The sequence below is a fragment of the Callorhinus ursinus genome, unplaced genomic scaffold (assembly GCF_003265705.2).
Source record: "Callorhinus ursinus isolate GAN/ISIS: 27379988/994484 unplaced genomic scaffold, GSC_fseal_2.0 scaffold4, whole genome shotgun sequence".
In the NCBI taxonomy this organism is placed as follows: Eukaryota; Metazoa; Chordata; class Mammalia; order Carnivora; family Otariidae; genus Callorhinus; species Callorhinus ursinus.
In genome coordinates, this window is record NW_027397066.1 from 91,870,811 (window position 1) to 91,942,899 (window position 72,089).

Here is a 72,089-nt window from a genome sequence, read left to right on the forward strand (position 1 = left end):
GAAACCCATCTCACATGCCAGCATCTCCATGGATCTTCTAACGACACAATGAGAAATAATCTTTTCATTTTCTAAATTCCTTTGTGTGGGGGGGGAATTTTGTGGCTAACTTTTGTCACATCAAAAATTTTGATCTGCTGTTACCCAAATGTCCGCTTTCCTCCTTTCTCTTTGGTTTCCAATATCTATGTAACCACTTCTGTTTTCACTTGGCTCCAGCTTGTATGCAAGTCTCTCTGCTTTTTAGCATTTCCCAAAAAGTCCATTTGACAAATTAACTGATAAGAAATGAAGATTTCTTTTTTTACAGAAAATTGTATGACTTGTAGGACAGTGTTTTACATTACAGATCCTCAACAAACAATGTAAAAATCATTTAAAATCCCTATTAACTATATTCTGTCTTCCCCAAATCCCTGTCTCCACTCGTTGGCCCCAGGGATTCTTATCTTCTCACACTTGGCCAACCAGAGTGGTCACTGCACTGGCCAAATGGCCCTCTGTGAGGCAGAGGGCTTTCTCTTCTCTATAAAGTCTGGACCCTGAATGATAGTAGGACTTTAGAGTCTTAGCCTATGTCTAGATGTGGGCTCATCAAATTATCAAGAACATCATTGGGAGGCAGGGGTGGTGGGAGTCCCCTCATAAAATGAAGTTTTTATACCAGCTGCTAAGAAAACAGAAATTTCTTCATATCTGTGTTTACTTAATTATGACCATGTGTTGTCTCTCTACTACAGACAAATTCTGTAGGTGCAAAAACTGTCATATTAACCTTTAAATACCCCAACGGCACTAGGTGTGTGACCCACAATACCTTGTGTCTTGTAGATGAATGCTTTGGGATGAACAAATAAGTTGTTCGATAAGCTCTGTTTGTTGAAATGAGGAAAATAATTTTCACCAGTACATAAACCTTGTTCCCGACTTTCCTCCCTAGGTTCACAATACCTCATTTTCTTAGCAGGGAGTTATTTTGTTTTTTAAAAAGGAAAAAATCCACCTCTAGTTTCAAGTTGCTGTTTTTGTTTCTTTGTTTTATTTTTGTTTTTCATTTACTCCAAACCAGCCCCTCTCAAATTCCCATAGATTATCAAAAAAAGACAAAGAGAAAAAATAAAATTTGTAGTACCACCTAAATCTAATGCAATAGGATATTGAATAAGATTATCGATTGTCCTAGAATTTGCAGATGGGACATAAAGATGAAAAAAAAATTAATTAAGCACCCTGTTTTAGAGAGGAAAGGCCCGGAAGTCCAAACAAAAGTTGCCAAAAGTGCAACCAGGGGCACCTGGATGGCTCAGTTGGTTAAGCACCTGACTCTTGATTTTGGCTCAGGTCATGATCTCAAGGTTGTGAGATGGAGTCTTTGCGCTGGACATGGAGCCTGCCTGAGATTCTCTCTCCCTCTGCTCCTCCCCCTTCTAAAAAAATGTGCAACTAATTTCTTTAATTACAAGATATACCTTTTAAAATCCCAATTTAAATTTACTTTTACCTTAACATGAAGCAAACTTACTGTTCTGAGATAAGGTAAGAAAAGTGTTATAAATATAATGAGAAATGTCATAAATTATTATTGTTGGAAATTTTACTATTTCTTTTTTTTAAGATTTATTTATTTATTTTAGAGAGAAAGAAAGAGCACACACAAGCAGGGGAAGGGGAGAGGGAGAGAGAGAGAGAGAATCTCAAGCAGACTCCCCACTGAGAGCCGAGCCCAATGGGGGGCTTGATTTCACAACCCAGAGATCAGCACCTGAGCCAAAATCAAGAGTTGGACTCTCAACCGACAGAGCCACCCAGGCGCCTCTATTATTTCCTTTTAAACATGTGACAAAGTGAATACATAAATGATATATAAGGGCAGAGAAAATTAAAACTCTTATAAGGTTGTACTACAACTATGTACCCTATAGAGCCTAAAATTAATTTCTCTTCAAGTATTTATTGGATATTTTCAAAATATTATAATACACACACATATACATACATATATATAAACATAGATATGCACAAATATATATATATACTAAGAAATATCAATAAATCCCCAACTTCAGAAATTGTATAAGCCCTATCCATATCTGTATCTGACAATACAAAAAAAAAAAAGGAAAATTAATAACAAATTCTAAGTGAAAAAGTACCCTCTTGGAATTTTAAAAAGCTTATCTAAATCACTATTCAGTTAAATAATAATTTTTCTTGTCTCCACTTTATTTTTTTATTAACATATAATGTATTATTTGTTTCAGGGGTACATAAATAATAAATTTTAAAAGCCATAGTAAACAACTCAGGAAATGATAAAATTGAGACCACTACATTTCAACTCTTAAAAGACATAACCAAAGCTTAATGAAGAGAAATGTATAGCCTTAAGGGTAATCATTATGAAATAAAAATAAATGAAGCAAGCACTTAACTTAAAACATTAAAATTATTATATAAGCATTAACAATATCAATAGAAGCTTCTTTTTTTTGTCTTACTTTGTTTTGTTTTGTTTTTTAGGGGAGGAAGGAAAGAGGGAGAGGGTGAGAGAGAACCTTGCATGGGGCTCAATCTCACAACCCCAAGATCATGACCTAAACCAAAATCAAGAGTCAGACAAAGAAGCTTCTATTCTAAGCAACCACCCTGCTACTACAGTCTATTAAACACTTTAGTTTAACTCTGACTTTCTGAGGTAGATACCATTGTTTGAGTTTTACATGTGGGAAACAGGCTCAGAGAGTTTAAGCAACTTGTGCAAAATCACACAGCTAACAAGTGCCAAATTCAGATTCACAGAAGAATGTGTGAGATCCTAATCAGGAGGAATTAAATATTGAAAATAACAGATTAGTGAATGTTAAACCAAAATGATATTAGCAATAGACTAATTAAGACTTAAGTATCAACAATAAAAGAGACAGATTTCTGGCCAATAAAATAAGGGAAAAGACTATATAAAAATAACCACATATCAGAACAAGAAAGATGCATAACAACAAAGAAACAAGATTTAAAAGATTTTTAGGCAATATTCTGTATATTCCAGTACTAATAAATGTGAAACTTTATATAACTTTAAAATATATGTACACTTAAAAAGTACACACATAAAATAAGGAACCTGAAGAGAGATATAAAATGGAAGAAATGGAAAGTATATCAGAGATTTTGTCCTCAGTTTCAGACAAAAATAACTTTACCAATGAGTTACTTTGATCTCCTAAGAAAGAGATAATGACAATGTTATGTAATATTATCTAACACAGAAAAAAAAATTAGTTTCAAATGTACTTTTTTTAAATATTATTTTTTATTATTATGTTATGTTAATCACCATACATTACATCATTAGTTTTTGATGTAGTGTTTCATGATTCATTGTCTGTGTATAACACCCAGTGCTCCACGCAGAACGTGCCCTCTTTAATACCCATCACCAGGCTAACCCATCCCCCCACCCCCCACCACTCCAGCAACCCTCAGTTTGTTTCCTGAGATTAAGAATTCCTCATATCAGTGAGGTCATATGATACATGTCTTTCTCTGATTGACTTATTTTGCTCAGCATAATGCCTTCCAGTTTCAAATGCACTTTTTGATGTTACTCTAATCCTCACACCAAAACCTGACCAAGGGAGCTATCTACAAACCACTAAAACTCTAACTTACTTAAAGAGATATATACAGAAATACTAAACAAATAAAAGAGTATCCCTAGATAAATGGCATGGGAGAGTGAAAGTAAAAAGAATTTTCAAAGATCTAGTGAACAATATGAATAAGAATAATTTAAGGAAGAATATTATGTTTGTCTAAGAGGGTTATTTTAAGATAAAAGCAGTACAATCCATCCTAAATAAAAGTTTAAGTCATAAACTTTCAATAATTAATAACAATTTCAAAATATATAATGCAAGTATTGTAAGTCTTTGGAAATTTTTAGACATATAATTGTAGTGGAAGAATTTAATTTACTACTCAATCTCTGTCAGATTGAGTAAATGAAAAGGGAATAAAATATAGAATATCTAAATAATGTAAGATTAATATCCTGGATTCAATATAACAGAGAACATAGTTTCTTTTCTAAGTACTCATGAAATGTTTATTTAAAAACAATTCTGTATTAGGTCACAAAGAAAACTGCAACAGAATCCACAAAAGCAAAATTTTGAGAGGCCATATTCTCTGATCATAATGCCATAAAACTAGGAATCAAAAACATATAACAACTGAAATGTAAAAAGGAGAAATAAACTTGACTATATAGTGAAACTATATTTACTATCTGAATATATCATGTATTTATTTTATATATAAGTGAAGTGGAAAATATTTACTATACAAAAATTTCTCACAGATAAATAAGAAAAATTCACAACTCAGTAGAAAAGTAGGCAACAGTAAATAAATAGAGGAGTTAAAAAAGGAATGAAATGGCCAATAAATCTGAAAAGTTGTTTACTCTGTTAGTCAAGCAAGTGCAAATTAAAATAATAAAATATATCTCTTTTTTATCTTGCAGATTGAAAAACAATTAAAAAATGAAAGCAATTAGTGTAATGGAATATCGATGCTAATAATCATATGAAGAGGGTGTTCAAGTCTAAATCAATACATCCTTTTAAAAGGTCATATGTGCAATATATATTGAAGTTTTAAAAATAGATACAATCTAATCTATTTATTTCACCCCTAAGAATTTATCCTAAGGAAATAATAAGTGTGAAACAATGCAAATAGATTACACATCTGAATGATCAAAATAGTGAAAACTTGAAGACAATCTTATCTTTCAAAAGGGAGATAGCTAAATATTTATTGGAACATTATATAAAAGAATAACTCTTAAGTAATAAAAGTAATAATGTTAGGATAAATTCTGAAAGCATGTTACTTATAAGTACTGTATGATCTCATTTTAAAAAGTCAAACTGTGGGGCACCTGGTTGGCTCGGTTGGTTAAGTGGCTGCCTTCAGTTCAGGTCATGATCCCAGGGCCCTGGGATCCAGCACCACGTGGGGCTCCCTGCTCAGCGGGGTGTCTGCCTTTCCCTCTCCCTCTGCCCTTTCCCCTCTCTTGTGCTCTCTCTCTCTCTTCCTCTCAAATGAATAAATAAGATCTTTTTATTTTTTTATTTTTTTTAAAGATTTTATTTATTCATTTGAGAGAGAGAATGAGATAGAGAGAGAGAGAGAGAGCATGAGAGGGGGGAGGGTCCGAGGGAGAAGCAGACTCACTGCTGAGCAGGGAGCCCGATGCGGGACTCGATCCTGGGACTCCAGGATCATGACCTGAGCCAAAGGCAGTCGCTTAACCAACTGAGCCACCCAGGTGCCCTAAATAAAATCTTTAAAAAATAAAAATAAAAATAAAAGTCAAACAATCTGTATCAAACCTCCGGGGACTGGGGAAGGATGTAGTAATCTGTTCTTTAAAAGCTCACATTAGTTTCATTAGCTCTACTTAATTTAGATTTTTCTTTCTCCTCTTTTTAATTTGTGCGTATTTTTATATATTTTTTAAAGATTTTATTTATTTATTTGAGAGAGAATGAAAGAGAGAGCACATGAGAGGGGGGACGGTCAGAGGGAGAAGCAGACTTCCTGCCGAGCAGGGAGCCCAATGCGGGACTCGATCCCGGGACTCCAGTATCATGACCTGAGCCGAAGGCAGTCGCTTAACCGACTGAGCCACCCAGGCGCCCTATTTTTATATTTTTTAATATAAACTTAGAATTCATTCGGTAGAAAGATTTATGTGTGGTCACTGAATAATGTGTGTTCCAAGCATTAGACAAATTTTTGTTCTGAAAGCCCCAAACCACAAAAACATTAAGTTTTTGAGATATTTCATCCCAAATTAAAATCAGCCACATGTTATTCACACCATTCTAGGGTCAACCTATTATCCCTTGGCTGAAAAAGGAGTCAAAATTCTGGCCAAGATTGGTCTCCTCATACTAGTTCCTGCAAATGAGTATCGTTCCTCTTTCCTGAAAGAAATTACTGACTTAAAAATTCAAAGTTCAAATTTTATTTTCATCCATAGATTTGAACATTCTTTTTTCTTCAGGTAAATTATACTGTCTCATTTACTTTCTGGGTTGTGATCATTTCAAATTTTACCAGACAGTGAGACGGAGTTCAAGACTTGCTTAAGTGTGATCAGTCTCCTTGTTTTACTGCCATTTAGACCCAGATTTCAAAGGTCAATGAATTAGGCCAGTATTGTTTAGTTTATGTACCAACTGCAAACATACCATAATGTGCAGAGCCGATAAAGAAACATGATCAATAACCAGATAGCGTCTTACAACTGGTACTTTAGAAAGGAAAGATGATCAAAAATGACATAACATTTTTAGCATTTGTTTACAATGTATTGATCAATTGTATAGTAGTCAATGTATTCTAAACAGCATAACAGCTCAAGATGAAGTTGCCTTATAATGTATAAACCAGGCAGAAACCTATGAAGCTGCTGTTTCTCAATGTGCCTATTGATTTTTTGTATTTCTATTTAATATATATATACTATATATAGTATATAGTATATAATAATTTATATTTAAATATATACATATAAATATATATGAAAATACAAATATAAATATATATATATCTTTAATGATGCATCCTGGCACTTTTCTTACTATTCTGAAAATAGTGTGTTCTCCACTGAGTAAATAAGTCAAATACAAACAAAAAGTAGGTCAACTTAAGCCCTGAAAAATCTCAGGTCAAAGTAGTATATGAGGGGTTTTAAATCAATTTACTCAGTATCCCAAAGGATCAGAGCTCTTTTCTAAAGTTCTAAAGCTCTGGAAAAAAATTCTGGTATATAGATTCTAAATATTCCACCTAATATGAACCTTAAACAACTCAACATTTTCATTAACAAAATACCAACCTATGATTCCTGACTAAAGAATTCTTACCCTGGAAGTTTAAATGAGGTTCAATGAGTACATTTGTACTCAGGAATAACTGCTAAATGCATCAAGCTCATTTTCTATGCCAGGCTCCATCTTAAGCACTACAGATATTTTATTTCAAACAATCTGAACAGAAACATGACAGAACAGGTATTCTCCATTGTAGAGAAGAGAATGAAGCATACAGAATAAGTATCTCCTGCTTACCCAGCTAGTGGGTGGTGGAGCTGAGTCTCCATGCCCTAAAAAAGTTGTCTTTTAAACACATTTTTAATAGTGATCAATATAATCTTATGGAAGACTTTGAAGATTTTTACTCCAGTGACTAATTTTTTTCAATTTCATCTTTATTTCTGATTTCAAACTTTATTTCCAAATCTCAGTTGAATAACTGCCTACTCTCAAAAATAAAATAAAATAAAACACAAGATAAATAAAATAAAATAATTGGTCTGTTTTAAAACAAGCTTTATCTTATAGGGCCTGTTCTCACCTTAATTATGAAAGGCAGCTGCTTTGTGATAAATTACTGTCTGACACCCTAGTAAACTTTACCACCAACGAAACAAATAGGAATTTAAAGGTGTAAAAGAAAAGTAAGAATATGTGCCATGGAAAAAGAGAGGTGGAAAGGATGCTAACAAAAGCAAACCAAAGAAGTTTGAAAAAAAATTAAAATTCCATTTTCAAATAAATACAAGGATTTATGACCTGTTGAATAGAAAAAAAAATAAAAGATTTGTTTTTAAAAAATTATTGCATATTCAAAAAACAGAATCCTTGTTTTCTTTTCTACTGCACAGTTTTAACATGTAATTGTTTATACAAAAAGACATCCATCATCACAAGGATTAAATAGGAATAAAATTTTTAATTTCAAAACTGGTTAGGTCAGAAACCAACAAGTGAGTGGTGTGTGTATGCTGATTACATGCATACAAGCGTACTCGTTTCGTTGAACCGTATCTGGGTGTTTGTTTTGCATAACGACCCTTCCTCATCTGTCATCTTCTGCTCTGTGGGAGGGAGTAAGTGGGAAGGGGTCAAACCTGGTCCTTCTCGCTCTTAAAGAAAAGCCTGAGATTAAATGAAGGAAAACTAAAGATTCTCATTAGAATCACAGTGATTCCCACTCTTTGTGGTAGAGTTCTGTTCTCTCCCCAGGGGCTGGTCTCTGCTTTCCTCCTCCCTGTTAACCTGGATATTTTACCTTCCCAACACTGAAAGAGCTGAGTGAAGTTCTATTACATTTCTCGGAAGGCTAAACTTAGTGAAACTTGAAAGTGTTTCTTGGAATGCCATGTTCATGGAAGTTTGTTTTTTGGGTTTTGGGTTTTGGGTTTTTTTGTGGGGGGTTTTTGTGTGTGTGTTTTGTTTTGCTTTGTTTTGTTTTCTGCTGTGGATTGTTGATACTGCAGGAGCAGATAGACTGATGTGCCTTGAATGCAAACAAGGAGAAGGTGGTGTGTTGTTCTTTTTGAATAAAGAGTGAGTATTTTTAAAAGGCTTTTTACTTCAATGTGCTCCATTTTTATTCTTGATCAAGTCTATGTGACTCATTTAAATGTCATGCAACATTAATTTATATTTACTCATTTGAAAACTTTGGTTATTTGCTCATATTGGAAGCATTTGAGACCGATCTGTAAACAATATTCAAATTCACTGTCATGCAATAAGAATTAACGCGTGTGTGTATACATGTATTGGGGGAGTCGGGGGATAAAGAGAAAGTAAATTATGGCAAACATTTTAGAAATAAGCAAAGTGTGAGTCTTTATAGATTACCGATTTAGGTGGCGGGGTTTCCTTTTCTTTTTTACCCCTCCATCAGTTTTGACCTTATCCTGACAATTAGGAAGTTATTTACAAGCAACGATGTGGTCTAGGGAAATGATGTATATATTTTCACAGACTACTCTAGAAGATTAAGACCTTGCAGTGTATCTGATACATCTGCTTCTCCAGGGCCCACATTTTGGAGGAACTGCCATGTGATTTTACGTAGAGATGTTCATAACCTGAGTTCTTAAAGCTGTGTATGAAACAGATTTTAAAGGATCCAGGACTGATTAAAACAGTTAGCCTGTTCACATCCTCCCTATTTACTGTGGATTACAGGAAGGGAAGTTGGGGTTAACTCAGCAGGTCTTCCGGCTTCCCCAGAGGTGAACCTGGCAGCCGGTTTGGCACACACAGGAGGGCTGACAGGTAGCAGGATTTGTCTAAGCAGGCTGCCTGAGAGCCAACAAGGAAAACTGAATGCTCTGGATTAGTTCTGGATTATGTTGTCAGAGTGAAGGCTGATGGACAAACTGCAGAGGAATAAAATGCAATCTGTTTGGGGAAAGAGGCAGCGTGCATAGCTTTCATTTTTCAAGAAATGACAAGAAAAATCATTAATAATTTGTAAATCCATGTCCATTAACTTTTCTCTTTGTTATCCCAAGACAGCCTTTTTAACATGAGTTTGCCACTGTCCTATATCTCTTCTGTCTAGTGACAGATGGCAAGATAGATATGAAATTGGATTCATAAAATAATACCCCCACCTCCAAGAAAAACAGAGCCTTCATTCTCCTAACACTACTTTGTCTCCTCCCTATATCCTCCCCTACCAGGCCCCCAGGATGAAAGGAAACTTTGACATCGATAGCCAAATGACATGTGTTTGCTTTCTTCCCTCTGGAATAAATTTTTAAGACAATATTATCACTTAATGAAATTTAAAGCCAAAAGGAAGTAAATAATCATGATTGTATTAATACATTTATTATGATGATAAATGCAGTATAGGATTTTTTTTTTCACAAAAAGACTTGAACATCAGTTCCAGAACCATCTGAGAGAGTTAATAGATGTAAACACTTACATACATCTAATAAAAACAAATTTAGATCTCGATAAAAGAGGTTTACATTTTTCCAGGATAGGAGTTACCAAAATTCTTGAGGAGTACTTGGTGAAATAGTTGTAGTGATACAATTTTCACTTACAAACAAATCTAACATCCTAAAGCAACTTAGGTTTTGGGTTTTTTCTTACAAGTTTCATTACCTACTTCAACATTTCTTACAGTGAAAATTACCTTATCAGGAAAAAAAGCTCTCTGCTTAGACTCAGTTGAAACTAAGAAATATTTTTAACTGTTTCCAAAACATCAAAAATTAGGAAGTTCAGGTATTTGGGCTGATAGCTGAATTATCATTATGACTTCATGATCATTTCAAAAATAGAGTTTTGTGGTCTACAGGAGCTAATAGTCCCTAACAGTAACATGGCAGGACTCTCATTGATCCTCTCCTCTATGATTTCAAGAACAAATTCTCTCTTTCCCTAAGTAGAAGAGCTCGTTTTCTTCTTTATAGGAAACAGTATAAATTAAGTTCTAGTTCCTCAGGATAAACTCAGGCTGTGTACTTTTGCATATATTAGTACAAAAAGAAGGAATCCACAGTCCCAACTTAACATTGTGAGCTTGAGGAGAATTCCATCTTGAGTTTCCATTGCTCTGACATCTCACTGCATCTGGCCAATAATAGGTAGTCAATAAATATTTTTTTTAATTTTTTATTTAAATTCAATTTAGTTAACATATACTGCATTATTAGTTACCAGGGTAGAATTTAGTGATTCATCAGTTGCAAATAACATCCAGTGCTCATTACATCAAGTGCCCTCCTTTATGCCCATCACTCAGTTACCCATTCCCCCCACGTACCTCTCCTCCAGCAACCCTCAGTTTGTTTCCTAGAGTTTGGTGTCTCTTATTGTTTACCCTGTTTCTATTTTCATCTTATTTTCTTTTTTCTTCCCTTCCCTTATGTTCATCTGTTGTTTCTTAAGTTCCAGGTGGTCAATAAGTATTTGATGGATAAGCCAATAAAACATATTTAATGCAAAAATTATTGAATTCACTTTGATCCACAAAAAGGGAAAAGTACCTGTCAGAAATTTTATTTTGTATAATATTGCTCTAGTGGTTGTTAATGCATGAAGCATAAAAGAATAATAATGACTAAAAAACATGGACTCAAACTGGCTATTTCACATTATAATAACCGAAAAAAACCTCTTTGTTGGCTGAAATTATATTATTTTTTTAGAATTAGAATCAATGAAGCCAGTCTTTATGTATAAACACACTTTCAAACTTATGTTTACTTACCAGTCAGTTTACCCATAGACCATCATTATGCAATGTATTATTCAAAAACAATTGCTTATAAAATTACTCGGGCGCCTGGGTGGCTCAGTTGGTTAAGCAACTGCCTTCGGCTCAGGTCATGATCCTGGAGTTCCGGGATCGAGTCCCGCATCAGGCTCCCTGCTCGGCAGGGAGTCTGCTTCTCCCTCTGACCCTCTTCCCTCTCGTGCTCTCTATCTCTCATTCTCTCTCTTTCAAATAAATAAATAAAATCTTTAAAAAAAATTACTCTCACTTTAAAAATGAACATCAAACTACTTGCACATTGAGATATACAGCCTTTTATTACCAGTCAATAACTATCAAAAACAACTTTGATTTCTTGATTTTTAATAAAAAAAATCTTTATTCATTATTCTGGAGTAATATAGACAGCTGCATAAACAAATAATCAGGATTTTGTTTTTCCCCATAACTGTCCTCAAGCTAAGTTTGGTTTTACTCTAAAGTAGTCCTTCCTGATTATTTTCATATTGTAGCATACAAAGGAAATGGTAATATTTCTTTGGGCACTGGTTTCACAGAGAAAACTGCCTTTGGCTGAGAGTCTACCCTGCTTCCTCAGGGCTGAAGACATCAATCTTTCTTCACACCTTTAAACCATGGGGCAAGAGGACTCAGTGTCACAGCACCCGGGTAGAAAGCTCCACAGTGCTGGATTTTTTTTTTTTAAATCTCAAAACAAATACGTCATGAATTTAGTTGTAAAAATAGAGAGACTTTGGCTTCTCCTGTTTCTGAAGAAATAATAAACAATAAACAATAGTAGAAGCTAAAATATATTTCTTCATTTTAAATAGCAAAATAGTAAGAAAAATAACTCCATGAATAATGTAACTGCTTGGAAAACATTTTGAAATATAAAAGAAGCTGATGAAAAACATCACCCTCAAAGGATGTTTATAGAATAAGAGAACTTTATTTAACTGCCATTCATATTATGTACATAGACGAGTCAGTATAAAAACAAACAAATGGGCTATGATTTGGAGTTATATAAAAACTCCAAATATTTACAATTTTAAATCTGCTAAAAGATTGGCAGGGGAAGGAAAAATTTTACAGGTATTATATGGGTAGCAATTATTAAGTCATTCCTATGAAGCCACCTACAGCATAGAATGTGGTCCACCTCCCTAGGCTTTCCTATTTTGTCAAAGGGGAGAAGACCACCAAATATTTCAGGCCAATGAATAGTTGCCTTGTCCATGACTATGATACCTCATATGATATAGGCCTGGATGAGTTATAAGCATTCAAAAAAGATGAAGGGGTGGGAAGAGGAACTGAAACCCGACACATTTAAAGAGTCTCTGAGCTCCCTAAGCCAGATCACTGTGTCCTAATGGAATAAAGATACTGCATTACTTCATTACTCTTCTTTTTAAAAATGGCAGTCACTTTCCTAAAATCCTATAAAATCCACGTTATGGTATTTTTTCCAGACTGAGTAGTTTTATTCTTTTTGTTGTGAATGATCTTACTGCTTTGTATCTTTGCAAACCTTGATTTTTGTACCCTTGCCACCCTAAGTAAGAATGTTGAATTGAGGCAATATTTAATTTGTTGTGAATTTTCTAGCATAAAATAAAATTTCACTAAAAGTGAAAATAATTTAAAATTTTGTAATATATGTCTTTTTATGTCCAGTGTCCACCCCAGTAATATAACGATGAAAAACCAAGTATTGGTTTTAGAAAACTTAAGTATATAGATGTAACCTTAATACAAAAAAAGAAAGTTTCAATATGTGGTTCAAAATAAAATCACATTTCAGAGAACTGAAAAATTAAAGTCAAAATTTTCTCTTTTATGAAGTTTAGATGAGAAAAGGAGAAGAAAAAATGAATAATATCTGTAGGGGCTCAGGGTTAGAGATATTTTATTAGAATGGGAGAGATTTAATCATTCCTATAGGCTTATAAGGAGGATCCTTTTAGAGAGGGTGAGTTTGAAGGTGGGGCTGGGCCCTCAAAAATGGAGTACAGTCCAGCAAAATGGGGATAGAATAGAATTCAAGGATAGGGTGGATAGATGTATCTCCTGAGTTTAGGAAAAAGACTTTAAGTTTGGTCTAGATATAAAGAGCTTATAGGTAGAAGAACAAGTTACGATGGGAGTTTGCCTTACAATTGTGAGAAGAACAATTTTCTCAGTAAATCAAGAGGTCATTCACTGACAGGAGGAAAAAGTTAAACATGTTATGAGAAATGTGGCAAATGTTTAAATCTTCAAAGTGATTGGATAAAATGCTAGAACAGGGGGCATATAACAACAATTGGTCAGATTGGGGCCCGTGGTTTTATACTGGTTGATGTTCAAGTTTATGCGATTCTTCTTTGGGAAGTTCAGCTGCCTGGACATAGGAGCAGAGAAAGTGGATTGTGATGACAATCCAGGATCAGAAGCTTGTAATTAGAAGATGAATTTAAGGATGCTGATGTGAGAGTAATCTGGGAAGCCAGTCAGAGTCCAGCCTGGAGGAAGGAAAGGGAGAAGAGGAGGGACCTAGGGACTGGACAGAAGCCAGATGGATCAAGAAAATAGGAGCCATTAGTGCAAAGAGTAGGAACATTTAAAAATTTAGATAGCATGTGAGATGACCCAGAGGATCCCAAGGCTAAGGAAGGCTAAGGACAAAATACTGGGGAATGATGGCATTGAAGAAATAGGGAAGCATCCTTTTGTTCTAATTGGAGGTATCAGAGAAAAAAAATTTTCACTTTCAAAACAGTTATAAAATGAAGTCTGATAAATGCATCCAGAAATACCTTCCAAAATGTTTGCAGTAGAGATCCTAAAACAATTAGAAGAATCTGAGTGACCTCAAGATTATTTTCTGTCCAATTCTATAAATAAAACTATTCAGTCCCTAAATAAACTTTTAAGGGAACATGACTGCATGAAAAAGTTGCCATCAAGACATCTGTTTGTAAAGTGGTTTATTCTTTGACTAGAAGTATTTGCAGAGCTTCCATGGGAACTTCATCCAAAATACAAAAAATAAAATGTCAAGACCCAACAACTAAATCCACCCTCCCACCCACCTTTGAAAAAGCCTCATGATTCTATCAAGGCAGAATAAGATGACTCTGAAAAACTCCAGAAAGCCGGGGCACCTGAGGCATGCTCCAGAGTAGGTGACAGCTCTGTTCATTAACAATAATAAATGAGCAGGAAGTCAACAGACTTTCCGTAAGACATTTCTTTTAGCTTCTCAAACTCTGTAGGCTGGCACACTCCAAAAGTACTACCTTGTATAATCATAAACAATTCCAAAGGAAGAAAAATATGATTAAGATCTCTTAACAATAATAACACAACCATGAAATTCTGACCACCGCTAACATGCAAAACTAAACCTTCAAATCATGGATTCAGTTTAATTTGAGAAATATTTACTGAAAAAACACCTGGCTATAGACACTGAAGAAAGTGTTGGGAGGTACACAAGTTTTTTTTTAAAAAAGGAATATATACTCTAACCACAATAAACTCAGGTGTTAATGGACAACAAAAGGCAATAGCAATAAATATCTCAGGGAGTGAATCTGCTTAGAAAAACATACACATGCACTGTGAGAATATGATTTTCCCTCTTGTCAATATTGCTAAAAGAGACTGGGCAAGGCAACACAGAAACAGGTGTGGGAAGTTGAAGTAATGCAATGCATACACACGAATTGTTATGTAAATTTTTCCACCCTTGCAAAGGCACATCATCAAAGCCATGTTTCCAAAGACCCAAGGAAAGAACTGTGTGTGTGTGTGTGTGTGTGTGTGTGTGTGTGTGTTTGTGTGTGTGTGAGAGAGAGAGAGAGAGAGAGACCCCTTAGTAATGTAGTTCTCGTTGGACTTTCGGATGAGTACAATCATCATCGGAAACTACTGCAGCAATATGTAGTACAGAGACAAGTTAAACAATCATGATTTTTTCCCACCTCTCTTTCTCTACCACCATCCCATCTTAGCAACTCAAGTATGCGTGCACACACATGCACTCCATCACCTTATCCTGCTTTATCTTTCTTCATAGCACTTATTAGTACCTGAGATTATCCCTTAGGTTGGAGATCTTATCTGTCTCATTTGCTGCTGGACCCTCAGAACCTAAAACAGCAGTGGCACATTGAATTGAGTGGCTGCATGAAGGAAAACACCTAGGCCAGTTCTTCGCAGACCCCATACACAAAGACCCTAAACTTCAATTACTGCATTGTTGCCCTTGATTTTTTGTTGTTCATAACTTTGTTTTCCTTTTGTTCCTACATCTTCCTGCAAGCAGGTTTTAGAACTGACATTTCTGAAAGAGAAGGAAAGAATTGACAAATCATAATTCAGACCTGGAGATGTAACTTGACAGTCATATGCAGACACCCGACAAGTAGCTATTTATGTGATTTTTAGTAGACTTTTAAAAATATTTTTCTAGAGCATTTTTTACTGTGGTAAAATATATATATAAACATTAAATTTGCCATTTTACCCATTTGTAAGTGTACATTTTGGTGGTACTGAGTTCATTCACACTGTGCAACCATCGTCATTATCCACCTCCAGAACTTTCCATCATCCCAAATTGAAACTCTGCACCCATTAAATAATAGCTTCCCACCACCGCCTTCTCCTAAACCTTAGTAGCCACACCTTCTGTCACTATAATTTGACTGCTCTAGGTATTTCATATAAATGGAATCGTACAATATGTGTCCTTTGTTTCTGGTTTATTTCACTTAGCATCATGTTTTCAAGGTTCCCTCATGTTGTAGCATGGATCAGAATTTCATTTCTTTTTAGGGCTGAATAATACTCCATTGTTTATACGTGCAACATTTTGTCTATGTGTCGATGGGCATTTGGCTTGATTCCACCCTTTGACTAATGTGAATAACTCTGCTGTGAACAGGTATCTGCTTGAGTTCTTGCTTTCATTTCTTGTGGGTATACACTTAGAAGTGGACTAAGAATGTATACCTGTCCACGATCTTGTTTTTTACTCAAATGAACTGGTGAAACACTGAAGGTGTTTGAGCAGAGAAAAATAACATGGCTTATGTTCTACTATCATTATCTTCACTACAGTGTGCAGACTTTAGGGAATTTATAAATCAAATGGGAAAATATTTAAATAATGGTGAAATAACTTAGAAGTGTATAAAGCATCATATCCCCTAGTGGGACATCATAATGCAGCAGGGGGGTCTATAAACGCAGAAATAATGCAGAGAATGATGAGATCTTCGCAGATGATGGTAAATTGATGAGAATACTCTGGTACACACTTTTAAGGCCCCTGGAGCTGTGGTAATGAGCAGGTTTTTGAACTCTACTTTGACTCAAAGGGCGGAAAAACATAAAAAAGCAGTAAGTGGAACTGACAAATTCTGCTATAAAAGATCTAAGACCTGAACTACCAGTGTAAGCCATTCCGAGCCAGCATACAAATGTCCTAATTACTTTTTATGTTAAAAGTAATAACTGTTATTTGAAAATAATTCAAATTAGAGGTTAAATTCAGTTAGAAATTAGAAAAAAAGCCCCCATAATCCCACTCCTCAGAAATAACCAAGGTTAATTTTGATCCTATTGGCCTAAAATTAATAGTTGAAGTCAAGAGAATAAATAAGCTCACCAAAAAAGAGATGAAAATAAACGTAAAACAGAATAGGTAGGGAAATGTAATAACAATAAAAAGAGGATCCACAAAAGGAAAGGAAATAGAGAAAATCATCCATATATGAGGAGAATTGGGATAATGACATGCCAGAAACTGAAGAAAAAGAGTTTTGAGAAGGAGATACAAGTCTAGAATCTCAAATTCACGAGCAATTTACGGAGATGTGGACAGAAAAGTCAATTTGCTTTAGCCCAGTTCTTTGTCTTTAGGGTATGTAAGCAGTACAAATGTCATGGAACACTTACCCAATAACTTCTGCTAAATTGAATAATATTAACATTATATAGAAACAATTTTGTCAGAAAAACAGACATTTTCTGTTCTTTTCTTTGGCACACACTAATTTCATGCTTTGTACAAAAGTAGAACTTTTTATACAAGTACAAATTACAACTTTGTGTTTGTCTACTCTTTTTTCACTATAAGCACTAATCATTTTGTGGAAACAATTACACACAACTGACAGAAAGATTACAATCTCTTTTACCCATTATTTTTTTGGACTTGCTGAAAAGCAAGAATAGCTAAAAGTCTTTTTATCTATAAAAACATCTTAAGTATAAGCTGCCGTATATGCCACATTCAATGGGTTGAACTCCGACAACATGGCAATTTCTTCTGTTATTTTTCCTTTTCATTTTGAGTTTCTATATGTGAAATACAATGAGGACCGGTTCAACATGCTACATATTTGCAGAGATAAAATGGCAGAGACTCCTAAGAGGTTCTGAGTCACTCATGAATAAAAACACTACTGAACAAGGGACGGAAATGAGTAATGATGCAGAAAGAATAGCAGGCAAGAAATTGCTGAAAGAGTAGTCTCGGCAGCCCTCCGTTCACAGCAAATCAGAACCCCTGGTAATAAATATTTCTGAAGTATTTTTAGGTACATTTAGACACGTAGGTCGAACCAGTATAAGCCATTAAATATCAACTAATATAGGTAGACTTAATTGATGTTAGGAATTTTTCACTTTTAGGAAAAACCAGTAACAAATTAGTCCAAGTTGGCTCATATATCTTATTGCTTCTCATATCCCAAATTAACATACTGCTTTCCATAGAAAACTCATCAAATGCAATAGTATATTTACTTCTTCTTAAAATGTTCTTCTAAGAAATATTGACAACAGATTTCTTAGTTTGGTCATAACATGAGTCAAAATTTTCCTCTGGAAATCACCTCTGTGTATGGAGAAGCCACAGGGTGTTACAGAACTTGGGGAAAAAAATACTGTATGTGTGTTCCACGTGAAGATTTTTGATTGCTAAAACCCAGAAGGAAGCTCAAATGGTAGAAAGATTAGGAAGTGGTTCACATTTTATGTCATAAAGCCTTGACTTAAAACCCTTCAAAGTCCCTTGTGAACACCATTATTTGAAGGTCTCCACATGAGGCTGGCCCAGCCTGAGATAGTCTTCTTTCACATACTCACATATGTGGAGTTTTTACCAACTTCTAAGTGGAAAGAATGGGGCTTGTCCTATCAGTATTCCATGCAAATATTTGGTGTAGTTATACAGATAAGGAAAATCAGGATCTAGATAGTCAGAAACTCTATTAAGGGAAGATATGATCCATTCAAGAATATAAGGCTTATGAGCCAGTTTTTATTTTATTCCACTTGATAATTACAGATTGCACTAACACTGCTTTTCTTTCTCCCACAATTGTTTTTCTAAAAAAAAAAATCATTTTTAATCATCTATGTATTTCATCTGCTATGCTGCTTCATCCCTTACTGCCAAGAATAACTGAGCATTAACTATAGATTGTAATTTTATGTATCATACACAGTGAGCCCAATAAGAAAAAGGAGTCAGGCACCATTATCTCTAGCCACACTAAACTGTCGATAAGAATTCTTTATTAATTATCAGAAAACTATAACCAGCATCACAAGAAAAAGAGAATTAAACAACAGGGAAATTTTTTCTACCTTCATCTTTACATTTAAAAGCAAAATGTCTGACATTTGTAAGCAATTATACAATGTTTATAAATGGCGTTTTTGTGCTTAAAATAAAAATATTTTTAATAATTCCAGACAACTTGTTTTACTAGTGAATTAAAACATTTATTTGACAAGCAGAAGCTGGACACTTCTAGAATGTCTCTTAATTATGTTTTCCCTTTGCACTGTTCTGAATCAGGCAAACAGCTCAGCTGGCTGAGAAAACAGCATCATGGGGCCTTTTGTACACCAGCCACCATTGTAGGTCATCCAAACACTGCTCAAGTAGCAGCTCAGAAATGTCCCAGTTGAAGAGGCCTTGGGAGGTTAATTCTGTCATTACTGCGTTGACATGAGGCAGGTTACAGCCTTCAGCGCAAAATGTTGCTCGTAATCTTTTAATCCCAAATTAGGTCAATATTTTATCAAGTTAATCTAGCATGAAGATTAATTGCATTAGTTACACATACATATACGCATGCAGGTTATTTGTTTTAGAGATACTTTTAATCAAAGAGCAAACCTTTGGTTACAATAGGTGATTTTTAAAAACCATCCTTTCTCCAACAGTATTTATCTTTATAAAAGAGACTTTTATTCCTTTAATTGATCTTTAGTCAAGACTGATGTAAGAGAAAAGATAATGTTCTTATAATTACTAAAACAATGACCACTTAGAAAAGCTGTTTATGAAGAAATAATGACTTCTGATTGAAATGTTTTTAACAAAGTATCTCATTATTAGCCTCTTACTTCAATTTAATTCTAGTTGTTTTCTTAAAATGTATGATAGTCCTGCAAGGAAAGTCAACAGTTTTCTGTGTGTTTGCATCTTTGTATCTCTAGGCATGTAAAAAATATTGTAACAAAGAATAGCAACTAGAGTGGTTTTCTATAAAATTATTATCATACATTGTTTTTTTTAATTATAAAATTGGGATCAAGCATATCTTTTTTTTTCCTTTTCTTTTAATCTAAGAAGTAAGTCTAAGGGGTAGGTAGGAAGGTAGAAACATATTGATCTAAGTGGCATAAATCTGCTAACAGAAGTCAGTAGAATGGACAAATGCCTCTCTCCCTCATTTTCTTAGATAAGAACGGTCTTATAGTTTAAAATTCCCAGGGCGTCATTCTGGGTAGTATTACAGGCCCCCTGGATGGCAGGAGAAGAGTTCATGCCCTGTTTCATCAAATATCCAATGACATTATCCAAGGGTCATGCTAATTATAGAAACTTTACAGCCAATGTTTGAGAATATTGTATCTCAAAAATTTTAGCTCTAGTCTTCAAATATTGGTTTTCTGGCATTCTCTGTTGGTGAAGCATGATAGGTAAAAGGACACAGATATTTTCATATGACTAGACTTTTGAATTAATTAACAGATTAATATCAAATCTTCCATGTGAAGAATAAATCAACAACAATCTCAGTGTCAGACTTTTTTTTTTTAAAGACTTATTTATTTATTTATTTATTTGACAGAGAGAGAGAGAGAACACAAGCAGGGGGAGTGGGAGAGGGAGAAGCAGGCTTCCCGCGGAGCCGGGAGCCGGACGCAGGGCTCAATGCCAGGACCGCGGTATCATGACCTGAGCCGAAGGCAGACGCTTAACGGCTGAGCCACCCAGGCGCCCCGTCAGTGTCAGACACTTTCTAAGAAGAGATTGTTTGATTGAATTTGGAAGTAAAATTCACAATCCTAAGTGTCAGCCCTACAGTTATGAAGTTCAGACAAGCTATGCTGAAGAAACATACCAAATTTTCTATTTTTTCCACTTACTACAATATAATATTCTTCTCATAATAAGTATTAAGAAAAATCGACATTCAACTTGCTCAAAATCAGCCAAGTGTACGATTAAAAAAAAAATGAATACTTTCAAGAGAGGATACTATTAAAAAAATCCCAAATGAAACCTTTAAAAAAAAAATTAAGTTCCAAGATTCAATCTTTATTTTTTTTTTGTTTAAAGAAAAGCTAAGCCTCTTCTTCCTTCCCTTCAGTCTCACCCATCATAAGCACCCAATATTAAAAATTTAGTGTATGCCTTCTCACTTCTTTTTTGTTAATTTAAAAATAATTTATAAGTATATACACACTCATTTATAGTCTTCTTTTAATTTCTAATTTTAAAAATGTACAAATGTAGGGGTGCCCGGGTGGCTCAGTCGGTTAAGCATCTGCCTTCGGCTCAGGCCATGATCTCAGGGTCCTGAGATCGAGCCCCTCATCGGGCTCCCTGCTCAGTGGAAAGTCTGTTTCTCCCTCTCCTTCTGCCCCTCCCCCTGGCTTGTGCTTGCTCTCTCTGTCCCTCTCCCTCAAATAAATAAAGAAAGTCCTTAAAAAAATGTACAAATGTAAGCACAGATTGTCAAGTTTTAAAAAATATATAAATATACACATTGTTTTTATCACAATATTCTATATTTTTACAATTAATAACTTCTTATGCTCGACTATCTTCATCAAGACATATAGATCTAACGCATTTTGAACAACCAAATTAGAAACTGCCCAACCCTGAGAAAATGCTACCTAATCTCTATTAAGTTAATCACTATTTCTTACCTAGAATTTATGTTATGTGTACCTAGCACAGGTCAGGTTTGTGGGGTAGTCAATAAAAATAGACAGAATTCCCGGCAACAGAATTTACAAGAGGGAAAAAAACAAAACAGAATCATCATCAACGGTGCAGGCTGGTGGTTAAGAACATAGATTCAGGAGTTGGGCAGATCTGGTTAGGAACTAGGACTCCACCATCTACCAACAGAGTAACCTCTGTAAAACTTCTTATCCTGTCTATGCCTCAGTTTCCTTCTCTGTAAAGCAGGAATAATAACAGGACTTGTTGAATGAATAAACAAGATAAGGAAGAGAAAACAATGTAGTGCCTGATACTTGATAAGTGTTTGATAAATTTTAGCTAATATTATTGTCACCAATACTTAGATGATCCATAAGAAAGAGTTAAATTATGAGATAAAGGTGAGAGTTCCAGAGGTGTGAACTTCAATGTATATAAACTGAAAACATCAGGGGAAAGTTTCACATAGATTAGCCGTGAGGTCAATCCAACTGGGCACATGTAAGTAATATTTCAGAGGATTAACTTCTCACTGCCCACAAGTTTTGCAATCACTGTTAGGAGACAGGGATGAGAACATGCAAGTCACTCAGGTGAGGAAGGACTGCAGGGGATAGAGGCAGAGACATACAGGTCAAGTTTTGTATAGACTCATCCATAAGACTAGACTTTTGATCACAGTTCTGTGGGATTTTAGAGTTGGAGGGAACTTTATGACTCCACTAGTTTTGTTTTGCCTAGAAGGAAGTGGGGACCAGGAAAAAGACACATCCTAAGGCATCCAGCCAGCAGTGGTCAAGTTAGGACCACAGTGTCGGCCTCCCGTCTCCCGGCTTATCTCCCTCTGCTCTGTTCTGCCTGCCATATCAAGGGAGTAATGTGATGACAGCAACGTTTTAGGAAGATTGATTTAGCAGTGGAGTGTAGGTTGAATTAAAGGAGGAAAGCCTGGGGAGAGGGGGTGAGGAAAAAAGGCTCTAGGGGTAAACCAGTCATGAGGTGATCAGACCTCAATGAGGGACATGGGAATAAGATGGAAAAGGAAAGAACGAACTCAAAATGATGCCAAAATCATGAGATAGAAAAGTTGGCCACTCTTCAATATGGTTCAACCTTATGTAACTAAACATCACCTTCTATAACTTCTTGTCTTAACACAAAGTAAGCAATAGCATCAGGAAATTAAGCAAAGCTTTCTATGACACTGTTGCTTTCCCATATGTATCCACACCCCCAGAACTCATCACCAGCCCTCACACCACATACGTAGACTGGTCCACCCCCCTCCATCCAACATCTCCATCTCCACCTAGCATCTAAATCAATGTGACACTGAAAAGTATGTGATAATTGGAGAACTTTCAGTTCTACAGAATTTTACTTCAATTTTTCCCCTTCTGAATAGGCATGTCAGTTACATGTTGCATTCGGAACTAGGAAGATGTCCTAAGCAAATTATTATTTTTTCCCCACAGAAGGAGAAGTGAACTTTTAACAGCTGACTCAAAAATCACAGAATGAGGTTGCAAAGCACAGCTACTGATGCCAGATTAATAAGTGTATTAAAAGGAATTTACAGGAAATTGACATGGCTCATAATCAAGACAGTTTAAGAATCAAGCTCTGTGGCAGGCAAAATATTAAGAAAAACCCTCCCCAAAATCCTGTTCTCCCTGGTATACAGAAACCTTCTCCCAATTATTGGAACATTAATCTAGGCACTACTGTGAGGAGATTTTGCAGATGTAATTAAGGTCCCACATCAACTGATCTTAAAACAGGGAAATTATGTGAGTGGGTCTATCCTAATCACATGAGCCTTTTAAAAGCAGAAAGTTTTCTCCAGCTGGTTGCAAAAGAGGTTATCAGAGATTCATAACACAAGAAGGATCCAGTGTACCGTTGCTGGCTGGAAGATGAGGAGAGCATCTGGTGGGGAATGATGGCAGCCTCTTGGAGCTGAGAGGGGGCCGCAGTTCACAGACAACAAGGAACTGTGGACCTCAGTCCTATAAATGTGAGAAACTGAATTCTCCCAACAGCCCCTCAACTTGGAAGATGACTCTGAGGCCCAGATGAGAACCACAGCCCAGCCAACATTTGATTTCGGCCTCGTGAGACCCTGAGCAAAGAATGCAACCACCCCGTGCCCAGATATCCAACCTACATAACTGTGAGCTAATAACTGAGTGTGGTTTTAAGTTTCCTAAGTTATTGATAATGTATTACGCAGCAATAGAATTCTAATACAGGTTCCAATCATTTACTTTTAAGCTTTTCCAGGGTGCTGGCACCACATTAAATAGGCAACCAGCCCCAAGAATACCTACTTCCTATTTTGAACAATATATAATTTGAAAAGCTACACCTGATAAGTTCATTTCATTCAGAAGCATACAACACTATTCTTAGTGTTGTGTAGAACTAAATTCATCAAGAGACTAGGGAAAATTGACAGATTCAAATTTTAGAATCTCAATGATAAATGAAGCAAAGACCTTTGTTAAAGAGAATCTATTAAAGAGAATATTAGAGACAGAAGGCAGAAAAATAAAGTGAAGAATATACTGAAATAAATTTGTAGTTCTTATGTATGAGAAATATCATCTGTTCAGGAATACATATATATGTACATACAGGTATGTACCTCAATTATTTGGCCTACTTGAGCTTAAAGAGACCCCCTGCCCCAAATATGGCTACTCTGGTGTTGAAAGGCTACTTACTCTACCTGACACCTGGAGATACTTGCTACTTTGAAAAACTGCATATGTGTTCATATGTGGCCAGTGATTTTGCTGCTAAGATAAGCCCTGACAATTTCTGCATCCCATACAATCCAACAATTCATGGGCTGCCTCAGGAGATGCCAAGCAACTGATGATCAGTAGCGCTCAAGTAGGAAAACACCCTCCAGTGATATTGTTGAGGGGGCAAAACTTGGTGGTGAGCTATCACAAAATGTTCACTTGTAAATTAGCATAAGGAAAAGGGTCTTTCATAAAGATAAACTAGTTCAAGTTAAAGATATATTCTAGGTATTATTCTTATCATAGGAGAATTTACTAACATGTCCATTAAATCTGAAATAAAAAGAACATGTTTTCCCCCTCTCCAAAGTCACTTGATGAGATCATTAGTAAAAAAAAAAAAAAAAAAAAAAAATTATAACCTTGACTTCCTTTCCTAACAGACTTTAATGATCATTTTTATTATTCATCAATTAACATTAAAACCACAACATTTAAACTGGATTGTACTATATATTAGTTCTCACATGTAGTTATTATAAAAGTAAAGTTGTTTCACCTGTATTGGCCCCCCAAAATTTAGCTGGACAATTATTGTTAGTAAAATCTATGCCAAGAACATAAACTATCTCCATGTATCAGTTCTATGAAGGACCAGATATAGAAAAAAATGTACTATAATTTAATTTTCTCAGCTTAATAAGGGCACAATAAGTTGAATTAAAATAGCGTTTACTTTTTATAAATTTTATAAAACTTTAGAAACTGTATACATATTTACAAACACCTGAATTTTGTTATTTTTATTTTTTGTTTACTTAAGACTAACACATGATTTGTTTTAGATACCTATCAGACTTGTCTATTGCCAAAAACATCTTGGAGATTAAAGCTTAAGTTATTCTCATGACTAATATAGTCTGTAGAAATTTGACATACTTTTTTGGTGATCCTGTTAGAAAAACAAAATATTATAATAAAGGAGTATTCTTACTACAACTTTTGGCTTATCACAGCAAAAAAAAAAAAAATATGTTGCTTGAATTTATTTTGGGATGAAAATTTGGAGTTTCTTGTGACCTAAAATAATTTTTGTTTTTTTGTTTTCTCCCTTTACCTTCTTTTTAGTCCATTTGCATTGACTTTTTTCTCAATAAAACTGAAATAACAATTTTTTTAAAATGCTTCAACACTGTATTCGATAGACAAAGACAAGGATAGAATTATGATAGAACGAATAGTAGCACACCAATAACAATCTTAATGCATCGAAACTTCTGAAGCATTATTGTCCACATTGATTATTTAGTCGGCTCTGTGTTTCTGGGACAACACATGTTGTCTGAGAAATGTACAAAATCATTTCTCTAAGCAGAGCATATATCAAACAAGTGAATCATTCCACTACAATGCCACACTCTACCTGTTAATTTAAATTTACCCACTTCCCCTTAGCAAGTTTTCCAGTGTTTAATTTTTTTAGCAAGTAAACGAGGTTTCTTGCAAGCGTTTATGAGCATTAAATTACAAAGGAATCAGCTAAGAGAGGCCAGAGCCCCCAGCATCCATACTTTGATTTAACTGTATAGTGTTTAACTTAGTCTAATTAGTGTATAAACACCCAAGTGAGGGACTCAAGGCCATAATCCTATTTCTTTTTTATTTCTACCATGGTATATTTATGTATTTAGTAAAAATCAGTTTTGAATGAATATACAATTCTGATGCATTTTTTTCTCTAACATTTTGTTTTGGAACATTTCAGGCTGACAGAAAAGTTGCAAGAGTAGAAAATAAGCACACATACACCTTTACCTGGATTTATCAGTCACTAACATTTTGTCACATTTGCAAGCTCTCTTCCATGGCATACACATTTGTGTATGTATACACACATTCACATAGATTTTATACACACACACACACACACACACTCTTTGCAACTATACATGAGTGTTCATATATGTATATATAATATATATACACACATACACACGCATATATGCATATACTTAGGTGTGTGTATATACACATATATAAACACATATATACATATACATGTGTGCGTGTGTGTGTGTGTGTGTGTGTGTATGGGGGTTCATAGTTGAATCATTTCGGAGTAAATTAGATATACATCCATAATCTTATTCCTAAGGCTAGATCTTATCAAGTGGCATGAGTAAAATAACATTTTTTACTTCTGCCTTAATACTTAAATACATTGTCTTTCTCATGAGAATTTAACAAAGTTAATGCAATATATTTATAAATGAAAGGAAATTTTAGGTCATCTTTTTCCCAATTACCACCAAATTAAATCACATTTTATTATTTCACTTAAACAAATGTCAGTAATTGGCCTCCTGGCTGCCACTCTCATCTCCCTGCACCCACACCCCTGTCTCAAGTCTATTCTCCACTCAGCAGCCAAGGATCCTGCAAAACCAGAGTCAGACCATGCTATGATCTCCTCAGAGCCCTCTGTGATTTTCCATCTTACTCAGAGTTAAGGCTGATCTGAAATAGCCTACAGGAACCCACACTGTCTCCCGACCCCCCCCCCCCTAATCTCATCTCCCTTTATTTCCTGAAGGACCAGGAAAGACGCAGCCTCAGGGTCTCAGCTCCTGCTATTGCCTCTGCCTGGAACATTCTTCCCTCAACATCCTCAAGGCTTGTTACTTTTTAGGTGGTGACTTAAATATTACCTTCGCATGGGGTCCCATCCTAGCCAACCTTTTTAAAACTGTAAAACAATTTTGTGCTCCACTGCTTTATCACTTGCCAGAAGAGGCCGATGGAGGCCCCCTCCCCCGCCGTCTACCCTCCCGACGGATTCGCTTCTCCGCACGAGGGTTCTAGAGGGGAGGGGGGTGGGGGGATGGGTCAGCCTGGTGATGGGTATTAAAGAGGGCACGTTCTGCGTGGAGCACTGGGTATTATGCGCAAACAATGAACCAGGGAACACTATATTAAAAACTAATGATGTAGGGGCGCCTGGGTGGCTCAGTCGTTAAGCGGCTGCCTTCGGCTCAGGTCATGATCCCAGTGTCCTGGGATCGAGCCCTGCATCGGTCTCCCTGCTCCGCGGGAAGCCTGCTTCTCCCTCTCCCACTCCCCCCGCTTGTGCGCGCACTCTCTTGCTGTCTCTCTCTCTCTGTCAAATAAATAAATAAAATCTTTAAAAATATATTAAATAAATAAAGTATAGCATTAAAACAAACAAAAAAAGATAGCATTTAAAAAAAAACTAATGATGTAATGTATGGTGATTAACATAACAATAAAAAATTTAAAAAATGGAAAAACTGTAAAACAAAAACCGAAACACACAACCTATATGAAAGCACTCCGTATCCCCTTCCTTGCTCGAGTTTTATCGTTTAAGCACTTAGTGACATCTAATACACCCCATCTTTTATTTATTTACCCACATGTAAGCTTCAAAAAGACAGGGATGTTTGGGGTATTTTTGCTGCTTTATTACCAGCCCCATAGTGATGTGTGGTACAAGGAGGCATAGATATCTCCCCAGACTTCTGTTGTCGTTAATGAACGATACAAACACGTATGGAGCAAACAATAAAATAATGTAATTTAATTGCTTTTTTGCATATAAGACTTAGTTTCTTTAAAGCTGCTATTAACAATACTAATCCGTCAATTTTATAAACATGTTGTGCATTTTCAGCACCTTCCACATATGTTAGCTTGTTGACTGTGTTAGTTACCTATTGCTACATGACAAATTACCTCAAAACTTGATAGTGAAAACAAGAAATGTTTATCATCTCAGTCTCTGTAATGAGGAATGTGGGTGCAGCTTAGCTAGTGCTCTGGTTCCACATCTCTCCTGAGGTCACAGTCAAACAAGTTATCAGCTGGGTCTCCAGTTATATCAGGCTTGTCGGGAGTGGGCATCTACTTTCAGATTCATTCATGTTGTTGTTCACCCTATGTACCACTCCATAAGCTGCCTGAGTGTGTCCTCATGATGTGGTAGCTAGTACACTGAGAAAGACAGCTAGAAAGGGCTTCTGAGACAAAAGCCACCACATATTGTGACCTAATCTCGGAAGTAGCATCTCAGTCCAGCCCACTTCCAAGGTGAAGGGATCACATAGGTTGTAAACACCAAAGACTGGGATCACTGGGGTCATCTTAGAGGCTGCCTAAATTTTTGACCATTGTCTAGACACAGAAGTTGAAATCTAGAGATGGCAACTTTTCCCAATTTGCACAGTTAAAGTAAGGTAGAGTAATTCTGATTCCCTGCTCAATAGCCTTTGAGGATCACCGATAAATTTAAACATAATAATCATTTTCAAAAAGTCAACATACATTTTTGCCTTGCTATGTGCCAACAACTTACATTGTTTTGCATATGTCATCCCACTTAATCTATAGGACAACCCTATAAGGAAGGTATGCTTATGACACACATTTTACGAATGAGATAAATGAGGAATAGAGAGTTAAAATAATTTTCTCGGGGTATACAGCTAAAAAGTATCAAGGTTGGCACTCAAACTCAGCATTCTGGATTGAAAGGATGGCTTCATAACCGGTACTCTGTACCACATGCCTCTTAGACATACAAAAACTAAAGCATTTGGCTGTCCTCAATTCATCAAAACTCATTTTGTAACTCTTGTCTTTTTGAACGTAAAACGAGAGAAGTGTAGTGTTATTTTAAAATTTGTCTGGTGAGGAAACTTTCATACAACTGGCAAAAATACCTCAGATTAAATACCTATCCACTGTGTGTTCTGACCTGCACGGAGAAGACAATCAGACAAGCACGTGTCCGTGCTTGGATCTGGTCTAGATAGAGTGTCTCATCGCTATCTAGAACAATCAGGAACAATCAGGAATATTTGCCTGATGTTCTCAGGCAAATATTCCTCCCCTCTTTCAACGGAATAAGAAAACCACACACAGAGAATGCCGTGCAGTGCATGGGAAATACTTCGCATCCTCCTTTTTCTTTCCAGGTTATAGAAGTTCCCCTTCCAGGGGCGCCTGGGTGGCTCAGTCGTTAAGTGTCTGCCTTCGGCTCAGGTCGTGATCCCAGGGTTCTGGGATCGAGTCCCACATCGGGTTCCCTCCTCGGCGGGAAGCCTGCTTCTCCCTCTCACATTCCCACTGCTTGTGTTCCTGCTCTCGCTCTCTCTGTCAAATAAATAAATAAAATCTTTAAAAATAAATAAATAAATAAATAAATAAATAAATAAAATAAAAGTTCCCCTTCCAAACGGCAATAAGTCACTTCAGAGAATGCATTTTCTAAAGGATGATTGCCCTTCTTGAATAGTGACACACTTAAGGCAGGCATGCAGTAATCCTCAGAAATGCACCGCCTGGAGTGTCTTACTGCTTAATTAGAGCTGGCACTGGGCCATTTCTTCTTAGTCTTGAACCCGTGCAAGAGCATTGGAAGGAGGAACGGGTGTTAGTAGTGCTATTTCAGGGGGATATAAAGTAATGGCACTGTGCCAGTCTGTAAAAAACAAAGTCAAACACTCCTGCTACCGAGGTAAAATGTCCAAATGCCTGGTTTTACTGTAGTCAGAGATTAAATCCTTCATTGCGCCCGTGGTCAGGGCTTAAATATGATCTCTGTTGTTCTAAAAGACTTGACAATCCTTGCTTAGAATAAACATATGACAATAAACAAAAGTATCATTGAACAGAGGGAAGAAGCCATCATTATGCTTAGGTAAATATATTCTCTTACCTCCTTGAGTAGCTGATAATCTTTTGGGGGGTTATTTTAGTGGTACTACATTTTGTCAAAGAATAAATGGCTAGTCCATACCAACTGAATCATAAAATGCTGTGGCTTTATCTGATGCCCCCATCAGCTTCCCCATACACTCGAAAGGCTTCCAAAGAAGTTTTACAAGCATCAGCGTTACTTGACAATGACAGCAAATTTTACTTTTTTATAATCCCTATATTAGTAACTTCCTATCTGGGTATTAAAACAGTTTAGCTAGGGGCTACAACACATCATTAACTAGTTCCTTTGCTCTTTCCTCAATAACTGGTTCCTGCTTTGTCTTCTCTATCTCCTACGGAAGTGAAATTTCCCCCTGATTATTTCAACCCCTCCGGAACTGAATTTCTTGCCCCTGATTCTGTCTTTTCTTGAATTGGTCCTAAACAATTACTGTTCATCCTCACTGATGTTGGCTGACTATCTCCTGAGAACTCCATTGATTACCTATCTTGAACTTTCTTGAATAGACATCCGGAGCCTCAGACCAAATTTGATTCTTTTGCTAATGGTACCTGTCTCTCACCTCTTCCTGTCTCATGTGATCATCTTTCATTTTTAGATGACTAGTTACAGATTCTTAGACCAACAGTGGCAGCCTGAAAACAACTGACATTTTTTCCAGTCCCATATTCAGATCCCTGCAGTTTCACCAGATGTATTTGTGTTGTTAACCCTGGCCTTCTCTTGGCTGGTCCTTGCTATCATCACCCAAGGCAAAGTCATGACAAATAGATAGGCAACAACAGTAAGATATTCTTGTGGTCTGAAGAGATAATGGTTTCAGGTAGAAAGTACAGGGGAATAAAAAAGCTCTTTAGTTCACAAATACTGAGTACAAATCTACTGTAAAAGCACAAGTAAGAGAAGACCTCAACTGGAAACTGTGTTTTATAAACTGCTAGGAAGTTAGGTTAAACAAAACCTCAGTGGCCATCCTTAAAAAAAAAAAAAGTTGATCATATCTTAAATTATCAGAAGGCAGAGCAGTTGGGGCTTCAAACCTATGTTACTTTTTTTACTTTTAATGAAGGCATAATAAATTGCTTTACTTAAAGATCTCAAACTGAAGTATGTGAGGAAAACTATAGGCAGATCCTAGAACATTGATGAAGGGCAAGGCAACCTTCTCAATTTAAACTTTCTTCATCAAAAGATTTCAAGTTGTCCCCTGGCATAATAGTCCATAAGAACAAATCTTTGTTTTTACAATGAAAGTCAATGGAAAAATGTATATGGTTATTCTTTATAAACAATCTTTCATGATCATTGGACACCTGTATTCTTCTTTCAAGATCAGAGCTCTGTCTAAACCATTTATTGAGTCCCCACTATGGTCTCATGGACAATAAACCAGCTTTCCCTACTAGCTGCAATGTCCCTAGGGGCCAAAAATCTGAAAGAAATTATTACTGGATGTCGAGACCAGATACATAATTTGTGGGGCCCACTAAGAAATGAAAATCTTAGGTACCCACTCCATAAATCATTAAGAATCGTTAAGAATTGCAAGGCAACAACAACAAGGCATAAATCAAATGGAAAGTCCCACTAAGTGTGAAGTCCTATGGAATTGTGTAAATGTCACACCCGTGAAGCTGGCCTTGTTGAAAGTCTAAAACACAGTATGTGAAATACAATTAAATATATGTGCTCAACAACATTGTTACATAGGTCGTTTTTCATGTATCCAGGTAGCCTGTTAATTCAGTCCTTCCTAGTCAATTCAGCACAACAAACAAAAATGTCTTCACTTCCACTGCACTGACAAAAAACCAGTATCTTACAAAAGGAAAATTCATCTTCAGGTGACGTGCTCATGCCCCTCTGGCAAGGCTGTAATGCTCTCAAACTAAAATAGAAAAAAATGTTCTCAAACTAAAATAGAAAAAATTTAATATAATTATCCATGTGTTTTAGTCTGTTAAGTAGGGAGAATTTTTAGTGTGAAAAACCTTTTTTCAAAAGGAAGACATGGTAAGTAAAGAAAAAAAGGGTGTGTGTACGGGAGGCATTCATTTAAGTATTACTAGAAGAAATCTGACAGAGACTTGGCGTCCAGGTTCCAGTTGAGTCTTCTAGGGCATCATGTTTTGGAATTTAACTTGAAATTTAGCATTCAGTGTTCACAATGCTGATATTCAGAAATACTACAAACCTCCAGAGCCATTTCTGTTTTTCTTTAACCAGTGTATAGTTCTCCACCATCCTGATCTGGGAAAACAATTGACATCAGTCTTGACAGTATTAAAGTGGCAGGTTACAGAAAGTCTCCTGGTGGAGGAAGTAAAGAGCAGATGATGCCATAGGCCAAGTTACCTCATTACTAATATATGCCCAACAAGGATTGGAGTTAGATTTATGTGCTGAGAAATCAAGTAATCATTGATGTTCCAGGCAAGCATCTCCAAAGCTTGGATTTTACTGGATCATATCAAATGAGGGAAAAGAAACAGATGTATCCTCCCAACAGGGGAAAAAAAAGACAGGGTTATAGCTCAGAAAGAAACTATGTGTGACGCATATGTGTCTGATTACACGACGATGTCTTTCCTTTATATATATATATATATAGAATATGCAATTTATTTCAATGTTTATGTATTTCTTGATATTCTATCAGCTTGGGAAAAATGATTATTCCTATAAATGTCATCATGGAATAGAATTATAACTTGTTTGTTTAGACAACTTTTGTTTATCTCTTTGAGTTATTCTGATGATGACAGAGACTCATGCCATTCTCTTACCTCCATCCAAACATGTAGTCAGAAAGACTCTTAAAGTATCTTTTTCTTGTTTAATTAGCACAAAATTCTATTTTCTCCTTTTGACATCTTTTTTTTACAACCTAATTTTGTAGTCACTTCATATTTTGAGAGTATTTAAAAGCCTTGGAACAACACCAAAAAATAAGCCTTAGGACGTAGTATTTTTCACCGTATAAGGCATGCATGTGTATCATGGGAGAAGCACTAGGATTGCTCCTTATTTTCAGGTATAAGTTCAGGGTTCATCACTGACTTGCTGAGTGAACAATTTTACCTTTAAAAGCAGAGCCAAAGACACTCAGTTGTTGTACCCTAGTCCCTGACACAGAGGCTGCAGCTATCTTTAGGTTCCAGACCAGAGCAGTACTACATCAATGCCAGCACCCGCCCCCTGCCACAGCAACTTTTGCATGGAACTTCACGCTATATTCATTTTTGACCACACAGTCTACAAGTTTGATGGAAACTGTATGTAGGTCTAGGAATTCAGAGTAAAATTCTAAAACCCTTTTCCGTAATACTATAACTCTAACCTGTTCTTACTCTTACTAATCCTACCGCCTAAGTATACACAGAAAATGTCCTTCCTCCTTTCTTTCCTTCCTTCCCTTCCTTTTCTTCTAATTGTCACTAAGTTCTTGTGCATACAAGCATCTCTAGAGCTCACATGACTTTCTAGGACCATTCTGGCTTATGCCTTGGTATCTAGGAACTTACCGATGAGATAAACAGGAGACTGGACATTATTTGCACTCTTCCTTGATTTATGGGGGTTATTGGATTGCTTACCTGCTCTTTATTTACTCAGCCTCCAAAAAGTCAACCACTATTAAATGACATATTTCAGTAGATGTCAATGAAGTAAGCTGAATTCACACAGCCATAAATTTAAATTGGCAACTCTAACAGTGGTCCCTTCCACCTTAGATTTCTTGAATGGTTTAGAAACTACTATTTTGTTCAGACAGTAATATCTCAGTGCATGTTCTGTGTTACAATACTACTTTGAGATGAAAATGAGTATGGGATTTTTTTTTCTAGAGTAGCCATAAATTAATGGGATTTTTTTTTCTTAAGTCTCAATGTCCTGATTTGTTTGTTACACTCGGTTAAAAAATGATTGCCTGTTGCCTTTGTTTTGGTGTTAACACCATGTCCTCCCTGCATTTCTCCAGCTATATTAACAGTTTATGAGATACTTAATCCAAAAGAACATAAATGAAGTACATCTAATTCTTTCTGTCTTCCTTCTTTTATATGTGCTACCAGATTTCTGGATTCCAGTTGGAATTACAGAAACAAGTGTGTTGAAATATATTCAGTTTTTGTAAAAGGAAAGAAAAGAACACTCTTTCCATCGATCTTTATTTTTCCCCTATTGACATGAATTTAGCAAATTTTGCTATTTGCAAAATTGTGACTTTAAACATTCAAGAAACTTAAGTGAGTGCTTTCTAATTATACCTAGAGGTCTCAGTTGTCATTTAACCTTTTGTATACTTCACACTTCGTGATGTAATAGGAATTATCATTAGCATTCATTACCTAGGTTTTGTCACTCTGAGATATTTACCGTTAATAAAAATAAAGCAGGAATGGCTGCAGCATTAAGAATCTCTAGATGGTTACAGTAGAGCATTAAAGCGCCCAGGTTCAGGGCCCGTGTAAGTAGAGAACCATGTGTAGCCGCACAAATCAGATGCCCACGGAGGCAGCCATGAACGGTGGCATATTTCAGCTACTTTTAAATCCTATGCTCTGTCATCACATTTCCTCTCAATAAAGTTCACGTAAGATGTGCAACCCTCAAAAAGTTTGAAGATTTTATTTCTATTTCCACATATCAAGTGTATATATGTTTTCACAGATTACTTTGCTTGGGAAACAGATTTTTTTATATTCATGAATTTTTAGGTTACATCCAAATTGGTAAAAATCTTAATAATAGTCTAAGATGGAAGAATTACAGTATCCCATGTGAATATCCTAGGAATGGGGGAAAGGAAAGCCTTTGGATTTAGTATTTACTCATTTCATTAGGAATGCTTTCCCCTAAATTTGCCTGATTTGATTTTCGTGAGATACAAATTTTTTGCTGAGAAGACACAAATAAGATTTGTAAAATAATAACCTCAGCTTTCACTAATAAGCCAGGCAGTCATGCATTTAGTCACCTAGTCTGGTAGTCATCATTTTTATTCCCCAGGTGTCACACCTTCATAAAAAAGATGGTCCAAAAAAGAAAGGGGAGGGGCACCTGGGTGGCTCAGTCGTTAGGCGTCTGCCTTCAGCTCAGGTCATGATCCCAGGGTCCTGGGATTGAGCCCCGCATCGGGCTCCCTGCTCGGCGGGAAGCCTGCTTCTCCCTCTCCCCCTCCCCCTGCTTGGGTTCCCTCTCTCGCTGTGTCTCTCTGTCAAATAAATAAATAAAAATATTAAAAAAAAAAGAAAGAAAGAAAGGCGTGATAGTCTGTAAGGCAAATGCTGCCATCTAGGGAGAAAGAGACAAGAACATACTGAGAGTGGTAATTTTCTAAATATAATTCAAGCAAAATCGAAAAGCTTCAGATAAAGAATGTGGAGGTTTTCCAGGAAGAGATCATCCCTTAGAAGAAATCAGCATTTCATAAAAAGGAGCCATTGAGAATCCATTTAACTTGAGATGAGAGGTTATTCCGCTAATAATTTTGTATAACAAAACCTATCAAGAGTTGTTTTTGTTTTTCTTTTTAATTTTAAGCATCGACCTTTAAAGATGATTTTCCTAAGTTTCTTTAAAATAACTGCATGAGATCTAATTGTTTAGAGCTAATTGTTGTGTAGAGCTAATTGTTGTTTAAATCTAATTGTTTACAAAACAAATGAGTATATAGCTTTGTTTCACATTTATCTTGTTTAAACAAATGTAAAAAATTCACAGTATACTGGTCAGTTTGCCTTGTTTTCATGATGCATACAAAGATACTGTTTACTCTGTGAGTGGCTTTAAAGAAACACAAATTGTAAAACTGAAACAGAAAAACACAGAGGAATAGCTAAAACTAGCTGAAAAACCAAGGGAAAAGGCATAGATTTGCTTGTCCCTACATATCACAGGTGTAGACATTTAAACAATTCACCTTCTAAGAATGAATAGTGTATACTGAGGTGGTAATACTCAAATCAATTCACTTAGACACACCCCCAAAACATTTCTAGTAACTCTTATTTAAGTATGCATTATCTAGATTACAAGAAAACAATCAAATTCTCATTTAAGAAATATCCCTAAATCATGTTAAAACCTAACCAGTATGAACCGAAATAGGTTCTACAGGTCTCTTCTTCAACTGTTCAGTATTTGGCTCTGTGAGAAGTTTAACATGTAATATTAGATTGCAAATTTCAAATTTTTCTGAGCTGTATATTTGCCTAATACATATTTTGATAAGTTATATATCAAATGATTATCTATGATACTTATAGATATATAAGTATATTTAAGTACTTATATATGTACATATATAAGTAATATATAATTTATACATATATAAATATATTGTACATAGACTAGATACATTTAAAATTATAAAAATGAACAGAGATCTGCCATTTAAATTTGTTTAAATCAAGAGTACATGCTTTTGCTTATTGAATAATAAGAATAGTCATAATTAATTGAGCAATGTTTTAAGCATTATTCATTCATTCGGCAAATACATATTAAGTACCTATGATATCCCAGGCACTGTTATAAGTGCTAGGGATACTATAGAGAACACATATATGTGCACAGCCCCGTGAAAGCCTCATAATATTCCATAAGCAATAACCATTTCCTACTTCACAGAATCTTGCCCCAGATCTTAATCCTTGTAAGTGAAGGAGTGGATTTGAATTCAATCTCTGCTTACTTATGAATCATATTTTTTTATGGCCACATTGTGTTGCCTCCCATATTGTTGCCCCTGCCTGTTCTGATGGAAGTTTTAAGAAGAAAAGTTTTGATTTTCAGTAATTTAAGAAGCCGTGACATGTGAATATCAATGTGGCTCTTGCAAGGTTTATCATAATTTGGTCAAAACACTTAAATCCTTAACAAGCAATATCTCTAGTCATCAGGGAAACGCAAATCAGAACTAGGATGAGAAATTACTTCACACTCACAAGGATGGTTGGTATAAAACAAAACAAAACAAAAACAGGAACAGGTGTTGATGAGGAAGTGGCAAAATTGGAACTCTTGTGCATCACTGGTAGGAATGTAAAATGGTTCAGCTTCTGCAGAAAAGAGTTTTGATGATTTCTCAAAAAGTTATGCATAGAAAGACTATATGATCCAGCAATTCACCTCCTAGGTATATACCCAAAAGAAATCACACCAATTTACACATTGGTGTAAACCTATCAAATAGATAGGTTTACACCAATGTTCATAGCAGCATTATTTACAATAGCCAAAAGTCGAAAGAACCGAAGTATCCATCAAAAGATGAATGGATAAATAAAATGTGTTATAAACATACATTAGAATATTACTTGCCTGGCATATACATACAACAGAATATTATTCACCCTTAAAAAGCAATGAAATCTTAACATATGATACAACACGGAGGAAACTTGAGTTCATCCTTATGCTGACTGAAATAAGCCAGGCACAAAAGGAAAAACACTATATGATTCCCCTTATATGAGATACTTAAAATCGGCAAATTCATAGAAACAAAAAATAGAATAGAGGTTACTGGGATCTAAGGAAAGGGAAGAGTTGCAGAAGTTTATTGTATATACAGTTTCTGTTTGGGCTGATGAAAAAGTTCTAGAAGTAGTGGTGATGGTTATATAACAATATAAAAGCACTTAGTGCCACTTACATATACACTTCCAAAAGAGCTAGAAATGATAAGTTTTATGTTATGTGTATTTAACCCAATTAAAAAAAGAAATCCTTCGCAAGTAGTTATGGAGTTCTAGGCATCCCCAGAACAATGGGGACCAGAAAAGGCAGGCAAACGATGAAAAGAGGAAGGGGAAAATATAGTACTGTGTCTCTCTTAACACTATTTTTAAATAAAGAAGCAAATAAATGTTTGCCTATTTCAAAATTTAAATAAGGTATTCCCCTAAATACATAGTTTAAAACAAACTTCTTATCCTCATTATAATTTATCATCCATAGATGTTGGAAAAAGTTATCTCCACATTTGGCAGCGAAAGACAAGATCAAACAAAATGCATTTGGTGTGAGGGTTTATATTAGGATATTATTCTTCTGAGTTATTTATTTGAAGAATGCAACAATAGTTACTTTCTTAAAAGATCACCATGTGGGAAATGGGGTTTCACTAAAAGGAAGTATTCAGGGCTTTTTTTAATCTTCTTTGTTTGCTCAATCCCACATTGAGATACAGATTCTCTCTCACTCATGTGTGTGTTTGTGTGTGCATATTCTAAAAATGACAGAACAAACTAACAAGAATTTTTGTATTCTCAATCTCATCTGAGGGATTTAAAACTGAGATCCATGTGTACCAAGCAATTTCTTACAAAAATAATTTTATATCAGAGGAAGTTTAATAATTTGAGGTGAAAGGTGTTGGTATTCCCTATAAAAATAACTATGAAAAGGCAAAATATTATGAAGTATCCATGTCTGAGACTTCGAAAATTGTATATCCATATCATGCTCAATAAAAAGCTGTTAAATCAACATCTTTGTATCTGGCACTTAAATGGCCAACATACACGCCTACTGTTAACATCTACCTGTTTGTTTTTTGGGTTTTTTTTTTTAAGATTTTATTTATTTATTTGACAGAGAGAGACACAGTGAGAAAGGGAACACAAGCAAGGGGAGTGGCAGAGGGAGGGGGAGAAGCAGGCTTCCCGCTGAGCAGGGAGTCCGAAGCAGGCTCAATGCGGGGGCTCAATGTGGGTCTCGATCCCAGGACCCTGGGATCAAGACCTGAGCCGAAGGCAGATCCTTAACCATCTGAGCCACCCAGGCACCCCCATCTACCTGGTTTTATATGAACCCAAGGAAAACCGACATTGACTAAATGTTAATATCCTTATATACAATTCACCACTATATTTACATTTTCTTTTTCAACATTTTTTTCTGTTAACTATTTCTACACATATTAGTCTAGGTCCAGAGTCTGAAAGCCTAAAATAAATTATGCCAAATTGACATAAATTTCAGCTTAACTGAGAAGGATCTCAATTATTACACATTTTTAAAATTCACCAGGATCAATATCACATGTTATTATTTTTCATCTAAGTCTAAAGGGCTAAAGAAAATTATGGAAGCAGATAGTTTTTTTTTGAACTTATATATAAATATGAAGCATCTACTACTTATGGGAGCATCTATCCTAACCCTTACTTTATGCTCAGAATGCCTCTAATATAGAGGGATTAAATGATTAAAAATAGACGTACTAAATAGACATTGGGGAGGGTTCGTGCTATAGTGAGCGCTGTGAATTGTGCAAGAGTGTTGAATCACAGATCTGTACTTCTGAAACAAATAATGCAATATATGTTAAGAAAAAAAAGAAAGAAGAAGAAGATAGCAGGAGGGGAAGAGTGAAGGGGAGTAAGTCGGAGGGGGAGACGAACCAGGAGAGACGATGGACTCTGAAAAACAAACTGAAGGTTCTAGAGGGGAGGGGGGTGGGGGGATGGGTTAGCCTGGTGATAGGTATTAAAGAGGGCACATTCTGCATGGAGCACTGGGTGTTATGCACAAACAATGAATCATGGAACACTACATCAAAAACTAATGATGTAATGTATGGTGATTAACACAACAATAAAAAATAAAAAAAAATAGATGTACTAAAGTAGCTTTCCTGGATTCAAATCCTGATTCTGCTATTTATTAATTAATTGGACAAGGTACTTTCTTCCTCTTGCCTCAGTTTCCTCATCTGTAAAATGGGAATAATAATATGGTGACTTCATAATATTATTGTGAAAAGTCAGTAAAGGACTTAAAACAGCATTTGGCACAGAATAAGCAGTTACTATATATTACACATTACTATTAGTCCTCTATTCAAAATTAAGGAAATTGAAGCTAAAAACCCAGTACTTTCCTCACAAAAATTATAGTAAGCCATGAGGTCAGATCCTAATTCCCTATTAAATCGTATATTTTGGAGGAAAAAAAGGAAACCATCTATAGAACATTTAATCATGGGAAGGTTATGATTATTAAAATTACGTCAATGGCATTTAGGCAGGAAACTCAAAAATTATGACACTCATTGCTTCTACTTACCATTATAATCACAAAATTTTGTTGAGGAAAAAGATTAATAAAATTTCAAAGTGAAGCATCTTTCTTCGTACAGACAGCCAAAGCACACAAGAACATTTTTTGGCAATTGTTCATATAAAGTTTTTTTCTTTTACAACATTCTTTGTAATAACTCAGAGGCTTTAACCAAAGGCCAATTTTAAATGGTAAATAACAATCAACAGATGAAGTTCTAATTTGGTCTGTAAAATATTTGTTGGGGTAAGTATTAGAATAAAATCTTAGCAACAGTCTCCCCAGTTATAAGGCATTCAGGGTTTGATGTTAGTAAAGATCCAATGCACTTTCTTGTATTTTCTGAAGTTTAGCCTAAATCAAATACATTTTAAAGCTTCAGGAGGTTATTCTATCTAAATAAATGTTTCATTTAAATATTACCGATTAAAATGAAAAGCGCTGGGAAAATTTTAGGGTGAATAAATAAAGTTAAGAAGGACCTACTACCATAAACAGGGTGGCCAGTCTTTTCCAAAACAAAGCAAAGCTATCCTTGCTCAGGGCAATTTCATGAAGTTATTTTCTTATGTGATTGACTAATGTTTTGCTTGTTTTGTGCTATGTGAGTTTAATGTTTGTTTTCTATCTGTCATGATTTTGCCCTCCTCCCAAATGATAAACTCTGTGTTCCACAAATAGTATCAGCTACAAAAAATTAACCAAGCTAACTTTTATTAGCTTGTTTTCTTCAACTACAAACATGATGAAATGAGATGCACCCCTGACCCGCATGACCAGCAAGTCAAGTCATTTGACTGGGGTAACTGGCATCTATGGAAAGATCTGTTGTCAAAGCATTGTTTAAAAACTAAGTGAGGAGGGGCGCCTGGGTGGCTCAGTCGTTAAGCGTCTGCCTTCGGCTCAGGTCATGATCCCAGGGTCCTGGGATCGAGCCTCACATCGGGCTCCCTGCTCTGTGGGAAGCCTGCTTCTCCCTCTCCTACTCCCCCTGCTTGTGTTCCCTCTCTCACTGTGTCTCTCTCTGTCAAATAAATAAATAAAATCTTTAAAAAAAAAAAAAAAACTAAGTGAGGAAACATCTCTCACCTACTATGACAGAATAGTGAGTTGTTCTGTTGTTTAGCATCTAGGCTAATATTTAGTATTTAATTTTTTTAAAGCTTTGTTAAGGTGAATGTTATAAACATCTGAAATTTAAAACTATTTTATAAGTTTTAATAAGGCTTTATTTTCTTTTTTTCCCCTTGTACTTTACATGTTTACCAAAGCTCCTTCTAAAGAAAAAGTAATGAACTTTTCTGGATTCAAGTTAAAAAAAAAATTGACATCTGGGTTAGAGGCTTGAGAGGAGGAAGGGAAGAAAGCAGATACAATATCCCAACTCCAAAAAACGTCTAAATTGAGATAGAAAGTAGCAGCAGGAAATCAGTACCAGGTTTTGATAAAAAATGCTAATATAATGAAGCAAATGTTGGACCAGATGCTACATATGAATGAGCCTCTCTCCTAAGAAGCGCTGGGCACATTTATAATATCCAAGTGGCCCATTCAGAAAGTTACCCTTCCTAAAGTTCCAGACTGAAACTCATAGTAACTGACTTATTCTCGGGATTTGGCTTAAGAAAATTTTAGATTTGAAAAAAACTACCATATTACTGTTTTATATCTTTCACAAGTGAGGCAATTTCTTCTAACCAATGCTTTTCTCTTAGAAAGCCAAGTTTGTCATTTTCCTATTGTTAGCGCTTGCTCATGTACAAAAACTTGTGTTATTTTGAAGTCCACAACAAGACTTTATTTCGATATGCTTTTGACTCACAGAAACTTAGTTATAACAGTTGGAAATGTAACATTAGCATTGATCTGCCCAGGCACGCAGACACAGACTAAATCAATTGTGGGATACAGTTATTCAGACTGAAGGAAAATGTCAAAATCCACCTTACATACCTATTAATCAACTTACTTTCTATAGCCATAACTGGCTCCTGAGAATATCTGACAAAAGTACTATAACTTTGGAGGAGAGAAGCTGACCAGTCTTATGGGAACCCCATTGTTGGGACTGAACGTAATGATGTTGAGTAAAATGCTTTATAGAAAGTTTGCCAGTCTAACTAGAAAGTAACAAAGCAATTTCAACAACATTGTTAAATCATTAGCAAATTCCTTTAGTGAACTTTGTGACATGAACTATAAGAGCAGCCTCTTAAGAATTCCCCCGCATGCAAAGCACATGTATCCTTGTATGCCTTCAACCAAGCTTATTAAGATCTACAATCATATGTTTTCAAATATACCATATAAACCCCTAGAGGGCCAAGGCCAAGGCCAGATGTGGTATTTTATCTAATTCTATCCTTGTCTGCCCCTTTGCTAACATTTCACTGAGTGAAGTACACAGTTCAGCACTCAGTGTCAAATAATTGTTGACTAACAGAGCACATGTATCCCTCTACACATTATATATGGTGTCACAAAATGCAGACATTTCACATATTAAAAATGTAGATCAACTTTTGGGATAAAAGAGAACAAAGCAGGGGAAAGTAAAACAAATTTTATGTCCATTCACTTAATTTTTCTGGTATTAAATGTGCAAAATCAACTATTTCAAGAAGAATCTACAGAGAACACAAACTTTTCTAACCATGGAAATGAGGGAAACTTCCAGTTCATGGAAGTGACTGAGGATAGATAACCAAAGACAACTGATCTCCCTTTTTTCACCACTTCATCAAACACAATGCTTAAAATTACTTAAGAAAGCATTGTGGTAATATGTTGCTCTAAAATATTTCCAGTTAGAAAACACATTTTATCATCTGACAGGCCTTTATTTCCCCAGCCCTCCTTCATCATTAAAAAATACTTCCATAGTTTGATGCATTTTTCCAGAGAGCAATGAATAGGTTAGATCAGCAACTGATTTTATCCACTGACATACAGACTGACTGATGGAAACTTCTAACAGCCTTAAGACTTTAAGCCTTGGTACAAGGGTTTACATCAGACCCTTCACAGAAGAGGAAAGCCATTTAATCCTAGAAACTTGCTAAACTTCCTACAAGACAAACCAGAGATTTTTGTGTATTTTATTAATTCCAAAAAACAGCAAAATAATACTCTTATACCTCTGTGTGTTCATATTTCTTCTTTTCCTGTGTATTTGTGCATTAGAAAAGACAAGTGCTTAAGACTGAGCTTCGGGTGGCAACCCCAATTTCACCCTGTACCATGCATCATGCTTCCTATTAAGTGCTACTGCTTGCTTGGGTCCCTAAAAATAATTGCTACCACTTCATTCTGAAATGACATGCAGGTTTAAAAAAAAAAAAAGTTGAAGAAAAGAGAGAGAGAGAATGCCAAGGGACACTGTGCTTATCCTCCTAAAAGCAAATTCAAAGGTTTCATAATTTAAATGGAAAATGACTTGAGGGCACATTTACCCACGTGCTTTTTATTAAATTATTGAAAGCTTTTTTTATTTCTCTGCATTTTTAAATTCTCAACTCTAATGTATATTTTCTATGTATTGGTATTGAATAAGAAAAACTCCCAAAAGATTGCATACCAAGGAGCAGAGCCTCCTGTTCCTTGAAATTGATGTATGTTTATGAGGAAATCCAGCATGCGATTTTCAAAACCTGCAGGTTCATTGTAAGTTAAACCATGTGGCCTCCACTCAAATCATTCCTTCCTTTCAAAATCACTCATAAGAATTCCCAATTGCCCTCTTCCCTTGAATCTTTCTGCACTAATCTACTCCCACCAAGCCCCCCCACCCCCACCCAGCTCTGTGCCAGTGGAGCCACACAGCAGGGGGAGGGGGAGTCCACCAGCCATCTGGGTGACCCCTTCATCACTGAAGCACCACTGTTATGCCCTCAAACACTGAGCTGTATTTGTCTTTTACTCTCTTATTTCAGATAGGAAGTTTTAAATAAAAAAGGAAACTTTCTTCAATAAGACCTACAGAGAATGTTTTCAGTGTGCATCAGAATGCCCCAGAGGGCTTGATAAAAATACAGCTTCCTGGCTTCCTTCTAGAAATTTTGAATCAGAACACTTACGGGTATGTAGGAATTTGCATTTTACATTTTAGAACTTCTTTTGGGGCACTGATAATATGTTTATGTCATTACAAAAGTGAGAAAAGTACATTTGAAAGGACACGATTCTTTTCATAACAAAACACAAATATTTTGAAAGTGTGTACTGTTGTATACATAAATTAGAAGCAAGAATATTCAGCCTCAAGAAGTTAAAATCTTAAGCACTATACTATATGTTATCAGTAAATCAAAAAGGGGGAAAAAAGGAAATTTAGTAAAAAATGCAGGTTTTGTTTCATCACCTGATTTTTCAATTTTGCCACGCAAACCTGTGTAAAACCTGAGAGTCATACGTCATCGTTGAAGATGACCTATGACCTTAATTCTCAGACAAAAGAATTAAAATACAATTTAGGTAAAGAATTTGCTGTACATTTTAAAAATCTTTTGTTGGCTCATTTTTCACTTAGCCTGGACCTCATTCATCTCAGGATTTGCACGGAATCCCGCTGGAGGACCTCCTCGGAGTTGTTAAGTGACAATCTAAAAGCCGAGATTTAGGATTAGCCAGTTTAACCAGGTGAGAGGAGAGTTTCACTTTGATTAGGACGGAAAGCTGCAGCCCTGCCCGGAAGTCCGGATTGCGGACTGCGAGGCCAGAAGGGCTTTATCAATCCTGAGGGGAGCATGTTCGTGGAGGATGAGCTCGCGGGGATTAACTGGGGCTCAGACAACACCCCGCCAGTGCTGGCTGCCCTGCTGTCCCTGCAGCCAAGAAGCCAGGGCACCAGAAGTATAAACAGCACGTGACTCTTCCATGTGTTAATTAGCACTTTCTAGGGGAGCTTGCTATTGAGCTGTGAGACCTTCACTCCAAAATAATGTTGAAGAAGTGCACACATTCAGAAGAGTCATAGCAGAAATCAGGATGATTTCTAATCTGCAAAACCAGCCAGGATGTGTTATTTCTCAAATGCCAGAATGATTTGATTTGTTCATGCAGAGGCTGCACTGTTTTCCTTAGTAGAAAAAGAAAAGGAACACTTAAGGTACATTTCTTAATATTTTTATAGGGAGTGTTATTTCTCTTAGCCAAAGACAGTGTTTTCCATCTGCACCCATCCCTTCAGTGATTTAAACTGTCCTTGTGTCGCATGACCAATCCAAAGAGTCTTTCCATGTCCTTGGAATTCTTGACAGTGCAAGGGCTTGGTTCAAAGAAATGTGTTTACTCTGGAAACTGGAGAACAAGGGATTTCCCTTCAAGGACACTGAGATGTGGTTTTTGAAAGGATGTGCTGTGCCTGTGAGAAATTATCATGTTCCTTTACATTTCTGTAGATAATATAAAACTCAGAAAAAAGAGGTATACATGAAAGAGCATTGACAGGGACACCTGGGTGGCTCAGTCGGTTGAGCATCCACCTTTGGCTCAGGTCATGATCCCAGGGTCCTGGGATGGAGTCCCGCATCGGGCTCCCTGCTTAGTGGGGAGTCTACTTCTCTCTCTCCCTCTGCTCCTCCTCCTGCTCATTTTCTCTCTCTCTCTGTCTCAAATAAATAAATAAAATCTTTAAAAAAAGAAAGTAAAAGAAAGAGCATGGACAAATTCAAGTAGGCAGGAAAGGCAAAGACTGAAAAGGTGTAATGAGCAGAACAAATGGCTGTTGGCTAATGTAATAAGGCTCTAGAATCTAGATTCTCTCTATTCCACAGTGTGAGTCAAGGGTCAGCATCATCAGCCTCACTTGTGAGCTTGTGAGAGCTGCAGTATCTTGGGCCTTACCTGAGACCTACTGCCTCAGACTCTGCGTTTTAACTAGATTCCAAGTGGTTCATCTGCCCATTAAGGTTTTAGGTGCACTGTTATAGAAAACTACAATAAGAGAGCATGAGAAGTAGAGATATGAGCCTTGAGCTTCAGAAGACATTCCAGATTTTATTTGTAGATGAAAGAAGGTAAAAGAAGAGTTTGAGCAGGGGAGTTACTTTAGGAAGAGTAACATACTATTGTGTTTTAGAATTTGGAAATATACATATTTCCATATGTATACATACAGACATATCTATATCTTTTACCTCTATTTGTAGAGATACAGATATATAACACAGACAATTAGAATCCTAATGAGTAGTTCACTTGACAACCATGTAGGATAAATGATTTAAGAAATATTTAAATGGGGCACCGGGGTGACTCAGTTGGTTAAGAGTCTGCCTTCGGCTCAGGCCATGATCCCAGGGTCCTGGGATCAAGTCCCACATCAGGCCCCCTGCTCAGCAGGCAGTCTGCTTCTCCCTCTGCCTCTCCCCCTGCTCATGCTCTGTCTCTCGCACTCTCTCTCTCAAGTAAATAAATAAAATCTTTTTTAAAAAAAGAAATATTAAAATGTATTATACTTTAGCCTATATTTACTTTTATACTAATTCCTGTCAAGACTCTTTGCTCCTAGTTTCCAGGAAGCTAAATGGTCTCAGCAGTGTCATTCCCAGGTAACATTTTATCAAATAGCAATTCAACAGAGGCTAACTCCACAGATGATAAGTTCACAAAGCACACGTCAACTCAGTCACCACCTTTGCAAAGGAACTAATGCAAGGGGCATCTGGGCAGTTCAGTCGGTTAAGTGGCTGCCTTCAGCTCGGGTCATGCTCCGAGGGTTCTAGGATCAAGCCCCGCATCGGGCCCTCTGTTCAGCGGGAGCCTGCTTCTCCCTCTCCCTCTGTCTGCTGCTTCCCCTGCTTGTGTGCTCTTTCTCTCTCTCTGTGTCAAATAAATAAAAATCTTTTTTTTAAAAAAAGAACTAATGCAAAATTGTGATAGCACCATGAACAGTAAGAGGGAAAGAAGAAAGATGGAAGGGTTGGAGAGAAATTTGTGTGTGAGAAAGGGATAGAAAACCAAGAAACATACAGGTGTGCCCTGCTATCCAAATTCAAGAACTTGATGAATTCTGTTAACAGAGAATGTGTGTATTATCAGAGAACACTAGGTTAGAGAGACCGGTAGAGGCAATATAACCAGCGCCATTTACTTCGAAGTTCACTGATAGACAATTGATAGACTATCAAGAAAAGATATACCCCAGTCATCCTTCTATTAATGAATCATCATGATCTACTGTTATAGCAGTAAGCATGGTCCATGACTCAAGAATGTGAAGTTGTGAGCTTTTTATCTGTAGTTTCTTTTCCTCTGTGCCTTTAATGCTTTTCCTATGAGTAAGTCCTTTCTTATTTAGAGGTAAGCATAGCAGAACCTTCTGCAATTGTGGATAGAGTTGGTAGAGAAAACCATCTATAGAGGACTGCTATCTAGGGTAGTTATACCTCACTCAGACATCGAATGGAATAGTCTTCCTTCCTCAACCATATGCCACACTAATTCCTGCAACCTGACTAACTCACATGCAAGGCTGGTACTGCCTGTAGACAATGAGCTAATCTAACTTGGAACAAATATCCACTTAACAACCAACTCCCTACATCTGCTTTCACAGTTCCATACATTTCTCTTTAACAGTCCACACTGTAGAGGTTCCTGAAGACCCATTTCCTTGGAGATGGTGTACTACAAGAAGCAGTTTAGAAGGCCACTTGAGCTATGTTGTCTGGGCAAGCTACTTAACACCTCTTTGGGCCCCAGGTCCCTCATGTGTAATATGGGGAAAATATCAATTTCTACTTTATAGTGTTGTTTTGAGGATTACATGATAATGTGTAAGTGTGTGTGTGTGTGTGTGTGTGTGTGTGTGTGTGTGTACACAGTAGTTGGCATATCCTAAGTGCCCTGTAAATAGTTATTATTCTCAAATATTACTGACACAACCTGTTGTTGAGTATTGCTTACCTCATCAAGGAAAAAGAAAATCTTGGCAGAAACTTTGACAGTGTCATGAAGGAGGAAGGAGGCAAGGTCGATGTTTGTTTGGGAACTGGAAGCTTGGTTTATGGTGGATCTTTTAGTTAAAGGGCTTGCTTATAGTTAGGTGAAGGTTAGGATACAATCACCTGTCCCTAACTGTGTTTTGATGCTTTCCATTGATGATTTGGTGGCTCTTTAGGGAAGTAAAGCCATCTGCCGGGGCCAGAGTCTCATCAATAGTGGCCAAGTTAATACAGACAGTAAATTGGTTGGCTTTTGTAGTTGTTACTGTTTTGGGCTTGTTTTTGCATCAGGGGGAGGGAAGGTAGGGGGACATAATAGGGGTGGTAAGTAGTTCCACTCCTCAGTGTATGTAGGTAGACAGCTCATGTGGTGATTATTATTATTTCTTCTTCTTCTTGGTTCTATTATTGTCATGTTTCTCAGAATAGGTGCAAGTTAGCTAACTACCATATTAACTAGAGTAGTAAGATAATCTGTTTTTCCCATAATCACCCAGGAACCATCAGGACTCTGAGAAATCAGGTAAAACAGAGGGAAGCTCCTGGAAATTCAGATCTGAGTAAAGCAAAAATGTAGAGGACTGTAAGGGGAGTTGGGAAGGAGTAGAGTAAAAAGAATGAGCAGTGAGGTGCTATCAGAAATACATTGCCTGTAGCACTTTTTTTTTTTTTTCTGATGTCAGTCTGCTCGGTTCCAACATTTAAGCATTTACATTGGGTTTGAATCTTAGAGGGCAACAAGAATCAACCACTGTATTGGTTTTCCTTTGTTTTTCTCTTTGAAGCCATTCAGGTATCTGAAAGATCCTTGAGGAAGGCATTGCACACAATATTATTAGAAATAAGAATGCTACTTGTAGATAGATGCATGTACATATATTAAAGGGAGGCAGTGTGACTATGAGTTTATGGCAAGGGCTTTGAACTGGGTGGATGTGCCTTCAAATCCTGTTTCGGCCACATACTAGCTGTGTGGCCTCGGATATATTATTTAACCTCACTTCATTTATTAAACTTCACTTTTCTTAAACTAAGACCACAATATCTACTTGCAGGAAATGTTATAAAGAAATAATTATTAGCACAAAATTCTCAATAAATTGCATTTACATTAGAATGGGCAGGTAGGCTTTGTATTTTATAGGTTACATCTATACGTGTACTCTGGATATATGAATAGATCACAGATCACTATGTAGTAAGGAATTATAGACTATATAAGTACAAATTAGTAATTGAAATATATATCATTTCTGCCCTAGATAAAACTAAAATTTTATTAATTACACATGCACTCAAAATCACAGAATTTAGTTTTAATTGCCAATTATAACTGATTAAGTATAATACATAAAATTTCATCTACCTAACAAGTAATCCTATTCTTATTTATACTCAAAGCCTCAGTTTTTATGTCCCTTATTGTTTTTAATTTCCACAGACAGTAATATTCGCTTTTGAGCTTTCTCCCATTTTCATAACATTATAAATTCTAAACTATCAAAAAAAAAATCGGGAGTTATCCCAAAACCTTCTTTTTTTAATGACTGTTGAAACTACAACATTTTTAAAAAGAAAACTTATTTAAAATCTATTTGTTACAGCAAACAAATGCCAAATCCACATGCTTGACAAAAAGAGTCAATTGACAAAATAGGTTTCAAAGGATCCAATAATAAAAAAATTAAAAGGCAAACTGTAAGTCTTCCTCAGAGAGGTTTATAATGAAAAGCGATGAAATTGGCATCATAACGAATGACACTTTTTTTAACATGTATAATGCATTTCATTCTAATACTATGTTGAAACCGAATAGCAATCATGTCTTTTCTCTTTCTCTTCCTTTTCATGGTGCCACAAGAGCCCATACATCCAGGTAGCCTTCAGATATAGTGCCAGAGAGCCCCCATTTCTATCACTCCCTGATGATGAATGAGGTTCTTCTTCTAAACAAATAAGCACTCCAGAGGGTTACCCTTGACAGGGCTGTTAATCCAGAGAGCTTGCCTTATCACTGCAGAACTCAAGGGCTGAAGGTTTACAGGATCCCTGCACTGCCTGGCTCTTGGGCAGTTGTCGGGAAGCTGCATGGCACACAGCCACCCTTTCCAAAGAACGGCCAGGCTCTGCCCTTCTCTTCAATGTTCTATTTCCAGATTTGGTCCTCAGCTAACTTGGGGTGTTTCCTCTTAGCAAATTGAAATCATGTATATTTTACATGCAGCAATTGGCTAATAGGCTACATTAAGATAGCTTTCATTTTCTCTCCAGAAAAGCAACTTGCCAACATAAATTCCCCTGCATGCAAAGCAAATAAAAGACAGGGAGGTTAACTGATTGGTCCCGGTCTACAAAAGCAGACGTAGAACCACCACCTTGGATCCCAGGATATGAAACACAGAGACAGTCTTTGTCTCTTATCAGCCATGTATAAATTTCTTCCCAAAATTCACTGGCCCTTGACTTTGCTTCCACTGACATCTAGACTTAAAGGTCAGCATTTCTTTTACATTCCAGAAGTTATTAGGAATCAACTTCCCTTTATATTCCTACTAAGAATTGATGAGTTGGCTTTAACTCAATGAGGTTCAACAAATCTCTTAGTAGCCTCTCTAAAAATATGTGTCCAGATGATGATTCGGCGGTCAGGAAAAGGGCTTCTCTAGCTAACATAAACTCCCTTGATATTTTAAAAAGTATCAACATATATATATATTTTTTCAATGAAAGTGAAAAGTTAAAAATCAGTTTTGCCTCTGTAAATGATTAGCAGGCACTTCAGACCTCCTTCTAACCTCCTCTATTCTTCCAATCCCACAATGTAGCACCGCAGGAGATATGTAGAAATAAAGAATGCATATTTTTTATCCCAGTCACAAGCCTTATGTCTTAAAAGGTTTAGGAAAGGCATGTGACATGGCCTGTTTGAAAAGCAGAGCATAATGTGTTTTCAGTTTATAAATTATAAAATATTCAAAAGCACAGACTAACACCGAGGAATTGGTTACTGGAGATATCTGGAACTGTTTTTTTCTTTCTCTTATCTCCTTGCTTTTTCTTTTTTTTTCCCCATTAAGAACAAAAGGCAAATATAATGCAAATGAAACGCCTTAGGCCTGAGAAGATAAGAAGGAAAACATCTGTGCCAAAAAAAGAAAGAATATGGGGGGTCTCCTGGAATGCTTATCAAACAAATTATTTAATCATGGGATTTTTTTTTTTTTGGTTGACGAGTTCCTAGGATGTTATTTTCTAATTTGCATGTTGCTTGAATATTAAATTTTACACCCCTATAGTTAAGCAAAACAGGGATACTATTTTGTATTTTGTTTTCAACTTCCTTCACAAAAAGCCTAAAAATTATAAATACCGCTGTTCAGTACAGAAAGTTTGCTATTTTATTTCAACCCAGAATTGCTGCCTAGCAGATACTACACAAAATAAGGACTCTCAACATCCTATCAGATTATGTCATTGCATTTGTTAAGAAGGAAGAGCTGGAATATGCTCTAGCCCAGTGATAATACTGAGCTTTCCAAATACTCAGAATCTGTGTGGGTAGCAATTTAAGCCTTACGCTGGGATCTATAGGCCTTTCTGAAGATTCAATATAAATGAAAGATTAAGCGGGCCATATTAAAATGGCTCAAGAGGATTCCACACTAGGAAAGCCCAGTGTTTTCCCGTTTCATACAAATCTATATACATGCATATCGGACCTAACTGAAAAGGCCAAAATCTAAGGAAGGATCAGTTCTTGGGTAATGCTCACAGGTAGGGTTTTTAGATTCACATAAAACCCTTTCATTCAAATTCCGTGGCTGATTTTTAAAAATTCTCTGTATTTATTATGAACTAGTAAAAGGGAAAACATTATTTAGAGTCTCAACATAACTGAACCTGGGGCGCCTGGGTGGCTCAGTCATTAGGCATCTGCCTCCAGCTCAGGTCATGATCCCGGGGTCCCGGGATCAAGCCCCGCATCGGGCTGCCTGCTCAGCAGGGAGCCTCTTCTCCTTCTCCCTCTGCCTCTCCCCCTCCCCCCCCCCAAAGTTTGTGTTCCCTCTCTGGCTGTCTCTCTCTGTCAAATAAATAAAATCTTAAAAATAAATAAATAAATAACTGAACCTTAGTAAAATATTGCAAGCAGAAAGTTAAGTGTAAGCCCCAACCTCTCCCAGCTCCTACCCCCTAGATACTTTATTTTGTGGTTATGTCATACTTTTCTTAGGCCATCTTCAATCTTTATGGCAAGAAAAAATGTTTCCCTTAAGTTGTAAGACTATAGAAGTATGTAGTTATGATAGTTACATTTATCAAAAAAATCTGTTAAATATCTTTTTGACCTAACTTGAGACTCAATTCAAAACATCACCATGATTTATCTATCATTGTAGTACTTTATATATTTCATGGAGATTTCAACAAATAGATGAAAATATATTATTTCTAATGTCAAGTATATAGAAACTACATTTTAATACAGTAACTATTAAAAGGAGAAAGTACTTAATTTCTAGGTAGACTTTAATCAATGCCCCCTGTATCAAGATGGACAGTATTGCTGAAAGATAAATGTAAGTGTAACTAAACTAAATATACAATGGAGACTCTCAAAAGAGATTAGATAAATGAGAAACAACTCAAAAGAAAAGTAAAAAATGAATTAAAGGATTTATTTATCCAGTTTTGAATGTTGTGGCTTCAGAAGATTATGAAAAGAAGTGGAATATCAGTCAAAAAAAAGAAAGTAAAAGGAGGAAAAATTTATTTGCAGAAATAGATGATTGAAAGTAGGGAAGCTGAAAATTAGATGAACAAATCTCTTCTAAGCAATGGAAAAGATTTTGCCTCAAACAAACCCGAGTCACCTTAGAGCTACAAGTTTAGAGCCTTCAAGTTTTGTAATGGAAATAAAAGGATATTTTATAAGAAGCTTATCTTTGCTCTTAAATATCTTTCTAGAGTCTTAGCTCGATTCTGTTGGATAAATTAAATCTTATGAGAAAATCTTACTTGTTTCTTAGAAGAATTGCTACGTCTATCTTAAGTGAGTTTATAGCCCCTTATCTTAGAATAAATACATGATTGGATAGTTGTATTCCAATCAATGACATTTTCCAGAAACATTAACTAAAGAGAAGAGTGTTGCATTTGAGATGTTTGGATAGAGGAGAATCTTTCAGGCCTTTCATAGGATGTATTCCTCTCCAATAATCAGGCAGATGTACATCTCAATTGCTCTTTATTTTTACATATCTATTGACTAGTACATTCTGCTAAGGAACAAACACAATAGCATCCATGAGGGAGCTATCAAGTGTGAGGTAACTGCCCGATAGAGAGATGTGTCCTTGTTTTCCTCACTCTGTTATCTCACTAGACAAATCTCTCCAGCCTTTAATTGCACCCTTGACTGTGCAATAATTAACAGTTTGGGTTGGGGGAAGGGAAGGGTCTTTTTAAAGAACTATGTAATAGATTAGCCGTTTTTACCATATACCTCAACTTAGCATGGAATTGATTTGTAAAATAGAAATTGCTTGGCAACTGTCATTTAATGTTCTGTTTGGACACTACCGGAAAGCACTTAGATTGATCGAGTGTTCTTGAAGATGAATGTATAAAGTTGATTTAATTGATATCAGAGTTTCTCTTCCCATTTATCGTTAGATACAATCTATGTTGTGCATTGCATGTTATCTTCTTTTTGAAAAAGATCAACAAAAGGGAAAGAGATTCTCCCTTTGTAGTCCCCCTGAAAATAAACATTAACTCCTGCATCCGAGACGAGACGGGAGGATGAGGCCAGGCTCCCAGTCTCCCAGCGCAGTCTGTAATGTATGGGAGGGAGATGGAGGCTGCTCCCCAGAAGCTCAGATTAGAGAATCCCCTTTAAAAATGAAGTCAAATAAACCCCAGGAAAGATCATTCACTGGGCTTTCATCAGTTAACTCACATCTCATTTTATCACAGGACAAAGTCAAGTAAATGAATTGAACAAAAAAGTTCTCCAGAATGAAATGAGAAACTGACTTTATACTATAGCAAGAGGACTCACTGTTAGGCCTAACTTATATGCTCACAAAACAGAAACTGGCTTGATATTACAAAATATTTTCGCAAGAGTAAGTAAAAACTAATGCTATTCTCAATGAACACTTTCTAATGGTGAGAAGATAATATTATAGGATGTTTATTTCAAATGAAGACTTTAAATAGTGGAGACATTTCTGTAAGGAGATGTTAAGAAGTTATGTCCCTTTGTATGTGTGAAAACTTTAGGCTTGATCCAGTTTGTTTTTATATTGTGAAATAAAATTGTGGCTTTTTAAAATAACATGTAGTTTCTATCACTAAACATTCCTAGCTATGGGGATACCCGGGTGGCTCAGTTGGTTAAGCGTCTGCCTTCTGCTCGGGTCGTGATCCCAAGGTCCTGGGACCGAGCCCCGCATCAGGCTCCTTGCTCAGCGGGGAGCCTGCTTCTCCCTCTGTCTGCCGCTCCCCCTGCTTGTGCTCGCTCTCTCTCTCTCTCTCTCTCTCTCTATGTGACAAATAAATAAATAAAATCTTTAAAAAAAAATTCCTAGCTATGTATGTATAAATTTGAAGTGTGTGAGTGTTCAAGTTTAGAGCCTGTAACACAGAGTTTCTACTCAAGAACACAATCTAAGAATTAATTTTTTCAAATTCTAGCATAAACATGAGTTGTGATGTGAAAATCTTCCAGATATAACATCAGTTTTTCGTCACATGTAGCCTTGCTTAAATAAACCCCCTAAGCCTAGAGGAAGTAAAGGTAGGTCAGATGTTAGGTAGGAAAATAGGCTAAGACATCTCTCCTCACTGACCACTGCGATGACCATTTAAACTACCTTGGTTTCAAGGACTGTGTGAACCTATGGTTTCAGAATTGAAAAGTAAAATGTCATGTACTAAAACATAAGAAATATAGGTCCAAAACTTATTAGGCAGGTTCAGGAATGACTGTATCACTTGCAGGACCCAGTGCAAAATGAATATGTGGGAAAACAGCAGAGAGGCAAGGTTAGACTAGAGGCAAGTCCTATGTCGCTCCACAGGATCACACCATACGCCCATGAAGCCAGCCCCGGTTACAAGTACCGCAACTTGTAAGGAAAGAATAGCTTAATTTGCTTTGAGTAACTTCTCCATGCTTCATATTACTCTCCATCAAATAGTCTCAAAGCACAAATTTACATGTGCATTGACTGGATATGCATTCAGAGACCTTTTACCTGGCCTCTGTTTGTGTGGCTTCATATCTTTATGACATGGAATGAACAGCTTGGCGCCGCGTTGCTGTTATCCATTAACCATCCCTGTTTTCCTAATCATCTTTGACTCCATCTTTCTCTGTCCTATCTGTTATTGTCTTCGGAAAAGAGATGTGAGGTTTCCTTAGCCTGTTCTGGTTTACATGACATGATTTGTGTATCTGCCTACAAGAGTTTCTCAAATGAACCCTGTGCATTATCTTCTTCCCCCAGCCCCTCCTCCCCTGAAGAAAGAAGAAAAAGGTCGTACATCTGTAAAATGACAGCACTTATGAAAAATGAGAGTTTGGCCCACATGGCTCTCATCAGACACAGACTCATCTGCTGTGCCACAGACACTGCTCATTTCCTTCAGAATCAGACTACAGTTAAAAACAGGAAACACCTAATAAATTGCCAGGTCTATCAAATTAACAAAGCATAAAGAAACCTTCTAGGTAATCAATGAGTACTGCTTGCTTAGAGAAATGCAAGTGTCAAACATAAGGAACCTAGACTTATGACCGTATTTTCCTCTATAAAACTACTTTAAGATGTCAACCTTAATTTAAATTTAGAAATAAAGAAAGCTACTCAGGGAAAGTGTGGAAAAATTAGACTTTTCATCTAATTTTTGGACACAGATGGAACTTAAAGCATTTCAAAAGCAAGAACTTTTATCGTATATTCATTGGGCTTGGATTTTTAGGCTCACACATTTTATTTAAAAAAAAACAGAATAAATTAAACATACAGCAATCATACAAGTGACAGAATTCTCAAGGCAACCTCCCTTTGTGTGAAATTAATCAATCCCATTTCTTAATGGGAAAAATGTTAGTATTATGAAAAGATTTTTATCATAGCAATATCTAATTGTTAAAAGCTGCTTGTTTTCATATATTTTTACCTAGAAGTGAAATCAGTAATAAGCCATGAAACAAGGGGATACTTTCTTGAGCTATATTTTAGACAATAAAAATACAAGTAAATTTAAATTTGGAAAAGAAGATATGCAACGCAATTGCAACCCTTCTCAACCCTGCTCCTAAAAACTCCTTTCTTCTTGAGAAAATAGAGGGTAAAAGTCTGAAAAAAAACTTTGCCCTCATTTTCTACAAAGCCTTTTAAAGTCTAATCTCTCTAATGCTTATGTGCTCTGGGTTTTATTCCCATCCTTAAAACAAGTTTCTAGGAAAATGTCAAGGAAATAAAAACTTTTCAAAATTGATAAGAAGAATATCCCTTATGTTCCTAAGTTTGGATATACTCATTAGGAAAACAACCTTTATTTACAGAAAGAATTTAACTGCTCTGTCTTCAGAAGTCACACAAATGTTTATACCACCACTCAAAGACATTTTACTATTCAAATCAAGAGTCTATGTCACTGAGAGTATTATTTGTCCTGTGTATGAGTGACCCCTTCAGGTGCTGTATTGAAAAGACTATTTTATGTACAGAGTGGAAGAGTTCCCCTAACACAATGTATGCATGCTAAGAATTTTCAACAGAGCAATTTATTCAAAAGTTCCCTGAGAATAATAACTATAATTTTAAACAATCTAAGAAAAAAATGCCCCTTTTAGCAGTGTATTTCATATAGTATTCATACAAAATAACCAAGAAACAAATTTTGAATACTGAATACAAGATTTTATGCTAGAAATAACCATTCTAGTCAGAATACAACATCTGATCCTATTTCAAATAATCCATGCTCTGATTTTATACGATACCAGATTTTATCAAATCATGTATCTGGATCATTTCCAAAAATATATGGTGGCTACGACAACAAGAGATACAATAACACATAATTCCTGCCCTTTAAGAGTTTAGAACTGAATTGCAAACTGCATGAAAAAAAATAATAATTAAACTAGAATTGTCCAGGAAGACATGATAATTTCATTGTCTTCATTATCTCAGATAAAATGTCTGAAGCTACCTGACCAGTAGGCTGGCATGAAAAAGCAAGGATTCAGAACTGCAATACTTCTGAGTCTGTGAAAAGTGAAATGACTTTGGAGGTGGATCCAAGCAGAAATACCAACACTAAACCGAATGCCTAAAGAGGGGGTGATTCGTGACCTGGAGTTCCACTCAAATTGACCATACACAAAGTGCATTCTAGAAGGTAGGGTCATAATGACATGAATCCGGAAAGTGGTAATCCCTGTCTGTAGGCAAGTAGTATCTTGAGGTGAGGTATAAGTAGAAGATAGAATGAGGCGATGCCTCAGCCAGCATGGCTGAGTGTTAAATGTAGAATTCAAGTTCGCAGAAATAAAGGGTTAGTGAGGGTAGGGCCCAAATCAGCCTGATAGTCAGGGCAAGATTTCATTTTTTGGTTGTACTTAGATTATAAACTAATAATTATGGGTTCCACATTTGGATAATAAAAATACAAGTAAATTTAAATTTTAGAAAAAAAGATATGCTATGCAATTGCAATTGATATTCTTCTTATTGATTTTGAAAAGTTTTTATTTCCTTGACATTTTCCTAGAAACTTATTTTAAGGACGGGAATGAAACCCAGAAGTTAGGCAAAAGGCAAGCTACTGCAATCAGGGCTCACCTACTGAACATCAGATTCAAAGTTGAGAGGAACAGATATATTCCTTATCCCTTCCTCATGGCAAGACTTACAGATCCTTAATAAGTAGTCTGAATTGACTTTCATGGCCTCAGCTACTGTGCCAAATATTAGACAAACTTGACAAGCAGGAACAGACCCAGTAGAAGAGATTTGATGAGAACCACTGAGCAAAGGGTGAGATTTTGAAAAGGGAGCAGAGAAATGTGGAGTTTGTAGGGGAGGAGTGATATTTACTACTGTATTTAGGAAATGAAACCTGTTTATTGAGCATTCTGCCAGAGATTAATATCAATAATCAATACTTTTATATATGAATGGTATAACAGTTATTACCATATAAAATGACATGGAGACAATAAAGATCTTCAAAGCCTACCTGAATGATTTTAAATAGTTTTTAAAAATTAAATTCCATGTTAAAAATATAGTTTTTATGTTAAACAGAGATTACTTAAACATCTTAAATAGATCACAAGTCTATGCCATTATATTCAGTGAATCTTATGGCTTTGTGTACATGGCTTTATCCTGTTAACAATTTTAACAATTATTTTGCTGAACATATAAAGGTATCCTCATCAAAAATTTTGAAGCTAAGCAGATTGTTATACACCTAATGTGTATTACACAAATGACAAAAACAAGATTAAAAATTATCTTGAGAAGCATAAAAATGAGCCCAACCACAAATATAAAATTGGACAATGCTAGATATAATGTACGTCCTCAATGTTAAAAAATAATTCAATATTCTTAGATGAGAAACTCAAAACTTTGGAGATTTAATTCGACTATATTTATTTGTATATTTAATACAATTTAAATAAAAATATAGCTTACGGCAAAGGTGATGGAATATGACAGAGATAGAGATTTTCTGAATGAATAAACACATAATTGACAGTTTTAGAAAAGAATGATACTGAGAAATTTGTTCTATCAGCTAGAGAAGTATACTATAAAGCTACAATAAACAAGCTGATATAGTCGAGTCAAGTCTGTCCATATACTCCTGTTTGGGGATAAATTCTTAGAAGCTAGAAAAATCTATTATTTGGCTCTGCTCAATAGCTAAACTCTCTTTTTTAAGCAGGGCTTATCAGTGAATTATTCTTTGCAATCAAATATTCCCAATAATAGGATAATGTATTAGCTAGATTAGTAAAACTCTACAAAAACTCAACTGGATATTGACCTTTTTGAGTCAGTCATTCTACTGCCACAAACTAATTCTCTATGAGCCTTAAGAAAACATTCAAGGCAATGTTCGCAACTGAAACAATTACTTTGTAACCTCACATCCCCGTCCTCCCCCCCTTTTTTTTCTCCATGACTTTTTCAAGAAAAAATAAAAATATTTTTCAGAAAAACCCTGACCTAGGACATGCAGAGTTCCTCCCACCTCTGCCATGAACTCCAGAAGATAGAAAACAAACTGTGGCTCAAGGAGAGTCATTATTTTCCAGGGTAAAAGAGAATGTGTCCCACAGACAGCATGTGTCATCAGAGCAAACCTTCTCATGGTCTATAACCTCTGCCTCGATCTGGTAGATAACAGGAAGCACAGAGAACCTTAAAGACAGAACTCTGAACATTTGTAAGAGGAGAAACAACTCCGTGATCCCTGCTCAAGCCTTATGTAAGAAAACAACCCTTCCAGCGCAGTCAATGAAGAGACCACAGGGCCAACTCCATCTGACCAAAGGTTCCAACCATTTTTAGTGAGGAAGGACCATCTTACCACCCTGTGGGATTTTTGTATTTTTGAACTATATAATCATAATAAATTGTTACTTAACAGTGTATATTTCTCACTCCATTGTACATGTTAAGTTATTCTAACTAATAATTTTTATGAGCAAATAATAAAAAAATAAAAATAAATAAAAAATAAAAATAAAAATAAATTCCCAAGTAAAAATAACTCTTTCTAATAATATCTTGAATGAGGTAGAAGCTATATTTTTCAAATCAAGACTATATTTTTTCTTGAAAAACTGCAGAACAAGCAAGTATTACCCCTTATAGGATGCCTCTTAAGAAAAATTATTTCTATCAGCATATGTCATCCATTGCATAAAAATGCCCTAAAAATGCATTATCTCATCCTGTCATGGATTCTATGTAGTCTGCATTAGTTTTTAAACTGGTGCACAGGGGGTGCCTGGATGGCTGAGTTGGTTCAGCATCTGCCTCTTGATTTCCTCTCTAGTCATGATCTCAGGGTCGTGGGATCAGGCCCACATCGCATCGAGCTCTGTGCTCAGTGCGGGGTCTGCTTGTCCTCTCCCTCTGCCCCTGTTCACTCGCTCTCTCTCAGTGAATGAATGAATAGAAATAAACTGGTGCACAGTGTTTATCAGGCCAATGTGATAACATCAACACCTGTTAAGGCACTGAGTTTAAGTAACTTTAGATTCTTTAGGTGCATGACTGTGGGCATATGTGCATACGCACACACATACACACAGAGACAGACAGAAGTAACAGGTAAAACTGGAAAAACTATGTTATTAATTTACTGCGATCCATTACTACTTTTGGATAAAGCAAGCCAACACATGTCATACCGAGATGTTGTCATTAAATAAAAACCTCTCGTTTTTCACTGTAAGTCTAGAGAAGTATCAATTTGAAGTACTAAATCATTTGACTTATAAGACATCCCAATGAGATATAGATTTATTTCTCTGGGTACACATAGTAGCAATACTAAAATGTGTTCTTTGGGGGTTCTTAGGAGTCTAACTTAAATGCACCGAGGATTATGACTTGCTGTGACATATGGATTGCTGGCCTCCCATGGGTATATCCTAAGTTCTTGAAAGCAGGACTCATTAGTAGGAAGAAAACTAGCCAGCCTTACTAAACATTAAACATCAAATCTGTGCAAGCACTGTTCAAGGGCTTTATCCCACAATTACAGTCAATCCTCTCAATGACCCTATGCAACTGAGAAAAAAATACAGTGACTTACCCAATATTACACAGATAACATTAAGAAAAGCTGGAACTGAATCTCAGGTATGTCTAGCGTCAGAGCTTAAGTTCATTTAATTTTCATGATGTGGGCTCATGAAAATAGTAACTATCTAACCCACAGAATTTTGTAAATTCTTAATTTTTAAATAAACCATGTATCTTAAACAATGGAAAAATTTAAATTTAGATCTTGTCTCAAATCAATTGGTCCCACAATATTTTTTTAGCTCTATTTTATTGTTCAGTGTGGAAAGAAGATTATCACTGAATTGATAATTTCCCTAAACAAAGCATCTATATTGTTTAAAATCATTTGTGGGAGAAGGGAGAAGGGGGGATAAAAATAACTACATTTATGCATATATATCTAAACCTATACCTATACTTACATCTGTCTATAAAGATAGAGATAAAAATATCTGTAAATATTTTTCTCTGCTACAAATAAAACAAGAAATAGGTAAGCTGTGCTTGGGAGCAATTAAGAAGGAAATTCCAAGCCTACACACCAAATGTCGCAGAGAGAAATGTGAAACTACGCACCCTAATCTGAACACTCATCCCACTGGAATGCAGGGAATTTTTCCTCGGTTATTATTGGGAGGATTCCCTTTCTCCCTACATGGGTCCAGAGGTCCCATGCGATGTCAGTACATCAGGAAGCTCCTCTGCTTTTTTCTCTGAACAGGTTGGTGCAGAGATGTCCCTTGTCCAAGTTTAGATGGGGCCATGGTAACCTGTTGCTCTTGCACCATATGTAACACAAGAGAGTCCTGGCTGAGGCTGGAAACCAGAGGCAAGGGACCAACCTCTAAGGCCCATCTTGTCACCACTGCCCTCTGAGGACTTTCCACCTCCCAATTAGGGACCAAATGTCTTCCAGGCCCACCCCAGCCTCAAAGAATGCCTTCGTTCTCATCTCTCCCTCTTCAAAGAGCTCAAGCTTCTGGAAAACAAAATTCAAATCACAGGTTGTTTGTGAACAACTTCCACTTTCACCCTCTAAACACACTTTCCAAATGCACCAGGATCTGGCTACAGGTTTGGACCCAGGGAATAATAATAGAGAAAAAATAAATTGATTAATATCTTCATAACTTATCTTGCACACATAATATGCAAAGGTAAAGAAAACAATATTTTTGCCTCTTTTCTCTCCACCATGCCCTATTTGTCATTTACACTTGCTATTGTCTATTACTCTTTTTCTAACTTTTTCCATTTCCCTCATGCTTTCATCTCTCTTCTCTCTTTCCAGGACCCATATCCCTCAGCGGAAACAGAGATGCTCGGGGGGCTCAGTCAGTTAAGTGTCTGCCTTTGGGTCATGATTCCAGGGTCCTGGGATTGAGTCCCACATCAGGCTCCTTGCTCAGCGGGGAGTCTGCTTCTCCCTCTGCCTGCCACTCTCCCTCTCTCTCTCTGACAAATAAATAAATAAAATCTTTTAAAAAAATAAAATAAAATAAAGCACACCCATGTTGAATATAGCACTAGCTTAGATTAAACTGGTAGGAGAATCTTTAAAAATATTTGCCAATAACTAATTCTAAGTTTCACATTTTAGAGTCTGTGTGTGTGTGTGTGTGTGTGTATAATAATTTTTATTTTTTGTTCTCAACAAAGTTTGGCAATAGAGATCTTGATGGTCTTGAGGATATGCTGGTCAAAGCACCCTATCCACCACCCCACACGCAAGTGATGTTTATAATTTAGATGATAAAATACCACTTTAACTTGCAAAAACTAGTTCCCTGTCTTTTTCAAACTTTCTTCAGACACAGGCACTTTACCTTTTTCAAGTTTCCAAGCCCCTTAACTGTTTAACTCATTGAAGTTTTAGAACATTACAAAGTGAAGTTGCATTTAACAGATGTTCATTTCAAGGAGCTTCAGAACATTATAAATTATTGTAAATTAATTGCTCATTTTGGAATTTGACAAAGCAGCTCTCAGGGCCTTTCCTGATCTGTGCCACAGGAAAGGAAGAGTGAAAAAAGAAATAGGTTGGGATCCCAGGAAAAAGAGTGTCTCCCGTGCTTTAGTAAGTGGCTCTGTCACATAAAACTTATGTTGGCTGTTAAGTGGCCAAGCCAGCTGCATCCCATGTGCCACAAACACTCTGGCCTCTTATTTCTCCCGTTTAGTTATTGTGTCTATAAATTCAATGGGCCACCTGTGCAATGTGCTCATCCAGAAGAGCCCCAGAGGAAGCATTAATGTATCAAGGCTCATAAAGCACAAATCCTTAAATGTAGAAACCGACACTTTCATCCTCTCTGGGCTACATCTATATAGATTTCTTTTTAATGAAAAAGAAAAAAAGGCTTATTTTTCTGCTTACAGTTAAATGCCTATGAATGGTATTATATAACTAATGATTATATATAGTTTTTAAATTTCTACTATCCTAAAGCTACCTAATTTTGTTATCCTCTGAACCCATATGTCAGACCACAGTTAGAACACCCATCACTCTCAGTAACTCACCATTTAATCTAATCAGGAAAAGAATCCATGCCAAGCGTCTAACAAGCATCAACTCACAGGACCAAAACAAAACAAAGTACAAACTTTAAAAGTACCCAAACACATATTTTTCTCCTTTTGATTCTCTTCCTTTTTTCCTGAAAATCTGAGAAATCTGATAGAGAATCCATCCCTCTAATTTGCCTTTTCACTCTGACAGTATTCGCCAAACACTTTAATGTACTTGGCAACGTTTTGAACATACCCCGCTTAGTGTGTCACCTGGAGGGTTGAAATTATTTATTCATCTCATCTCCCCCCTCCATACTGGAAACTTCTAACAGCAGTTCTTAATAGTGGTTGGAGAGGAGGTGTGTGGATCATTTAGAGACTTCTTTGTATACATATATTCACCTCCCCAGCACTTTCTACTCTATCCTAAAGACTAACAAAACACAGGAAGGTAGGGAGTAGAGAATAGAGAAGAGAGGTCATGTGTATTTTGACAAAGTTCCCCACTATAGGGAGGAGATATATTGCATTTATATTTCTGTGCCTATCAGTACCTGGCACATCACAGGAGATTAATAGACTCTGAATGAATGAGTGTGAAACAAAGTAAAGCAAAAACCCAGTTCGAATAACTCAGTACTAATAATTTTGAGTCAAATCATCCACCAAGCCCATTTTGAAAAAAAGTAATTTTGATTATTATTTATATTTGAGTATTATCTTCTAATTAACATTTGTACAGTGATGAGAGGACACAGGGAGGTGATGGTGCTTAGGGGAAGAAGAGAGTCAGTATCGATTCATAAGAATAAGGCTAGTGTAATATATAAAAGACAAAGAGAAGCTCTATGGTTTAATGACTGTGTTAGGCCTCAGGTTCCTGCGTTAGAACCAGAACATTTACCTTTGAATGTGTGCTGGAAAGCTGAACCAAACCTGCCACACACTTCCATTATTTCCCTACGGATAAAACGTTGGAAGTTATCACCAAAACATAAAAACTACGTAAGAGGAGGCAATAAAACATATTTTGTGACACCTCTCGAGTGATCAGAACCAACTCCTTTCCTTCGACAAATCAGATAGTCACTTAAGTTAGTTCAACTTCAGAATCAGTAGAAAAAAAATTGATCTTATGCAAAAAGAGGTCTGGACTTTACCCTTGTCTCCTGGAAGATGATCTCTAGAAAGAGTGTCTTTTTTAAACTGGGGGCTTTGGGACACATGACATTCTAACAATATGACTTATGATGGGGGTTTGGGGCCATGCAGCATCCACTCTGCCTCAGTTGGAGCTGGAGACTAAAGGTATCAGCTCTGCCTCCAGAGGGGCTGGAGATTAAAGATCAAACACTGGGACAGTAAACTCCATAATGGACCCCTAGGTGAATTTCCCTGGTTGGCAGTATCCATATGTATTGTCACATATCATCACCAGAAAAGTAACACTGTCCATGATTCCATGAGAAAAGGATACTGGAAGCTCCTTGTTTAGAACTTTCTTGGATTCTGCTCCATGAATCTCTTCCATTGGCTGATTTTTTAAAAATCTTTATCCTTTCCCTATAATAAACTGTGACTGTGAGTATGACAGCTCTCAGTGAGTGTGATGAATCCTTCTAGGGAACTAGCAAAACTGAGGGTGGTCTTTGGAACCCCCAAATTCTGCAGTTGGTGCTGAAGTGCGTGGTCTTGTGAACTGTTCTCTAACTTTGTACAGAGCTCTCTGATTTTTTCTTTTCTTTTTTTTTTTTTTTGAGAGTCACAGACTCTCAGGCCACTGCAACATAGGAATTAAATGAGCAGCAGAATTGTCTGAAGTTAGAAGGGCCCTGTGTATCCTATCCTGGGCTACAAAGGCTGCATGGTTCTCCAGAAATCCTGACTAACTGTCCGCAGTATCTCCAGTGGCGAAGCAAACTATGACTTCATAACTTCAGAAAAACCATCTCTCTAAACTGTTTTTAATTTATTTGAAAGCTTACATAGTAATTTCCTAATTTCCTGCTGAAGGATAGATGCACTACTTTGTTTTTTAATTCTTTCCTGATTCACTGTAGGTACTCACAGCAGGGCATTACTTTAATATTTAAATAAATAATAACAGATTCAACTATCATAATCATAACCAAAATACATGCACATACAACAGTGTTTACTCTGTGCAGGGAATATTCTGAGTGCTTTAAGTAAATTAATTCTCAATCGTCAACTCTTATTATGATTGATGTTCAGCCACTGATAAACTTTTTACATTTAAAAAAAAAATGAAGTCATCCAATCAACTAAGTAGCCATAAATCAACTAAACTTAATTGACTGGTTTAACTAATTCAGTGGCATCTGAAAAGGCCACTTTGTTTCAGTTAGGTTGTCCTCTAGCCACCATTTTAGCTCAGAGCTACATCCAGGATTTTTACTGCTGATCTTCTACAAAGAGCATCATAGGATCTGTTGTTTTCCTGGAAATACTATTGCTTATCTTGGCTACAAAAAAGGACTTATAAGAAATCCAATTGTGTAAGACTGTTGGAATCACAGATCTGTACCTCTGAAACAAAAAATACATTATATGTTAAAAAAAAAAAAGAAGAAGATAGCAGGAGGGGAAGAATGAAGGGGGGGAAATCGAAGGGGAGAGGAACCATGAGAGACAATGGACTCTGAGAAACAAACTGAGGGTTCTAGAGGGGAGAGGGTTGGGAGGATGGGTTAGCCTGGTGATGGGTATTAAGGAGGGCACGTTCTGTGTGGAGCACTGGGTATTATACACAAACAATGAATCATGGAACACTACATCATAAACTAATGATGTAATGTATGGTGATTAACATAACATAATAGTAAAAAAAAAATTAAAAAAAAAGAAATCCAAAAGGGACTGGTAGAGCTGGGACCTTGGGAACCGGTAATGGCAACAATCTTTAAAATGTTGTTGAGAGTTGTTGTGTAGAGCAGGAAAAGGATGTTCAGAGGTGGCAATTTTTCCTTATCTTGCCTAATATATAAGTTTCTGATCAATATTAACCCTTATGAGATCTAGCTTTCAGAAGTATTTCATGTATGTGCAATAAATTCTTTTCTCTTATTGAAATTATATGAAATGCTGTTATAATTTTTTTTCTGGAGCATGCACTCTTTTATTTATCTATTGCTATATAACAAACCACCTGAAATACTCAGTCTCTCATGAATCTGCAATGGACACAGGGCCCAATGGGGACAGCTCATCTTTAATCCACTTAGCATCAAATGGAGTGGCTTGAAGGCTGGAGACCAGAAATCATAGAAAGACTCATTCACATATTTAGTTGATGTTGGATGTTGGCTGAGAGTTCAGGTAGAGCTGTGGCCTAAACACCTAGATGTGGCTTTTACATGTAGATGCTTGGCTTCCTCCCAACATTGTGTTTAGGTTCCAAGGACAAAAGACCCAAAGGCCAGAGAGCCAGGAGGAAGCTTTACCATTCTTATTTTTTTATTTTATTATGTTATGTTAGTCACTATATACTACATCATTAGTTTTTGATGTAGTGTTCCATGATTCATTGTTTGCTTATAACACCCAATGCTCCATGCAATACGTGACCTCCTTAACACCCATCACCAGGCTAACCCAGCCCCCAGCCCCCTCCCCTCTAAAACCCTCAATTTGTTTCTCAGAGTCCATAGTCTCTCATGGTTCATCTCTCCCCTCTAGTTTCTCCCCCTTCATTTTCCCTTCCTTCTCCTAATGTCCTTATGTTCCACAAATAAGTGAAACCATATGATAATGGACTTTCTCTGCTTGACTTCTTTCACTTAGCATAATCTCCTCCAGTCCCATCCATGTTGATGTAAAAGTTGGGTATTCATCCTTTCTGATGGCTGAGTAGTATTCCACTGTATATATGGACCACATCTTCTTTATCCATTAGCCTGTTGAAGGGCATCTCGTCTCTTTCCATGGTTTGGCTATTGTGGACATTGCTGCTATGAACATTGGGGTGCATGTGGCCCTTCTTTTCACTACATCTGTGTCTTTGGGGTAAATACCCAGTAGTGCAATTGCTGGGTCATAGGGCAGCTCTATTTTTAATTTTCTGAGGCAGCTCCACACTGTTTTCCGAAGTGGCTGTACCAACTTGCATTCCCACCAACAGTGTAAGAGGGTTCCCCTTTCTCCACACCCTCTCCAACATTTGTTGTTTCTTGCCTTGTCAATTTTTGCCATTCTAACTGGTGTAAGGTGGTATCTCAGTGTGGTTTTGATTTGAATTTCCCTGATGGCTAATGATGATGAACATTTTTTCATGTGTCTGTTAGTCCTTTGTATGTCTTCTTTGGAGAAGTATCTGTTCATGCCTTCTGTCCATTTTTTGACTTGATTATTTGTTTTTTGGGGGTTGAGTTTGAGAAGTTCTTTATAGATCTTGGATATCAGCCCTTTGTCTATAGTGTCATTTGCAAAAATCTTCTCCCATTCTGGGGGTTGCCTCTTTGTTTTGTTGACTGTTTCCTTTGCTGTGCAGAAGCTTTACCATTCTTATGACCTCACTTCAGAAGCATACACTCTGAAGTCTGTCTATCGCTCAGCTGCATTTTGTTTATGTTTTTGTTTTTGTTTTGTTTTGTTTTTCACAAAAGCCCACCTAATTTCAAAAAAAGGGGAAATAGACCTTACTTCTTGATGAGGGCTGGCAAAGTTCTGGAAGAGCACATGGGACCAACAATAATGCTTGTGCCATTTTTGGACAATATCATCTACCACAGCAACTCCCTATGAGAAAGGAAAACTAATGACCTGTGTTCCTTTTTTCATAAGGAAATGAACGAAACAATAGCACTGTACTTTCATTCTATCTCATAAATAATAATGACAGGTATGCACATTAAGAACTTCAAATTCAAGTTGACAAGCTTTTATGTTCTTTGTACTAAGTGTGGTACTTTTCTCTTATTAGCCCATTGGTAGGTAACTGATCTGGGTAAGTCTCAAGGCCTGAATAAGAATAAAACTCTCGTATGTGTTTCAGTCGTGAAAGAATCAAGCCAGTAAACAAGGAATGGCTTTCCTGTTCTAGTTCACACTAACCTTTTGTGAAATAACATTTCATGGAATAATTATTTATACTTAAATGCCTCAGGAAAAAAATAAGATATTCCATGTGATATTTTGCTAAAAATGGTTCTTTTTTGGGTTATGGAAAGAAGTCTTTTAGAAGTAATCAAAAGATTTCTGATAGACACTAGACATCAGACTTAATGGATTACTGGCAATATTTAATTTGCCAATTCCAATATTGCTAACCCATTTTCCTTAGTTGGGTGTGCCAGGAGCGATAACCTCCAAAACCACAGCTTACTTAAACAACAGCTTAATTCAACTGATAACACATATTCTTTTCCCTGAAGATAATTTTTTAAAATTGTTTTAATAGCTGACTCTGGCTTTAGATCAAGTATTCACTGCTGTCAATAAAATGCAAGATTATCTCATATGGTTTTTCCAGTTCTTCTCCATAAGTCAGGCTTTCTAGACTTTTACAATTTTTTTTTTTTAATTTGGTAATTGAAGAATCTACCATTATGGGATGGGGCTTACAGTCTTGAACACCAGTAAATCTCTCTGGTCAAACAGTGATATTTCTTCCTCTTTGCCAATTATGTGAGAAGCACAAACCAGAATCAAAAATATTAAAGATGAAACAAGTCTTAGTGTTCCCAACTTTTTTGAGTGTGATTTACTCTCTTGAAATATGTTATAAATGTAAAGTTACATTAGAAGCAATTTACTTTGAGTAAATGATTATAATTTTCAAAGTACAAGGATTTTGAATGTAAGCAGAGTTATCTACAAAATTGTCACTCTACTTCATGGACAAAATGGAACAAGATACTATAGTTTTTTGAACTGAGATTATTTTATAATTTTTTGAAAATAAAATGTTATTATAGATATAAAGACATTTACCAGTAAAATTTTCCCATCAGGTAGAGCCCAGAAGCATAGTTTATAATGTCCTTTATGGTAGGCTAATTATGGTGGAAAGTGAATGGGATTTCAAGACAGAGGGCCCAATTTGCTACAGTTTTGAAAATTCATGTCACTCCCCTAAACCCTAGAGTTACAGGATTTCTTTTCCTTTAGTGCCTGCAGTTCTTGGTCACATCACTTCAAAGAATGAAGAGGTAGACCAGATGAAGAGTGGTGGGCAGCAAAGCAAAGTTTATTGTAAGTACAAAGTTCCAGAGAGGGAGGGGACCGGAGAAGGTTGCCACCAGAGTTTCTAAGTCTAGAGGTTTTTATGGGCTTATTGGCTGGGCTGTTTTAATCCAATTAACCCACCATGAGCCAGTCACCCAATCAGGTTTTTGTCATCTATCTATCACATGGGAAATGGTGGAGAGCTCCTTCCAGGGCAGTGTAAAATCCTCTTAAGGGTGGCTTCCTCTTGGGGCGGGGGGGGAGTGCTCGCTTCGACAGCACATAAACTAAATTGGGGGGGGGGGGGGGGCCCTTGCCCTGCCTGCCTTTCTTCCACCTGTCATATCCTTCATTACTAGTATCTTCACCTATCAAGTAAGACATGATAAAAATTAAATCACACTTTTATTTTATGAATTAAACAAAAATATGTAGATGGGGTTTATTTAAAAATTTAAAAGCACTATATAAATTATATCATAATCACTATTTTTAACATTTTGAATACCACACTGCAAAAAAATGAGCAAATAAGAAATTGTTCTTCTTTTCCAGATTTATTTATTTTTTAAAAAAGATTTTAAAGTGAGGGAGAGAGCACAAGCAGGGTGAAGGGCAAAGGGAGAAGCAGACTTCCCGCTGAGCAGGGAGCCTGATGTGGGACTCGATCCTGGGACTCCGAGATCATGACCTGAGCCAAAGGGAGACACTTAACCGACTGAGCCACCCAGGTGCCCTTTTGTAGATTTATTATGTATTTTTTAAATTAGATTTGAAGTTACAAATTGGGAGATGGAGAAAACTACCTGTTAAAATGCTAACCAAAACCCAGTTTTGACGTATTTTACAACTTAGCCTTAAAATTTAGTATAATTAGTCCTCTGCTTCCATTCCAAAACAACATTTTTCAGAAACTCAGCCATTTCACATTGCAATATATATTGTGGAGGCAAAATAGTAAGGGAATAGTATGTCGTATAATGTAGGGTTTTGGTTTTTTTTTTTTTTAAAGATTTTATTTATTTGAGAGAGAGAGAGAAAGAGCAGCAGGGGAGGGCAGAGGGAGAGAGAAAGAGAAGCAGACTCCCTGCTGAACAGGGAGCCTGGGCTTAATCCCAGGACCTGGAGATCATGACCTGATCTGAAGGCAGACACTTAACCGACTGAACCACCTAGGCGCCCAGGTACAATGTAGGTTTTTTTGAAGCACCTTTATACTAACTGTTGTTTTACAAAGAGAGGAACTTGATTATCCTTCTCTTTAGTGTTTAAGGTTTTCTTTCCTTAAAAAAAAAAATCAAACAGAAAGAAGAGTTGGGGAAAGAGCAATAAATAGAATTCCTCAGGATTGTTTTTTTTTCGAAGTGGCATCAGCCAGAAAGTAAAGCATGATCAGGTTTTCCAAATAAATGTTGTATATCATAAATTAAGTCACCTCATTTAACAATTCTGCACTGTGTCTCATTGCCCAGTTTGGGCTCATACTTAGAGTAGGGAGACATAAATGCCCCTTACACCATATCATCACAGCAATGAGAAAATCATGGATGTGGCAATAAATCACATGGCCAGTGTGGTGGGCATCTACCTCACTAGAAAACTAGCATGCCCTGTTTGGAGTTTCCAGACCATGACGCGATTCTCTGAATTTGACAGGAATTATAGCTATGCTAAGATTCACATTTCCTGCCTGTCCACTGAAGGGAAGTAAAATAATCTTCCGCCTTTAAGCCAGTTACTCCTAGAGTCGAGACAGCACTCACCATCATGAAGTTGTTTGGCAAAAGCTTGAGTCTGTTCCCCAACTCCGAGTCACCACAGTTTCAGTCGCTTTGACAAGTCCGGATGGCAAGCATGGGATGGAAAGAATGATCAGATTTGGAGCAAAAAGAATATGATTCAAGTCCAAATTCTGTCACTTAGATTTGTGTGAGCTTGAGCATGTCAATCAACTTCCCTAAACTTTAGATTGCTCTCTAAAACAAACTCAGTGCCCTATCACCTAATACCAAAGTAAGAACCCTGTGAAAAACTCCAAGTCCATTTTTGCCAAGATCTACGGTGCTTCCGCATCGGCTGAAGGGCTTGCTGACACACAGATGGCTGGGCCCCACCCCAAGAGTCCCGGATTCAGTAGGGTCATGGGTGGGGCCTGGGAATGTGCATTTTGATAAGTTCCCAGGTGATGCTCCTGCTCCTGGACCAGGTACCACCTTTGGAGCACAGTTGCTCTAAAACACTATACAAAACATAAGTGAATAACATTAGTATCGTAGTGGGCGCCAAAGTAGCTGTACTCTGTAGTCTGTAGGCGAAACAAGTCTTCTGAAACAAAATACAGCCCATTGCATAAGGCTGCAGCGCGGCTGAACACAACATGCCACCACAGTAAGCAGAAACTTCTCAGATCACTGCGAGGATTACCACACCAGCCATGTACGTGTTGTGGTGAGATTTTTTTCCAACCAGGCACTGCTGTGCTCAACAATCTGAGAGAGGAGAGTGCCTCCTGACACCCAGTTCTTTTGCAAGCCTCAAAAGGCTGTCTTTCTAGTAAAGATCAATTTCCCTGTTTGGAAATTTGACTTTCTTGGTTTTGCTTTTTAAATTCTCCTCATCAACTGATTTCTTCAGTCAGGTTTTGACCAACAGCAATCTGGACTTGGTATT